General features: G+C 40.4%; 8 protein-coding genes and 1 long non-coding RNA gene across 9 annotated transcripts; 4 read left to right on the top strand and 5 right to left on the bottom strand.

Annotated features, from left to right (window-relative positions):
• Window positions 1-5,697: 5,697 nt before the first annotated feature.
• On the bottom strand, window positions 5,698-13,525 carry LOC311282554. The gene is made up of 3 exons (XR_014625958.1): window positions 13,174-13,525; window positions 11,359-11,497; window positions 5,698-6,423 (listed from the first exon to the last, which is right to left on the bottom strand). It is a non-coding gene; the product is annotated as an uncharacterized lncRNA (long non-coding RNA).
• A 16,502-nt stretch (window positions 13,526-30,027) lies between these two features.
• On the top strand, window positions 30,028-30,663 carry LOC311283385 (histone H1; the record flags this gene model as incomplete). The annotated part of the gene is made up of 1 exon (XM_084397750.1): window positions 30,028-30,663. The coding sequence occupies one exon, from the start codon at window positions 30,028-30,030 to the stop codon at window positions 30,661-30,663; it is 636 nt and encodes a 211-aa protein (XP_084253876.1).
• Window positions 30,664-31,947: 1,284 nt separating this feature from the next.
• Window positions 31,948-32,460, top strand: LOC311282575 (histone H3.2-like). Its single transcript, XM_084396395.1, has one exon. It carries the CDS (start codon window positions 31,973-31,975, stop codon window positions 32,381-32,383), a length of 411 nt encoding a protein of 136 aa, XP_084252521.1. The 5' UTR covers window positions 31,948-31,972; the 3' UTR covers window positions 32,384-32,460.
• An 897-nt stretch (window positions 32,461-33,357) lies between these two features.
• LOC311283400 (histone H4) lies at window positions 33,358-34,353 on the top strand. Its single transcript, XM_084397766.1, has one exon. It carries the CDS (start codon window positions 33,363-33,365, stop codon window positions 33,672-33,674), a length of 312 nt encoding a protein of 103 aa, XP_084253892.1. The 5' UTR covers window positions 33,358-33,362; the 3' UTR covers window positions 33,675-34,353.
• A 267-nt stretch (window positions 34,354-34,620) lies between these two features.
• LOC311283395 (histone H2B) lies at window positions 34,621-36,195 on the top strand. The gene has a single exon (XM_084397760.1). It carries the CDS (start codon window positions 34,842-34,844, stop codon window positions 35,214-35,216), a length of 375 nt encoding a protein of 124 aa, XP_084253886.1. The 5' UTR covers window positions 34,621-34,841; the 3' UTR covers window positions 35,217-36,195.
• Window positions 36,196-50,999: 14,804 nt separating this feature from the next.
• LOC311283394 (histone H2B) lies at window positions 51,000-52,576 on the bottom strand. Its single transcript, XM_084397759.1, has one exon. It carries the CDS (start codon window positions 52,425-52,427, stop codon window positions 52,053-52,055), a length of 375 nt encoding a protein of 124 aa, XP_084253885.1. The 5' UTR covers window positions 52,428-52,576; the 3' UTR covers window positions 51,000-52,052.
• A 339-nt stretch (window positions 52,577-52,915) lies between these two features.
• Window positions 52,916-53,933, bottom strand: LOC311283398 (histone H4). Its single transcript, XM_084397764.1, has one exon. It carries the CDS (start codon window positions 53,925-53,927, stop codon window positions 53,616-53,618), a length of 312 nt encoding a protein of 103 aa, XP_084253890.1. The 5' UTR covers window positions 53,928-53,933; the 3' UTR covers window positions 52,916-53,615.
• A 1,298-nt stretch (window positions 53,934-55,231) lies between these two features.
• On the bottom strand, window positions 55,232-55,715 carry LOC311283389 (histone H3.2-like). Its single transcript, XM_084397754.1, has one exon. It carries the CDS (start codon window positions 55,686-55,688, stop codon window positions 55,278-55,280), a length of 411 nt encoding a protein of 136 aa, XP_084253880.1. The 5' UTR covers window positions 55,689-55,715; the 3' UTR covers window positions 55,232-55,277.
• Window positions 55,716-56,116: 401 nt separating this feature from the next.
• On the bottom strand, window positions 56,117-56,857 carry LOC311283393 (histone H2A). Its single transcript, XM_084397758.1, has one exon. The coding sequence runs from the start codon at window positions 56,680-56,682 to the stop codon at window positions 56,296-56,298; it is 387 nt and encodes a 128-aa protein (XP_084253884.1). The 5' UTR covers window positions 56,683-56,857; the 3' UTR covers window positions 56,117-56,295.
• Between the last annotated feature and the right edge of the window lie 9,858 nt (window positions 56,858-66,715).

Below are 66,715 nucleotides of genomic sequence, written 5' to 3'. Positions count from 1 at the left end.
CGGTCCGCGCGGACTATGATTGACAGCTCGCTCACGAGCAAGGGCAGGTCTGTGTTGAAACGCCGCTGTCAATCAACAATCGTGGGAGGGGCGTCGATTTTGTGACGTCACAAAATCGAACGGCTTGATTTGAGATGGGGGAAAATGTATAAGAAGATTTTTAAAAAAAGAAAAAACTGGATGGATTTTTATCATTTTATGACGGTTGTGTACAGGAACTGCCAACACACATTTCAGTACAATCAACTTGTAAAAGTGCATGTACCATTATATGACCCCTTTAAGTTATCTAATACTAACAAAGGGAGGGATGTAGTATAGTGATATCGCAAGAACGAGGTTGGGAAGAGAGGAGTGATCGCGAGAGTGGGAGAGCTAGCATGTAGTTGGGAGAGTTGTTAATAAAGTGGATATAACAGCAGTAAAGACTGGTTATTGAGACAAATAACACAACAACTTGTATTACTCACTATCGCATAGCTTTAGTTCATCCAGTTTCCGAACTCTCTCAATTCAGATAATGTTACACATAAACAAATTTAGTCATTCACTATATCATACTCATTCTATTGTCCGACACAAAATATATAGGAAATAACCTAAATTTGTTTATGTCTGTGCAAATCTTTTCACTCCAGACTGTGGATTAGGGGCAATGCAAGGCAGGCTTTGCTAAAAAGTTGTTACTCGATGATGGATCATTACCAACTGTTTGTGATCCAGCTTATAACGTTAGTCTCCAGTGAGATAATGGTCACGGCAGTAATGAGAGGGAGAGCGTGCACTTTATTACAGTTCATAGGGGTTGTTTTATAGATATAAAGTTTGCCAGTTTATAAGCACCCCCTGAAAAGGCATTTCGAAAACTTGGTGGGGCAGCATTATTTCGTAGAGTTGGTTGATCACATTTGATTCGATTTATGCTTAGGATTGTTTTTTTTTGTTTGTTTTTTTTTTTATTCAGAATGATTCACTTTGATTTCTAATATAATTGTATTAAATACTAAATAAAATGCATTTAAAGTTTTTTTAATACTTTCTTTGTCTTGCAAGAAAAACAAACTAAGGATTGTTTATTGCAACTAAAGTAATTTGAGAGGAACTTTAAATATATGTACATTTTAAGTCACATGATGTTTGTTTACATATAGACATAATAATAACTGAAATACCGGGATGATCAAAAGCTGCAAACATTCACTGATGCTCTAGGCAACATAACACATTAACACATAGGTGTAAACCTGTCACGATTCACCTGTCATCTCTGCACTACAGTTCCCATCATCCTCCCTGGCTCCCACCTGCACACACTCTACAATCACCCGCACCTACCAGCAATCAACGTCATCTACTCCACACAATAAAAGCATGCACCACACACATCATCGCTGTCTTTCATTTCATATTCCCCTCATCCCTTGTCATATTCTATGCTGCACACTCCAGACCAGTAGGTGGCGGAAATGCACCTTTTTAAGTTGGTTTGTCAAACCACCATATAACTTGAGGAGAAGAGACGACAGGGGAACTTCCGGTGGAATGGCGAGGGAAGTGGTCGCGTTCTACTGAAGCTGCTCACCGTCCCGGATTTGTTATCATGTAAGACTGATATCTCCATTTTCTAATACCGAGACTGTAGTATACTCACCCGTGAACAAGATGAAAAATGCCTGTGGTCAAATCCCTCTCTTCTAAACATTCGGAAAGAGCGGCAGTGCATGACTATGCTATGCAGACGGAGCTTGCTAACTCCTCTGCTAAGCGGGGAATAGAAAACTTGACCCCAACAAATACACCAAAAAAAAAAAAACAGGAAAAAAAGCCTAAAGATACACCTGAAGAAAGTGCATGTGACGTTTTGAAGAAAGACATTTTGGCGGCTATTAATCAACTTGGACAACGGCTAAATGACCGTATGGACGATATTAGCTCTCAAATATGACAACATAGTGCCATGCTAGCCTCTGTTGCAAAAACAACACAGCTTAACTCAGAAGACATAGAAGTGTGCAAAACAAAAATCAAGTCCTTGGAGCAACAGGTTGGCTCCCTCCTCAAAGAGAAGGGGGACCTGAAAGAACGGCTGGTGGAACAAGAAAGGTACAAAAGAAGATGGAGTCTTCGGATTAAAGGGAAAAAAGAAGATGTAAATGAAAACATCAGAGCCGATACCGTCAACCTGCTGTGTAAAGTGGCCCCAGACCTGGCTGATAAGATGGAGGACGCGGTGGACATCGTCCACAGGGTAGGAAGAAAGATAGAGAACAGGCACCGACAGGTAATCGTTCTCTTCTCCAAAAGAAATATCCGAGATGACATCTGGAAAAGAACGAAATTATCAGCGGCGTGCAGGGAGGCGGGGGTCCGGTTTGCTGAGGATCAACTAAGGATGACCTTCTGGCAAGGCAAGAGATGTGGCCCAAGATTGAACAAGCGAGAAAAGAAGGGAAAACCGCAGGTTTCCGAGGTCGATATGGATACATCAATGGCAAGCGCATCGAGGTGACACCTAAAGGAGCGGGCTGAGTATAAAAATAAAAATAAAAAAAGGGACATGATGGGGAAAGACTTTTCTAAAAATGGGACGTTCACAGTTATTGCTTTTACCTCCTTAACTGACTTTTTTCTTTTTTATGTGTTCAGTGTTGCCACATCAAAGTGTCATTTCTTGTTCATCGTTTAATGCAAGGGGTTTAAAAGACTCTGTCAAAAGAAAAGCGATCTTTCTTTTTTGTAAGGGACTAAGGTCAAATATTTTCCTTTTTCAAGAAACTCATTCTGATAAGTCGGATGTCAAATTTTGGTCCCAGCAATGGGGAGACAAGATGATATTTAGTCATGGTTCTAATCGCTCCGCAGGAGTTGCTATTTGTTTTTATAAGTTTTATGGTGAAGTTGTTGCACAAAGGACAGATAGTGAAGGTCACTGGGCAGCTTGTGTTTTGAAAATAGAAGAAGTCATTTTCATTTTGATCAATGCTTATGGTTATAATAACGAACTTAGAAACAAAAATTTGCTTTACAAAATTACAAATGTTATAGAGGAGCTGAAAACAACCTATGTTACTGATCTTGTAGTAGCAGGTGGGGATTTTAATATTGTTGTAGATGAATGGATAGATCGGTGGCCCTCAAAATATACTCAGTGCCATCCAAACCCCATTATTGGTCATTTTATGAACGAAAATTATCTTGTGGATATGTGGAGAACAAATAACCCTAACATAAGACAATTTACATGGTTAAAACCTAATGGAAACAATAAATCAAAAATTGATTACTGGTTAGTTTCTGCTCCCATAATGCATTTCAAAGTATCTACTAATATTTCTGTAAACCCACTCAGCGATCATTGTGTAATAAGCTTGACCATCTCTAATCAGACTCTTTCAAGGAGTAGGAAGGATTATTGGAAATTGAACTCATCCCTCCTAAAGAATGACGTCACGCCCAATGAGCGCGCTTGGCGCGCTTCACGCGTCACAGCCCGCCAGAAGGGGTGTGGCTTAGCGTATATAAAGAAGGCTCGGAGGCTGCTCTCACTGGTTTCTGTCGCTGAAGCGAGTGAGCTCGTGGCACGAGCACGGCGGGTTACGCAATACTCGTTCCCTCTTCTAGAGAGAACAGAGGTTACGTTAGGTAACCGATACGTTCTCTAACGAGAGGTTCTCTCGTATTGCGTAAGTAGCTTACGCTGCGGGAACTCCCTTGTCAACGCCGTGCGCGCCCAGCATCCACTGAATGAGTCCCAGGGAAAGCCCGGGGAATACGATGAGTGGGAGCCGGGCGGCCATTAGAATGGCTAGCGCATAGTACATAAGCACACAGTACCCAGATAGCAAAATTGGTGTGGCCCAGATCTGGCCCACACTTGACACTTTCATCTGGCCCACATACCGCGCGGAATGATGGCACTTGGGCGGTCCGCTCCTGTTTGCCGGATATGGGCCACAATTAAGCCATAGCACTGCCGCATGTCAGCCGTAAACAAAACAAATGAAGCAGAACTGGCCCATATCTGGCCCAGACACCAAAGTTGCTGTGGCCCAGATCCGGCCCACACTTGACACTTTCATCTGGCCCACATCCCGCGCGGAATGATGGCACTTGGGCGGTCCGCTCCTGTTTGCCAGATGTGGGCCACAATTAAGCCATAACAATGCCGCATGTCAGCCGTAAACAAAACAAATGAAGCCGAATTGGCCCACATCAGGCCCACACTTGACTGTGGCCCATATCCGGCAAACAGGAGCGGACCGCCCAAGAGCCATCATTCCACACGGTATGTGGGCCAGATGAAAGTGTCAAGTGTGGGCCGGATCTGGGCCACAGCAACTTTGGTGTCTGGGCCAGATATGGGCCAGTTCTGCTTCATTTGTTTTGTTTACGGCTGACATGCGGCATTGCTATGGCTTAATTGTGGCCCATATCCGGCAAACATGAGCGGACCGCCCAAGTGCCATCATTCCATGCGGTATGTGGGCCAGATGAAAGTGTCAAGTGTGGGCCGGATCTGGGCCACAGCAACTTTGGTGTCTGGGCCAGATATGGGCCAGTTCTGCTTCATTTGTTTTGTTTACGGCTGACATGCGGCATTGCTATGGCTTAATTGTGGCCCATATCCGGCAAACAGGAGCGGACCGCCCAAGTGCCATCATTCCAAGCGGTATGTGGGCCAGATGAAAGTGTCAAGTGTGGGCCGGATCTGGGCCACAGCAACTTTGGTGTCTGGGCCAGATATGGGCCAGTTCTGCTTCATTTGTTTTGTTTACGGCTGACATGCGGCAGTGCTATGGCTTAATTGTGGCCCATATCCGGCAAACAGGAGCGGACCGCCCAAGTGCCATCATTCCAAGCGGTATGTGGGCCAGATGAAAGTGTCAAGTGTGGGCCGGATCTGGGCCACAGCAACTTTGGTGTCTGGGCCAGATATGGGCCAGTTCTGCTTCATTTGTTTTGTTTACGGCTGACATGCGGCATTGCTATGGCTTAATTGTGGCCCATATCTGGCAAACAGGAGCGGACCGCCCAAGTGCCATCATTCCACGCGGTATGTGGGCCAGATGAAAGTGTCAAGTGTGGGCCGGATCTGGGCCACAGCAACTTTGGTGTCTGGGCCAGATATGGGCCAGTTCTGCTTCATTTGTTTTGTTTACGGCTGACATGCGGCATTGCTATGGCTTAATTGTGGCCCACATCTGGCAAACAGGAGCGGACCGCCCAAGTGCCATCATTCCACACGGTATGTGGGCCAGATGAAAGTGTCAAGTGTGGGCCGGATCTGGGCCACAGCAACTTTGGTGTCTGGGCCAGATATGGGCCAGTTCTGCTTCATTTGTTTTGTTTACGGCTGATATGCGGCATTGCTATGGCTTAATTGTGGCCCATATCCGGCAAACAGGAGCGGACCGCCCAAGTGCCATCATTCCACACGGTATGTGGGCCAGATGAAAGTGTCAAGTGTGGGCCGGATCTGGGCCACAGCAACTTTGGTGTCTGGGCCAGATATGGGCCAGTTCTACTTCATTTGTTTTGTTTATGGCTGACATGCGGCATTGCTATGGCTTAATTGTGGCCCACATCTGGCAAACAGGAGCGGACCGCCCAAGTGCCATCATTCCACGCGGTATGTGGGCCAGATGAAAATGATGGCACTTGGGCGGTCCGCTCCTGTTTGCCAGATTTGGGCCACAATTAAACCATAGCAATGCCACATGTCAGCCATAAACAAAACAAATGAAGCAGAACTGGCACAAATCTGAGCCACAGTTCATTTTAATTCGGGCCCAGATTCGACACCTTGTATGTATACCTGAAATGATGGCACTTGGGTGGTCCACTCCTGTTTACCAGATCTGGGCCACAAGCAGGCCATTTGTTCAGCCACATATTAGCCAAGAATGAACTAAATAAGCCTTAAATGTGTGTTTTTGTGTGTGCATGCTGTGCCATTTAAACTTTGGGAAACTCAGTGACTGAATATCACTGACACTAAGTGAACTCTGCATCAACAATATCCAACATACAGAAAAGAGAAATATAAAAATGGCCCCTCTTTATGTTAAGATAAGTTACAACAGATGATTCAAACACATTTCTGAAAACATTTGCATCATTTATTAATATTGCCAAAGAACAACCCACTGCAAGTTTACATTTTCAAAACTGGAAAGCAATCTAAACAAAAAAACAAACCAAAAAAAACCCCAACAATAAACAAACACAAAATATATGCATAGAAAGCATAGTAAAAACTAAATAAAAACAAAACATGTTTCCAGTAGCCTTGGTCATCCAAAAAAAACAAACAGACAACACAGAAGTTAACATGCTACAAAACCTTGGCAAATGGAACCATCCAAAATGATAGAATTTGACCTCCTTGACTGGGCCCATCTGCATCATGGCAATCTTGCAAGCCTTTATTGGATACACAAATGAAAAAAAAAAAAAAAACTGTTGAATCAGTAACAGAACGCTGATAATACAATAGTGTTGAAGTACAAAACAAACACACACACAACTACTTAGAAGCCAAATTAAATAAAAAAGCCCTAAACAAAATATAATAAAAAAATAAAATAAATAAATACAAAACAAAAAAAGCAGGCACTGTAGTGAGAGATGCGTTCAGGAATTACCTGCGTCTATACACCGTCTATTTACTAATAGTGAAGCTGCAAGTTTTAAAAACTTTAAAAACAGCTGTCTCTGTGCTTTAATCAAAGCAGCACATTAATACTGAATGATGAATAAATGGACTGGAACTACCAGTGCATTAAACGGTTTGGTAACACTGTAAGGTCTAATTTGTTAACATTAGTTAATGTATTAACTAACTAACATTAACTACATTATTTATTAAGCTTTCTTAAAGTTACAGTCAATCATTGTTTGATCATGTTAGTTCACAGTGCATTAACTAATGTTAACAAATACAACTTTTGATTTTAGTAATGCATTAGTAAGCATCACAATTAGCATTAATTACGATTAATAAATACTAGGGGTGAAACGGTACACAGAAGTCATGGTTCGGTTCATGCCTCGTTTCGGACATCACGGTTCGGTACGAGTTCTGTACAATGGAGGGAAAAGCAAAACAAAAATGTAGAAGGCATTTTTTTTTTCTTGTGCATGTCTGTAGGCTGTACCACCAAAGGAAAATAAATGTCTTAAAGGGATACTCCACCGTTTTTTCATATTAAACTATGTTATTCCCTTAACTAAGATACATACCTCTCTCGTCTCAGTGTGTGCACTAAATCGCTCTGTCTTGCGGCGAAACTTTGGTAGCACTTAGCTTAGCCCAGTTCATTCAATATGGGCCAAGCAGACAAGCTACCAAACACCTTCACGTTTTCCCTATTTAAATACAGTTACTCGCGTAGTGTAACTCGACCTAGGACGGTGACACAAAACAAAACGTTGCGCTTTTCTAAGCGTGTAAAATGGATAACTATATTGTATGGCGGAATACCATAGCAAGTGCTTGGAAGCACTTCGACTTGGCGCAGTAATATCTTCACTAGAGGGAGCGGGGGCCGGTGAGAGGATTTTTCACGAGTGAAGATATTACTGCGCCAAGTCGAAGTGCTTCCAAGCACTTGCTATGGTATTCCGCCATACAATATAGTTATCCATTTTACACGCTTAGAAAAGCGCAACGTTTTGTTTTGTGTCACCGTCCTAGGTCGAGTTACACTACGCGAGTAACTGTATTTAAATAGGGAAAACGTGGAGGTGTTTGGTAGCTTCTCTGCTTGGCCCATATTGAATGAACTGGGCTAAGCTAAGTGCTAACAAAGTTTCGCCACAAGACAGAGCGATTTAGTGCACGCACTGAGACGAGAGAGGTATGTATCAACTCGTCTTAGTTAAGGGAATAACAAAGTTTAATATGAAAAAACGGTGGAGTATCCCTTTAAAGGAGAACTCCGGTCAATTTTAACATTGAGCTAATTTTTTTGTAAATTTGGAGTGCTGTCAGTACAGAGAACAACGACAAAAATCGGTGTTGCCTACACCGTGTTATCCTCTTTTTAAAACTTGCACCCTGTTGACTAAAATGGGGCAAGTTTTAAACCTGCTTTTAGCCTCTACTGTGTGTGATTCTTTCAGAGTGAACACGGTGAATCTGACAGCAGTAGATGTGAAAGATATGAATAAAAGTGATGTTAATTCAGCCAGCGCACATTTATTTACTTCCTGTTTTCGGTCGAAGTCCACAGTAGTCGATTGACGAGTTCTCCACTGTTTCTTAGTTACCTATGATCACGCGCGTGAACTCGACAATCGACTAATGTGGACTTAGACCGAAAACAGGAAGTAAATACAGGTATGAGCGCTGGCTGAATTAACATCACTTTTATTCATATCTTTCACATCTACTGCAGTCAGATTCACCTTGTTCACTCTGAATAAAATCACTCACATGGCTGGTGCACTTGTAATGACACATCAAGGATGTTAAGAGGCTAAAAGCAGGTTTAAAATTTGCCCCAACAGGGTGCAAATTTTAAAGAGGATAACACGGTGTAGGCAACACCGATTTTTGTCATTGTTCTCTGTACTGACAGCACTCCAAATTTACAAAAAAATGAGCTCAATGTTAAAATTGACTGGAGTTCTCCTTTAAGCCTTGTATTTTTTTAAAAAGTTTTATTAATAAAGTAAAGGCATAGAACCAGTTTATTTGTAGTGCATTGACAATAGTTTTATATAATTAGTTTATTAATTAAATTAATAAAAATACAAAAAGACCTTGAGATATGTTTTGTAATTGTACCTGAATGAATTTAAAATAAATTTGCTACATTTCAGATCAATATATTTGTTTTCCTTAAAATTTTAATTTCTAACTTTATTCTCATGTTAATTATACATAATTTATTTCTGTATAAAATAATACTACCATTAAAAACACATTTGATTTTCTTTTTTAATCAATGTAGAATGTGTAACTTAAAAAAAAAAAAAAAAAATTAGTGCTCTGTTTATTTTTAGGACAAGAAATGAAAACCAATGCAATATGATGAATGTCCAAAAGATGGCACCCACCAGGGTGGGAATTATACCGCGGCCACGCGGCCATGGCCGCCGTTGCCCTACACTTTGGCCTTCATGCCCCGTGAAAAAAAAATCATCGTACGGCCACAGTGGCCTGTGTGCCCTGGCCCTGTCCAAGTTCCATGTATAAAGCGCCAGTGCGGCATAGTGGGCTTGCTTTGAATTACAGCGAGCCACCCAAGTAGTCTCTGAACTTCAATTAGTTTGTGGATTCGCGCAGGTGCAGTGTAGGGCTGGGCGATATATCGATATAAAAAATATATCTTTATATTTTTGAAATGCGATATGGAATTAGACCATATCGCATATCGATATAGTTCAAATTTGCGCTGTGATCCTTGCTCCCCGCGCCTCCTTTTCCACTCTGCGTGCGTGTTTAGAGCATGTTATGTTATGAGAGGCGAATCATGACTACTTCAGAAAACCCAGCACAATAGGAACTACCAGGCAGTGACATAAGTGTACGCTGAGATAAAGTTTTTCACCTCAGAAAAACTGACTTTGTTGTCCTGTCAGCCGTTATCCTGTACTCGTAGTGCACACTCTTCTATTGCACGCGCAAATGCGGCGGTGCGCGCGCTGTATCGCCTCACTGATCAAGTGCAAAAGAAACTACGAGCATGCAACGCCGTTACGTTGTAAATTACACGAAATAAAAGTAATGCAGGTATGATTTTCATTCTATTCTATTCACCAGGAGCAGTTTCCATGTTTCATTAACAGTTATTGTTAATATTGTGTATTCACCATGGTAACTGTCCTTTCCATATTAACCCCAAAATGCCACTATTTTTTCTTTGTGTTATTTTTTATATTTTTACCAACATTGTATTAACAAAAACTAGTTTGGGACTGCTATTTAATAACTTTAGCATAGGCCTAATGTTTATTTATTAGTAGCCTACTAGTCTTTACTATTAAGTCATATTCTTACAATATACTGTATATGTATATGTAGGCTATGTATGTATGTATATATATATAGGCACATTATAACATGTTTACACAAAATTTGCTTATAGCCTATATTGAATGTAAACTTTGACAATCATAATTAATAACTCACATTCTCACATGATATAGAGGACTGAATGAATATTTTGAATGCTTTTATTGGCATTTGTGTTGTTTCTGAATGATTTTATTGGCATTTGTGGTGTTTCTGAATGATTTTATTGGCATTTGTGGTGTTTCTGAATGCTTTTATTGGCATTTATGTTGTTCTATTGTTGTGTGAGGGTGTATACCTTCTGGATGTAATGGCGCTCTCTCTCTCTCTCTCTCATTAAAAAATGTTTTTTTTTATTAAAAAAGTCATAATCCATGTCTTATTCCAAATTAGGATGTTATGGTATCAATCTGAATGGGAAAACCATCGAATTGTACTCAATGGCCTTTGTGCCCTGTCATATGGCCTTGGTGCCCCTAAAAAAAAAGAAAAGGTGGAGGCCAAATGGCCTTGCCCCTAAAATTACATAATTCCCACCCTGGCACCCACAGACTGTTTTTAAATGGGGTTGGATAAATATTGTTTGCTTTTAAACAATGTGTGTGTGTGTGTGTGTGTGTGTGTGTGTGTGTGAGAGAGAGAGAGAGAGAGAGAGAGAGAGAGAGAGAGAGAGAGAGAGAGAGAGAGAGAGAGAGAGAGAGATTTTGGTTGGGTGACAGTTGTAGGTTACAGTTTGACAAGAGTTAACAGTTTGACAAAAGCACAATGTTGTGTTTTATTGCAAGTGTACACAAATATAAGTAAACACTTTGCAGTTTGAATGATGTCCTGTATGAACAAAATGATGGAGTATGTTTTTATGTTTCCACTGTTCGATCGCGCCCGCGCCTCGATCTCTCTCTCACACACGCACGCACACAACATATTCCAGAATTGCAATCTTGACATCGCAGCCTGTTCATTATAGACACAGAGCTTCAGAGCTAAGGCGGAGCTACAGATTAGGTGTCCCTAAAGAACATGCGTATTTAACAGTAGTCCCGCTTTACATTAATTAATTTGCACGCAAGTTTTATTTATTTTTATACCGTGTATTCTCCGTGTATATTCATGCACCGAACTGTGACGCCGTACCGTTTCGGTTCAATACGAATACATGTACCGTTCCACCCCTAATAAATACTGAAGAAGAATTGTTCATGCCACATGTTAACTAAAGTAGTTAAACTTGTAAAGTGTTACAAATGGCTAGGCTACACCTTGCAGCCAATCAGAATAAAGTATTCAGACAGACCATGGTATACACATCTAGCAAAAACGCAATGTAACTGACTTACTGGTGTCTTGGACCCTCCTCCGTTTCTCTTTCTCTTCTCCCTCTGTCTCGGTCACTTGCAAGATGAAGCCATTTTTTAATAAATGATTCGATCTCTTGATCGGTGGCCGCAGCTGTCAGTCTGTTGTTTCTGACAGTTCCTAAAAAAATATAACATTGTAAATGCAAGGATAGACTACACAACTTTTAAAATCTTAGGACCCAATTAGGTAACACAAGCATTAGCGCATAGTTAATGCATAGTTAGCCAGCGCCAATGTAAAGAACATTTTGGCCATGGCCAAGGACACTCTTTGCTTCCAGATGCCCCAAAAGGAACAAGTTTGATGCCTGCTAGGAAGATCGGACTGCGTCAAAAAATGGAAATCACATTATGAAATAAATGTTTATCTCCAATACACATTGGCCACAATTATTGACACCTCTAGATTTTGTTTACGAGTAAAATATCTCAGAAGTATATTCCCATTAATATTTATCTTTTTTTAGCACACCAGGGTGACTAGGAACATGAAATTGTCCAGCTATGACTTCTTGTTTCACAGGAGTTTAAATATGAGGAAACACAAAGGCCAAATTCCCTGAATCATCCATCACAATGAGTAAAACCAAAGAATATAGTTCTGATGTGCAGCAAAAGATTGTTGAACATCACAAAATAGAAAGTGGCTGTAAGACAATAGCTAAAGAATTGAAAATCCCCATTTTGACCATCAGGGCAATAATTAAGAAGTTATAATCAACTAATGATGTTACGAATCTGCCTGGAAGAGGACGTGTGTCTATATTGTCTTAATGGACGGTGAGGAGGAGAGTTTGAGTGGCCAAAGACTCTCCAAGGATCACAGATGGAGAATTGCAGAGATTACTGGAGTCTTGGGGTCAGAAAGCCTAAAAAAAAAAAAAAAAAAAAAAAAAAAAAAAACCTAGGCTACATCTCCACATGTTGTTTGGGAGGGTTTCAAGAAAAATCCTCCTCGCTCCGCTAAAATTAAACTCCAGCATATTCAGTTGTCAGACACGACTGGAACTTCAAAAGGGACCAGATTCTATGGTCAGATGAAACAAAATAAAAAAAGGGGCTTTTTGGCAGCAAACCCACTAGATGTGTTTTAAACTGTAGGCTATTTTATTCCCACCCGCAGTTTTCTGTAGCAAATCACATTGACACATGTTATTAAGGTGAAAACATCCTGACTCAAAACATAAAGCAGGCCAACTAATGTTAATTTTATAATTACTAGGGTATAATAAAAATGTGAAATACATAGAGGAATAGCCTAATACCTGACCCAACTTTTAGTCTACCTGAACCCAAAACATCTATTATTGTTACTTTGTAATCAAGCTTTTATTGTAAGAAAAAGCATGTAGTTTTTTTTATTTATTTGTGCATTATTCCTAGGGTTAATGAAACATTGCTGTCACAAAGTAATACAACTAGTGCAGTATTATGTCCAATGTATAAACATGAATGTCAAATTACACTATATTATTTTTTTTATTTTTTTTTCATTGTTGTGCCAAAATAAGACACGAGTTAAATACTTTAACCGTGCAGAACTGACAAAAGGTTGGGAGAGTGATAACATGAGCAAATCTAAATGTAACGTTAATGGCGTGCCGAGCAATCGATACTTGTTCATTTCGCATTCGTGACAACCATAATAGATCTAGCTTAGAGTTGAACTGCCAAAATAATGTAACTTCGAATATAAATTATTCCATCGACTCTATATAACACAACATGCAGACTCCAACTTGATATAACGAAGCAATCGCTAACAAAAATAAACATTTATGGATTACGTCTTACCTTGACTTTTTGCAGTACTGGTATCCGTCCTCCGTCCTCCTGACAATCCTCTGACGTTTTGGTTTTGAGCGCCTTTTTCGCGCTTTCCGGCAACGTTTAAATTTAAAGGGCCGTGAACTGGAAAATCGTCAGTTAGATTTTTTTTTTCTTCACAGACAACTACAAATGCAGTAAATATTATATTTAAACATAATGGATCTTATCTCTAATCAGCAAAAAAGTGGGAACATTTTGTCATGAATGCAGGGCTTTGAAAAAGTATTCAAGAAAACATATCAAAATAATATTTTCTCATAGCAGGTTCTGCTGATTTGTCATCTTCATTTAATTGTATTTCATCAATTATAGTGTCAATTAGTATTATAATTTTTTAATCTTTAATAAAGATTGTTTATAACCTAAAGATGACAGTTGTATAAATGTCAATTATATTTAGCCAGAAATGTAAGAAAAATTTAAGGTTTATTTAGAATAAAATATTGTTTATATATATATATATATATATATATATATATATATATATATATAACATTTAATATAATATAATATTATACATATACATTTAACATAATATAATATTTTACATATTTAAATATTTTAAGGGAGTTTAAAATATTACCCTTTGTGGGGTCACTTTGACACACCTAGGAACAGTGAATCGCAACCTTTTTGACTTCAATGTCCCCTTATATTCTCCACAACAAATCCTGTACATTTGTTATAAAAATAGCCAAATAATGAGAAATATCTTTTGTCATTGGTGGATTTAGTTTTGTCATAATTTTAAGTCATCTTGAGGCCCCAGTGGAAGTTTGTCCAGGTCTGCTCTAGAAGTTAGATGACACTGCTAGCAAGATAAGAAAGGTTACACCGAGTAGGCTACATACAACATGTTCCTGGCTTAACATCTTTGTTGATCCTGGAACAGCATTCGACCAATTAGATTTGAAGTTTGCAGTTGTGTCAAGTTTAGGCTTACAACCATGCTTTTAGATCAATGTTATTATCATTTCCCTCTGATTGTAGGTTTAGGGTTAGGGTTAGGGTTAGGGTTAGGGTTAGGACTATTTTTATGGACAGGAATGTTGTTCCAAGATCAACAAAATATATTGATACAGGAGCATGTACTTGGCAAAATCATTGTGCCCCAAGCTTTGCACAAACATCAACTAAAGTATCTTCTTGCACATCCCAAAACCATAAAAAGTCTTCATAAGTTTGAACCTAGACACTTGAACTTTTCTAGACACTGTACCTACAAAACATATGTTAGCAATAGCATATATGTCATAGATGTAAGTACATGTAGCCTCACATCCAGCCTAAGTGTCTACTCCATCCATACCAAAAAATATTGTTAAATGTTGTTAAAAAAATGTTTAAAAAATATTCAGGCCATTACAGGTTCAATCTTTGTCCCTTTTAAGCTAAATTAGCCATTTTCAGAAGTGTGGCATCGAATCCAGAAATGGACTTACCACGTAGGTTTTAATTTTTGGGAAACACAAAGAATATTTGCCACGTCGAATGTGAGCCAAGTTAGACTTACACCCTGCAATGCTGACTGTGCCGTATATATTTCCCAAATTGTAATTAATTATTTGGGCAATATTTGCCATGTCAAATGGGGGCCACTTTTGCCTCACATCGAGATGAGATAGTGCTCACTGAGCCATATCTTTGCCAAAACTGGCCCAGATATGTTTTAAGATAAATGGGTCACATTTGCAGCATTATATGTGGGCCACTTTTGGCTCACACCCAGATGAGCCAGTGCTCACTGAGCCATATCTTTGCCCAAACTGGCCCAGATATGTTTTAAGATAACTGGGCCACATTTGGAGCATCATATGTGGTCCACTTTTGGCTCACACCCAGATGAGCCAGTGCTCACAGAGCCATATCTTTGCCAAATCTGGCCCAGATATGTTTTAAGAAAACTGGGCCACATTTGCTGAAACATATGTGGGCCATTTTTGGTTTACATCCAGATCAGTCATTGTCGATTGTGCCACGTTTTTGCCATAGGTGGCCCACATTTGGCTTGTGATATTTGGGCCATATTCATTATTTATCATATGGGCCACTTTAGGCTCACATCCAGATGAGCCAGTGCTCACTGAGCCATATCTTTGCCCAAACTGGCCCAGATATGTTTTAAGATAACTGGGCCACATTTGGAGCATCATATGTGGGCCACTTTTGGCTCAAATCCAAATGAGCCAGTGCTCACTGAGCCACATCTTTGCCCAAACTGGCCCAGATATGTTTTAAGATAACTGGGCCACATTTGGATCATCATATGTGGGCCACTTTTGCCTCACACCCAGATGAGCAAGTGCTCACTGAGCCATATCTTTGCCAAAACTGGCCCAGATGTGTTTTAAGATAACTGGGCCACATTTGGATCATCATATGTGGGCCACTTTTGGCTCACACCCAGATGAGCCAGTGCTCACTGAGCCATATCTTTGCCAAAACTGGCCCAGATATGTTTTAAGATAACTGGGCCACATTTGCAGCATCATATGTGGGCCACTTTTGGTTTACACCCAGATGAGCCAGAGCTCACTGAACCATATCATTGCCAAAACTGGCCCAGATGTGTTTTAAGATAACTGGGCCACATTTGCTGAAACATATGTGGGCCACTTTTGGCTCACACCCAAATGAGCCAGTGCTCACTGAGCCATGTCATTACCAAAACTGGCCCAGATGTGTTTTAAGATAACTGGGCCACATTTGGATCATCATATATGGGCCACTTTTGGCTCACACCCAGATGAGCAAGTGCTCACTGAGCCATATCATTGCCAAAACTGGCCCAGATATGTTTTAAGATAAATGGGTCACATTTGCAGCATTATATGTGGGCCACTTTTGGCTCACACCCAGATGAGCCAGTGCTCACTGAGCCATATCTTTGCCCAAACTGGCCCAGATATGTTTTAAGATAACTGGGCCACATTTGGAGCATCATATGTGGTCCACTTTTGGCTCACACCCAGATGAGCCAGTGCTCACAGAGCCATATCTTTGCCAAATCTGGCCCAGATATGTTTTAAGAAAACTGGGCCACATTTGCTGAAACATATGTGGGCCATTTTTGGTTTACATCCAGATCAGTCATTGTCGATTGTGCCACGTTTTTGCCATAGGTGGCCCACATTTGGCTTGTGATATTTGGGCCATATTCATTATTTATCATATGGGCCACTTTAGGCTCACATCCAGATGAGCCAGTGCTCACTGAGCCATATCTTTGCCCAAACTGGCCCAGATATGTTTTAAGATAACTGGGCCACATTTGGAGCATCATATGTGGGCCACTTTTGGCTCAAATCCAAATGAGCCAGTGCTCACTGAGCCACATCTTTGCCCAAACTGGCCCAGATATGTTTTAAGATAACTGGGCCACATTTGGATCATCATATGTGGGCCACTTTTGCCTCACACCCAGATGAGCAAGTGCTCACTGAGCCATATCTTTGCCAAAACTGGCCCAGATGTGTTTTAAGATAACTGGGCCACATTTGGATCATCATATGTGGGCCACTTTTGGCTCACACCCAGATGAGCCAGTGCTCACTGAGCCATATCTTTGCCAAAACTGGCCCAGATATGTTTTAAGATAACTGGGCCACATTTGCAGCATCATATGTGGGCCACTTTTGGTTTACACCCAGATGAGCCAGAGCTCACTGAACCATATCATTGCCAAAACTGGCCCAGATGTGTTTTAAGATAACTGGGCCACATTTGCAGCATTATATGTGGGCCACTTTTGGCTCACACCCAGATGAGCAAGTGTTCACTGAGCCATATCTTTGCCAAAACTGGCCCAGATGTGATTTAAGATAACTGGGCCACATTTGCAGCATCATATGTGGGCCACTTTTGGTTCACACCCAGATGAGCCAGAGCTCACTGAGCCATATCATTGCCAAAACTGGCCCAGATGTGTTTGAAGATAACTGGGCCACATTTGGATCATCATATGTGGGCCACTTTTGGTTCACACCCAGATGAGCCAGAGCTCACTGAGCCATATCTTTGCCAAAACTGGCCCAGATGTGTTTTAAGATAACTGGGCCACATTTGCAGCATTATATGTGGGCCACTTTTGGCTCACATCCAGATGAGACAAAGCCACTGAGCCATATCTTTGCCAAAACTGGCCCAGATGTGTTTTAAGATAACTGGGCCACATTTGCTGAAACATATGTGGGCCACTTTTGGCTCACACCCAAATGAGCCAGTGCTCACTGAGCCATATCTTTGCCAAAACTGGCCCAGATGTGATTTAAGATAACTGGGCCACATTTGCAGCATCATATGTGGGCCACTTTTGGTTCACACCCAGATGAGCCAGGGCTCATTGAGCCATATCATTGCCAAAACTGGCCCAGATGTGTTTTAAGATAACTGGGCCACATTTGGATCATCATATGTGGGCCACTTTTGGTTCACACCCAGATGAGCCAGAGCTCACTGAGCCATATCTTTGCCAAAACTGGCCCAGATGTGTTTTAAGATAACTGGGCCACATTTGGATCATCATATGTGGGCCACTTTTGGCTCACACCCAGATGAGCAAGTGCTCACTGAGCCGTATCTTTGCCAAAACTGGCCCAGATGTGTTTTAAGATAACTGGGCCACATTTGCTGAAACATATGTGGGCCACTTTTGGCTCACACCCAAATGAGCCAGTGCTCACTGAGCCATATCATTGCCAAAACTGGCCCAGATGTGTTTTAAGATAACTGGGCCACATTTGCAGCATTATATGTGGGCCACTTTTGGCTCACATCCAGATGAGCCAGTGCTCACTGAGCCATATCTTTGCCAAAACTGGCCCAGATGTGTTTTAAGATAACTGGGCCACATTTGCTGAAACATATGTGGGCCACTTTTGGCTCACACCCAAATGAGCCAGTGCTCACTGAGCCATATCATTGCCAAAACTGGTCCAGATGTGTTTTTAGATAACTGGGCCACATTTGCAGCATTATATGTGGGCCACTTTTGGCTCACATCCAGATGAGACAGTGCCACTGAGCCATATCTTTGCCAAAACTGGCCCAGATGTGTTTTAAGATAACTGGGCCACATTTGCAGCATCATATGTGGGCCACTTTTGGTTCACACCCAGATGAGCCAGTGCTCACTGAGCCATATCATTGCCAAAACTGGCCCAGATGTGTTTTAAGATAACTGGGCCACATTTGCAGCATTATATGTGGGCCACTTTTGGCTCACATCCAGATGAGCCAGTGCCACTGAGCCATATCTTTGCCAAAACTGGCCCAGATGTGTTTTAAGATAACTGGGCCACATTTGCTGAAACATATGTGGGCCACTTTTGGCTCACATCCAGATGAGACAGTGCCACTGTGCCATATCTTTGCCAAAACTGGCCCAGATATGTTTTAAGAAAACTGGGCCACATTTGCTGAAACATATGTGGGCCATTTTTGGTTTACATCCAGATTAGTCATTGGTGATTGTGCCACGTTTTTGCCATAGGTGGCCCACATTTGGTTTGTGATATTTGGGCCATATTCATTATTTATCATATGGGCCACTTTAGGCTCACATTCAGATTACACAATGCCATAAGTGCCGCATCTTTGCCTAAAAAGGCCCACATGTGATTTAAAATATTTGGGCCATATTTGCCATTTTACATGTGGGCCACTTCAGGCTCAGACACATTTGGTCCGGGCCATAAGTAGGCCTGAAGTGCCGCATCATTGCCTGAAGTGGCCCACATCCGTCTGCTATCTGGGTAGGGCGCTCAGAGCGGCGCGGCCGGTCTGAACTGACAACCCCTGTATAGTGCAGCTCAACCAGGAGAGCTAAATCAAGCAGCAGTAGCCTGCGCACAGATAGTGGGCCAGTCTACGCGTGACTTAGACTGATAAAACTTTCGCCTGCAGGGCGGGAACTTCCAGGTTGTAAAACCTAACAAATTTAGAAGGGGAGGCCCAGCCCGCCGCCGTACAAATGTCATGAATGGAAATTCCGCTAGACCAAGTCCACGACGAGGCCATGCCTCTAGTGGAGTGAGCTCTGATGCCCAGTGGGCACTGCAGGTTTTTAGACGCATAAGCAGCTGCAATAGCGTCCACTATCCATCTGGACAGGCTGTGTTTCGAGGCGGCGAGACCCCTGGTGCGCCCACCAAACGAAACGAAAAGCTGCTCCGAGCGCCTGACAGCGGCGGAGCGCGTGATGTAATTTCTCAGCGCTCTGACAGGGCAGAGGAGATACCATCGACCTCGCTGCCGGTTGTCGGCAAGGCTGAGAGAGAAATGACCTGTGCTCTGAAGGGAGTGCCCAATATTTTGGGGACATAACCATGCCTCGGTTTGAGAATGACTTTAGAGTCATTAGGTCCGAACTCGAGGCACGCGGCGTTAACAGATAACGCGTGAAGGTCTCCCACACATTTGACTGAAGACAGAGCTATCAGAAAAACGGTTTTGAGCGTGAGGTATTTCATATCCACAGTTTCCATGGGTTCAAGGGATGCGTCTTCATGGCCTCTAGGACCAAGGAAAGATCCAAAATAGGAACCGAAGGGGGTCGCGGGGGGTTCATCCTCCTGGCTCCTCTAAGGAAGCGGATGACGAACTCGTTCCTTCCTAATGCGCGACCCAGCACCGAATCGGCGAAAGCTGAGATGGCCGCAACATACACTTTGAGCGTGGAAGGGGACCTGCCGTGTCCAGCAGCTCTTGAAGGAAACAAAGTACCTGCGACACCCCACATGCTTGTGGATCCAGCCCTTTGGCAGTGCACCATTTACTAAACACAGACCATTTTGACGTGTAGAGCCGTCTCGTGGAGGGGGCTCTAGACTGTGTGATCGTGTTCACAACCCCTTTTGGCAGGTCAACAGGTATCAGAATGAGAATGAGCTTTATTCGCCAAGTGTGCACAAACACACAAGGAATTTTTTGTGGTTTTTACAGGAGCTCTTGGTACATACATACATATATGACATTAGAACAGGCATTTAAATGAGAACATAAATAAATAGAATAAACAATAATAATAGTTATAGTATACATCTGAAACAGTTATGTACAGATTTGTGCATTGTGTGTACAGCTCTATAAATAAAATTTGTATATGTATTTACACAAAAAACCTCTTGCTTCTCTCTCAAGTACTGAATGAATTATACAGCAGGTGTTAATTGCTGTTTTAGCTGTTTAAGCTGGAGATAGCATGGGGGAAAAAACTGTTTTTGTGCCTAGATGTTCTAGTGCGCAGAGATCTGTAACGTCTGCCTGACGGCAGAAGTGCAAACAGGTTTTGGCCAGGGTGGGAGGGGTCTGTGATGATGTTCCCTGCCCGTTTCTTCACTCTGGCATTGTACAAGTCCTGAAGGTTGGGGAGGTGTACACCAATGATCCTTTCAGCTGTCCTAACAGTCCGTTGTAGTCTTCTTATAGCTGATTTGCTGGCTGACCCAAACCAGACAGTTATAGAAGTGCACAGAACCGACTCAATAACAGCTGAGTAAAACTGAGTCATCTGCGCTTGTGGTAGGTTGAACTTTTTCAGTTGACGAAGGAAGTACAACCTCTGTTGGGCCTTTTTTACAATGGAGTCAATGTGATTGTCCCACTTCAGGTCCTGAGAGATGGTAGTGCCCAGGAACCTGAATGACTCCACTGCTGTCACAGTGCTGTCCATGATGGTGAGAGGGGGGAGTGCAGGGGGGTTTCTCCTAAAGTCCACTATCATCTCCACAGTTTTGAGCGTGTTCAGCTCCAGGTTGTTATGACTGCACCAGACAGCCAGCTGTTCAACCTCTTGTCTGTAAGCAGACTCGTCACCGTCCTGGATGAGGCCAATGACTGTGGTGTCGTCTGCAAACTTCAGGAGCTTGACGGAGGAGTCTTTGGAGGTACAGTCATTTGTGTAGAGGGAGAAAAGCAGTGGGGAGAGAACGCACCCTTGGGGGGCACCAGTGCTGATGGTAAGGGTCCGAGATGTGACTTTTCCCAGCCTCACTTTTCCCAGCCTCAACTATCCGTTGAGTATCCATGCATGCAGAGACAGCGCTCTGGATGAGGATGCCAGATCGAGCCGCGGGCTTGAGAGAAGGTCTCTTCTCGCCGGTATCGGCCAGGGGGCTGTGTCTGCCAGCCGTATTAGTTCCGGGAACCACGTCTGGTTCTCCCAGTATGAAGCTATGAGGAGCACTGCGTGGCGCGCTTCCCTGATTCTCCCGATGACTTGTGGCAACAGAGAGACCAGGGGAAAGGCATATAGCGGGCCGCTGGGCCAGGTTTGGGCCAGCGCGTCCCTCTCTTCGAAAAGAACTTTGGGCAGTGAGCGTTGTCTTTTGACGCAAAGAGGTCGACTTTCGCTTTGCTGAAACGGCACCACAGTGACTGGACTGTTTGGGGATGCAAAGACCACTCCCCAGGGGGAACATTGTCCCTGGACAGTCTGTCTGGACCTTCGTTCAGGTGACCAGGCACATGCGCGGCTCTCAGCGAGCGCAGTGAGTGCTGAGCCCAAACGAGGTGGTGTTCCACCAGGGTGCAGAGAATTTTGGATCTGACACCGCCCTGATGGTTCACGTAGGCCACTACTGATGTATTGTCTGTGCGGACTAGAACATGGTGACCTTGCAGGTATGGGAGGAAGTGCTTGAGCGCGTTCTCGACCGTGAGCATCTCTAGACAGTTTATGTGAAGGCGACTCTCCTGGTCTGACCAGAGGCCATAGACCGGTCTGCCTTCGAAGAGCGCTCCCCAACCTTGGTTGGAAGCGTCTGTTGAGACAACTTTCCGGTGCGAGACAACTCCCATCGTCACTCCCGTGCGATACCGTTCGGCTGCCAGCCAGGGCTGCAGGGCTGAAATGCAGCCCTGATTCACCCTGACTCGCGAGCTGCCGGCAGCCCAGGCTCGGTGAGGCACGCGCGCTTTCAGCCACCGTTGAAGCAGGCGCATGCGCAGTAGGCCCAGCTGGAGCGCTGCTGCAGCTGAAGCCATATGCCCCAGGATTCGCTGGAATGTCCTCAGCGGAGCCTGGCTGCCCTTCTGGAAAGATGCGGTGAGATGTCGAATGCGGCGCGTGCGCTGCTCCGACAATCTGACCGTCATAGCCACCGAGTCTAGTTCTATTCCGAAAAGGAAATTGACTGACGGGGCGATAATGAGCTCTTGGTCCAGTTGACCGAGAGACCCAGGCTTTCCAGATGGCTGAGAAGCGCTGTTCTGTGAGACAAAAGCTCTGTCTCTGACTGCGCCAGAATTAGCCAGTCGTCCAGATAGTTCAATATTCGCATTCCCCGTCTTCCAAGGGGAGCGAGAGCCATGTCAGACAGGCCGAACGGCAGGACTGTGTATTGATATACCCGACCGTCGAAGGCGAATCTCAAGAATGGCCTGTGACGGGGTGTTATCTGGATCTGAAAATACACGTCCTTCAGATCGAGAGAGATAACCAGTCTCCCGGGCGAATTTGCGCGAGGATTTGTCTGGTTGTGATCATTTTGAACGGTCGTCGCATGAGAGCTTTGTTCAAATGCCTCAGATCTAAAATAGGTCTTAGCGCTCCGTCCTTCTTGGGTACGAGGAAATAGCGGCTGTAAAAGCCCGACTCGCTCAGAGAAGGATGTACCTGTTCTATAGCCCCCTTGCGCAGCAGCTTTGCTATTTCTGCTTGAAGCAGATGCGCCACAGATGCGAAGTTAGATTGAAACAAAAGGTGTGCATGTAAACAATGAATGGCGACTGTTAGAAAGCAAAAACTGAATCCCGGACATTTTGGACGATCTCGACGGCCGGACATCCAGGAGAAAGAGGATGTATGGTAACCCCTACTACTCCGCTTTCTCCACAGAACAAGAGCCTGTTGGCTTACCTTCCAAAAAAAGATGGCTGACACTATTTGTACGTTCTGTGAGTGAGCTCCCACCTTCTATGGGCGGATTGAGAACATGCGGAACTGGCTCCTACTACTGGCTGTAGTTTCTAGCCTCTGGCCAAAAAAAATCACCTGTTGGCGCAAAATGGCGATTTTTGCGTCATCGTAGGATTTTTTCCTGACAAAAAATACATAAATCTCTTGTCTCAGGGGGATATGAGGGAGGGAAGCACGGTAATTCGAAAATACTACAGGTTTTCTACTGATACAAAGCTTAATGATAAATGCTGAAGTATCCTTTAAGGAAAACAGCAGCTTCACCCAGCTGAAGTTGAGTCATCGCGGGGACTGGCAGCAGTGCGCATCCATGTGAGTTATAGGCCTTGTAACTCTATAGAGAGTTATAGGCCTTGTACGAAATAAATACACCATTTTGCAAGGAACTACCGGTATACCAATAACACTGTGCTACTCAACCCCAGATGGACTCACACCTATGGACAAGGTGGTGAAAGTGTGCTGTGCCCTCTGTAACCTTTGCCCTCCTGTTGTTCCACCAGAGTGAAAACATGAATTGTGTCAAACCATACATCAAAGTCTATTATGTTTTTTATGTGACAATAAGACACACAGGAGAGTTTTTTTATGGCTGATACAGTACAAATATTTTACTTATCAGCTTATCATACTTAAAAACAGAAGAATAAGACCAGTAAAACTCATTGCTTATTAATTAATTTAGCAGGATATATAATTGGATAAATAGGATATATTTTCAAGATATAAATATTATTTACAATTTGGCAGACACACACAGGACACTCCAAAACCAGCTGAAAGGCAATAGGAGGAACCTTCCCAACAAAAATAACTATATACAAATCAAAGAAAGCTAAATAAATACTGTGAATCACGCACAGAGAACTTGATACAGTCAATGTGCGTTAGAGCTGGGTGATATGGAGAAAATCAAACATCACAATATTTTTGACCAAACATCAATGTCGATATTGAAGGGTTCACTATTGGTGCTTTCACAAAATATTTACACAATGAGAGTTTTGATAAATAATCATCAATAATGATACCATGGCAAATTATAAAACAGTAAGTTAGTCCGTTAAGTCCAGAATATTACATCACTTCACTGTAATGTGGCCTTTAAAACCAGGAAAAGACAACACCTGTGTCATATCACGATATTACGATACCAAAAATGTAAGACGATATCTAGCCTCATATATTGATGTCGATATAATATCAATATATTGCCTAGCCCTAATGTGCGTGCGTGTGTGCCGTCAAGACTACAGGGAATGAACTAATACAACCTGAAGCATAAAGACAGGCTGTCTGTGTGTGTGTGTGTGTGTGTGTGTGTGTGTGTGTGTGTGTGTAGTCCACAGTTTTGGAACTCTAGTCAACCTGTTGCAAGCAAGACCTGTGAAAGTGCCCTCTTTTGCACTGTTTAGATGTAGATTACTACATTCACTGGCCCTCCAGCTGGTTCACCACAATAGCACCCTGACTGGGGCTGTTGCTCTGAGGTTGGGGAAACCACTGGACGTGGCACTGTGTAATATTTCCCAAGAAGTTCTGGCAAAATCCTAGTTTTAATAAATTGTTCTACTCTTTTGTATGTCTCATTGAAGAACACTTCAACAAACTGAATGCGCTGAATAAACATTTCAGTGGGACACTGTCACCACACTGGACCTCAACAATGCGCATTTGTAGTTGGACTCGTGCCATATATTTGTGATTTGGCTTTAGCGCTATCACACTGTCCTTTGCCATTAGACAGAAGTTTGTGTCAGCATTACAGCTCTTGACGATAGACTGGTCTTTAAGAGTAAAAGGGCATTTTATCTCAAGCACACCTCTACCGTGGCAAGTAATAATTCCATCCGGTGATGCACCGATCCATGGCAGTGATGTGTTGATGATTAGGCCTGTTGTCTGCACTTGAAAATCGGTGTGATGATCTTGCAATGCTGTGATGTACTGTGTCCTTGCTGTTGTCTCACTCACATTTCCCCATCTCGAAAAATAGAGAATAAAGTATTGTTTAGACAGACTCCTCATACTTCATTAGCACACTACATTATACCACTGCAAATACAGAATAATGTATTAATTATTCTTTATGGAGTGCACACACTATTATGTTCATGTAATGGCGCCTCTTTTGACAAACGTGTAAAAGTTGTATATTTATGATTGGGATCATATTCTCAGCTTGTATCATTTAAGTCCTTTAAGTGGGATTGTAAGAACATCATTGTTTCTCTGAAATATGGCTATGACAAATGGAATGAAAACCAGCCCTGGGCAGCATACTTTGATATGTAGTCTTTCTTTGTACATTTCTATCATTACCTCATTGCCTCTGTAGATACCTGACAGGACCGGGGATAGCAAATCCTCTTTATCAAGGATGCAGCCCTTTCTGACCTGCCTGCTTCGTGGAAGACTGACGCTGTTACTCTGCCTGCTCTTTGCTCAAACCAAACCTTACTGGCAGACTGCGCTCTGGTTACTTCTTCTACTGCTAAGGACTGAAAGTTGACAAATGTAATGCTATTTCAACAAAATAAAGTTATTAATGTAAACATTAAAACTAAATACAAATATTGGTTAATGATCGATAAAACTCACAAAATATTAATTAGAGTACAAGACTTACAATTTGTCAGTACATACCTCTTGCTCTGTTATCTAAAGATTGTCAAAGATGCTTTCACTCTCTACTAGTAAGGACGAGAAATCAGCATGCAACTTTGCCTTTGAATATAATTTAGAAAGTGATCTAGCAAATTCAGTTGAAGGGTCTTTGGTCAGAGTGACCCTTGATCACAGACAAGATAGCAGTTCCCTTAGTACTTTCTTCCTGAACATCAAATTCAAAAAGCTTTTGGTAGAACTCCATATACTCCTTTTCTGTAGGGACAGGAATGCTGGGTAGTAGTGGTGAGTATATTACAGTCTTCTTCTTCATGAATGAGATGTTGCTGATTTCCTCATACTGCACCTTGCCGGTTTTGCTCGGAAGAACCCATGCACAAGGCATCTCTGTACTGGACAGTCCATCTTTTAGATTTACCGCTGCTAAGACAGCATACATGAGAGCAGCAGCATGCGAGCATGCTTCACCCAGTCCTGCTTTGCAGGTGCGGTGGGCCACTGAAATTGTCCCATCATCATGGACCACGATCCATGGTTGTGTGGGGGTCATGTTGACGGTCTGAGAGTGGTTCACCTTAAGAGAAGCCAGCAGACCAATTAGTCTAGTAAAATCAACTCATTTCTCAATCAATGCATTTAAAGCACAGTACCATGTTACAACTGATTTTATTTACAGTGTACTACAGGAGTGGAGAGACACCAGATCATGAGATACTACTAAATGAATGTTGAAGAAGCCAACAGATTAATTAAAACCATCATGGCCATTGACTGTTAGTTTTGATAATCTATGTAAATATGACTTCGATGACACAGTACAAGAGAGAGAGAGAGAGAGAGAGAGAGAGAGAGAGAGAGAGAGAGAGAGAGAGAGAGAGAGAGAGAGAGAGAGAGAGAGAGAGAGAGAGAGAGAGCTCTTAAAAAAGACGATACCTGTTATTTCCTCCCCAAAACATGAAAACACAAAGCTTTTCATTTAGAAAAAGAGCATTTCTTCGCTATTTTTTGTTGTTGTTGCAAAGTGTGCATTAGTTATTGTAGTTTGTTTTGAAACCATGACCAGATGATTTAGCTACCCCTTGTGCTGACATATGCTAGAGAACAACTGGAAGTTAGTCTAGATAGCCTTGAGTTGTTATGCTAGCAGCTGTTTACAAAGTTGGGTTAAAAGAACACTTACCTTTCCGTTCACAAGAAACATCTTCTTCTTGTGAACCTGCCATATTTTCAAGTCAAGGACCCAGCCTGCAACAAAGTACAGATATGCCTTGGTACTCTTGTACGCTTTGAGGCTTTCACCGGTGTATGGCGACGGATTATGTACAAGGTATATATATCATTGAATGCCAGGATTGGTAGTTCGGTAGCAGCGGACAGAGGCTGGAAGTACGCATCAGGTATCGCGAAGGGATCACACCCTAACGATGATATTTTTTGAAAGTAGCGTTTCTTTTCATGGCAGTCGAGGTACGAAATGTTGTCTTTCGTAGCCATTTACTATATACGTATAAAGCTGTAAATCGTAGCAAGCTAGTTAGCTAGCTTGTCAGTGCCATAGACAGTACTCAAGGTAGGTACTCAAGATGACGGCAGTCAACTGGAAAAAGAGTGGATGACGTAAGAGGTCACGTGACTGATATTCATGTATTGGCTGATTTAGTGGTTGAGGGCCGCCATTTGGGGTTGACATCATTGTAGTCCATAGTTTGCAGCACTTAAAGCAGCACTCAGTAGCTTCGGGATTTCTACGCTGTATTCTCGCTTTTTGCTCGCAGGTTTCTCTCTAGAGCTCCCTCCACAGCTTCGGAATAGATATTTGACAACACTGTTGTAAAAACTCTTTGGTGATTCTCAGACACCAGAGGCTAGTAGATCAACGACATCAAAGCAGATGGGACATTCTTTAAAACATCTTCTTCATTCGGGTTCGGACAGCGTGAGGGAGCGCAATAATGACAACATTTTAGCAGATTTCTTTTGGCCGTAAAGCAGTTGTTTACATCGCGAGACCTGATATCACGCGATACTTCCTGACGCGGCGGCCCGCCGCCCCAAAGTTGCAAGTGCGTATTTTCCGCTCACGGGCACCAGGGGGGTGCGAAACGCACACCATTCAACCCGAAATAAGTATTATAACCATTCCAGTGACTCCGAAGCTGTTCAGTTTAGGTAAAAAAAGTTACTTAGTTCACCTTTAAGTCCCACTTCAGTCAGCACTTAAGAATCAGTCTAAGGCTTTACTGAAAGTTGCTTTTAGCTTCTTTATAAAAGTCTCCTCTTAAGGTGATGATACACAGGGCAACTTTTTGAGCAATATTGCTGGGCAATGTTGCCATCAATAGGCAACCAGATGAGACACAGGGCCCACGACCAATCTAAATTATCCAGATAGAAATGTATTGCCCATTTTCAATGGGAAAGTGCCCAAGCAACAATCGCTCTGCAAGATTGCCCAGCAACATTGCTCAGAAAGTTGCCCTGTGTATCATCACCTTTAGAGAAGTCCTACTTTTTACTAAGAATTTTTTGACACTCAAGTCAAAGCTTAAGACAATTCTTAAGAGCATTTCTGAGAAGTTTTATAAAAATACGGGCCCTGGTGTGTTTGTTTAGGGTTAGAGCTGAACTAAGCTATATAGTCTGACCAAAGCCCCAACATCTGTGCAAATATATCAAACATATAGTGTGAATAATATGAATGTTTTATGAATAAGCATTTAATAGTGGTTAAATCAAAATGACAATGTGTGACGTGCTTTATTATTAACATTTATTAATTTAGCAGATACTTTTATCCAAAGACACTTACAAATGAGGAATACAATCTTAAAGGGTTAGTTCACCCAAAAATGAAAATTCTTTCAGTAATTACTCATGTTGTTCCAACCCCGTAAGACCTTCGTTCATCTTTGGAACACAAATTAAGATATTTTTTATTAAATCTGAGAGCTGGATCACTCCTCCATAGGCTTCTAAGGCATTATAACTTTTGCTGGCCCAGAAAATGTATTAAAGACATCGTTAATATAGTCCAAGTGACTACAATGGCTCAATCTTAAGTTTATAAAGCGACGAGAATACTTTTTGTGTGCAAAAACAATTTTTTTTTTTTTTTTTTAAAACACTTTATTCCACTTTTAACTATGTCTTAGCTAATACATTTTCTGGGCCAGCAAGTTATAATGCCTTAGAAGCCTATGGAGGAGTGATCCAGCTATCAGATTTAATCAAAAATATCTTATTTTGTGTTCCGAAGATGAACGAAGGTCTTAGGGGGTTGGAACAATGAGGGTGAGTAATTACTGACAGAATTTTCATTTTTGGGTGAACTAACACTTTCAGGAGGCTATGACATAAGAAATGTTTGCAAGTAGCACTACAAAGTTTCAAACAATGTCCAGAAAAGTACAAGCTATATAACAAGGAAGGAAATAATTGAGAAAAATAAGTTGTTTTTAAATAATTTGCTATGCCATGCTGTAAATGAACAAGTCGTTCACATGAGTTTTTACCCAATCCTCATTCGCATGCCGAAAACTGAAATGAATGACGAATAAAGGGAAACACGTGACGATTTACATTTTATTTACGTGATATGTACATCAGCTTATGGAAACGTGTTTAACAAGTTAAAACATTAACACTTGTGTGATCCGGCGTATATATTTATTATTGTGATTAATGTTATTATTTTTATTATTATATGGACAGATCATTTGGCCAGACATGAGAGTCACAGAGAGACTCGGAGTCTCCGGATGTTCGTGTGCTTCAAGCTGCCCAAAACAACATCTGTATGAAAGCCTCCTGACGCCCCTCACTGATGCTGATTTCATTAAAGTATCTTCAGACTGTTTGCTGAACATAAAGAAAACGCGTTCAGGCTTTTATCAACTTTTCCACTTAAACAATTTATCAAACTTACACGCGGCTTTCCCCCGTGCCTGATGCTCGCCTTGGATTTGATCTGATGAAGGCAAAATTAACATTTCCTCTTCGCGTATATTAGTCTCAAATGAAAGCTCAGAACCTCTGCTTTGTGTTCACTTTGTTATGACTGTGCTAAACTATTTTACCGCTCCAGTTTTGCCTCAAATGTAAGAGAAGAAAACACACTCGTGAGGGATTCGTGGACGAGCATAGACGCCGAGCGGGCAGGTTGAGTCTATAAGGTTCTCATGTGTTATTTAAGAGCGCAGCTCCGCGCGAGCGCCAGTCATTGCAGAAACCAGAGACAGTATTTGAAAGACTGCAGATCCAATCAGAGAGAAATGGCAGAAACCGCACCCGCACCCGCTGTTGCCGCCCCGGCCAAAGCGCCCAAGAAGAAGTCCGCTGCGAAAGCCAAGAAAGCAGGACCAGGCGTCGGCGAGCTCATCGTCAAAGCTGTATCCGCATCCAAGGAGAGGAGCGGCGTGTCCCTCGCCGCGCTGAAGAAAGCGCTCGCTGCCGGCGGCTACGATGTGGAGAAGAACAACTCCCGCGTCAAGACCGCCATCAAGAGCCTGGTGACCAAAGGCGCCCTGGTGCAGGTCAAAGGGACCGGCGCCTCGGGCTCATTCAAGCTCAACAAGCAGCAAGCTGAGACCAAGAAGAAAGCGGCTACTAAAGTGAAGAAGACCGCGGTCAAGAAACCCGCTGCTGCCAAGAAGCCCAAGAGCGCTGCGGCAAAGAAGCCCGCCGCCAAGAAATCGCCTAAGAAACCCGCCGCTAAGAAGTCGCCCAAGAAGGCCAAGAAACCCGCCGCCACAGCCGCTAAGAAGGCGACGAAGAGCCCCAAGAAGGCAAAGAAACCAGCAGCCGCTAAAAAAGCAGCCAAGAGTCCCAAAAAGGCAAAGACTGCTAAACCTAAGGTGGCAAAACCTAAAGCTACCAAGCCTAAAAAGGCAGCGCCCAAAAAGAAGTAAAGGTCACTGTTTGTGCCTCAACGGCTCTTTTAAGAGCCACCCACTTACTCTAAATTAGAGCAAAACTAGTTTATATTAGTGATTTCTGTTCATTTTGAAAGCAGATAGAGATGTGCCTTTTAACCTCTTAGACTCATTAATTTAAAACAAACTAATTAAAACACCCTGTTTAAAAAAAATAACTTAAGTAAACCATTATCTATGGTTAAGAAATTATTTAAGAAATGTATTGTAAATGGCTAAAAAAACAAGAGGGTTCAGACTGATCAGAAATGGCATGTTATATACAACACAGTACAGACAGGTTATACACACACTATGCTGGGGAAATGTGATAATACAATACAAACAACCCCACATCCAACAATATGGACAGTGATAAAACTCCAATATTGCAATAGGAACATAATACTGTACATTATCAGATGGTCAGTGTGCACAGAATATACAGTGATACAATAAGACAGAAATCTTCCAAATCTAAATAAGTCGACTCAAGTTTGTTTTATTTAGACCAAAAAGCTCTTTTAAGAGCCACCCATTTTTTTCTGATAGAGTTTTTCCTTTTTAATATTTATAAACGGCATAAAGGCGTTTGGTTGAGAGAGAAAATGACCCATCAAACCAGAGTAAAATATTTGATTGGATCATTGACGATTACAGTACCCTTATAGTCGTAGGTGTGCGTGTTTGTTGTAAGCACATGATGATCCCCTGATGTGTTTGTTACCCAACCCATCTCCCTTAATATTAAAATATAGCTGGTCTACCAAGCTCTGATAATGTATTGAATATTTTAATAAATTATTCAAAATAAAAAGCAACATACATATCGGCTTCATGGTAAAATAAATTGGTAAATATTACTCTGGTTCTTTGATCCCCTATTTTACGGGACGGATGGAAACTGTCGCTGCAGTGCTTTTATGTAATGTGATGATCTAATCCGAGATCTGCATAATCACTGGGAATTAAGGCGAGTATTTCAGAACAAATAAATACAACAGTGTGAGTATAAAGACCAGGGAGGTGTTACATATAAGTTACACTGTTTGATGTATATGAAGTATTCAACAGAACAAAAGCAGCACGAGCGGGAAACCTTCCACTTGTTTGAAAAAGAGGAAACGCGCAGTCATTGGCTGGCACTCATGCGCAGACGTCACGTATTAGCCAATCACAAGGTCTGCATCCTCGCGACACTATGAGCTCGTGGCGGTACAATGCTTTAAAAGCGGGTGTGTACAGTGTAACGTATAGCAGCATTTCCTTCCAGCGCAAGCAGGACAGAGAGAAGAAACCCGCAGCAATGGCAAGAACCAAGCAGACCGCTCGTAAATCCACCGGTGGTAAAGCCCCGAGGAAGCAGCTCGCTACTAAAGCTGCCCGTAAGAGCGCTCCGGCCACCGGCGGCGTCAAGAAGCCTCACCGCTACCGACCCGGGACCGTGGCTCTGCGGGAGATCCGCCGCTATCAGAAGTCCACCGAGCTGCTGATCCGCAAACTGCCCTTCCAGCGGCTGGTGAGAGAAATCGCTCAGGACTTCAAGACGGACCTGCGCTTCCAGAGCTCCGCTGTCATGGCCCTGCAGGAGTCCAGCGAGGCTTATTTGGTCGGTCTGTTCGAGGACACCAATCTGTGCGCCATCCACGCCAAGAGGGTCACCATCATGCCCAAAGATATTCAGCTGGCCCGCCGCATCCGCGGAGAGCGCGCTTAAACCCGCGTCTGCGTCAACCCACAACGGCTCTTTTAAGAGCCACCAAAGCTGCACTGAACGAGATAATTTCTAGTTTAACTCAATATGAGTAGAAAGTTGCATTCATGCATTACAATAATATTCTCTGGGTCACCGTTCTCTAAATCATCAGTTCCCATCACTACAAATCTAATCCTAACCTTATTACAAAGTACTTGGATTTATAAACATTAAAATACATAACCGCTTTAATTACATCCAAATAATTAATATTTCCTTATGTCTATGTTCTTTTTATTTGACTTGAGTATTGTGATGTCAGTTGTACAGGGTGCGAATCATACAAATAAACTGCGCACTCAGATTCCAATGTTGTTGCGGATAGTTTCAACGGAGCTAGAAATGTACCTTCATATTTACAGGTAAAGCTTCTTTTCATCTTCAGTCTTCCCAAACAAGACTAACGTACAGTGGTTGTTTTTTCCAACTCTTTTCTTCCAGCTACTCCCTAATAGTGGCATGGTCTGTTTTGAAACTTTTAGCGCAAGTTCAATGCCAACTTTAGAGATTACTCTTATACAGGTGCAAGTTCAGCTAAAGGTAGACATTACAGTATAAACCACTGAGGCCTGAAATCATTTTATATTCTGCAAATATATCCGAACGGTCTAATACAAAATGTACTATACTGTAGGCTACTTCTAGATTAGCACATTTCATTACCATTCAGTATCTCTGTATATTATATGATGATACTATAACATCCTCTTCATCAAATGAAATAAATCTTATAAAACATGAAAGAAGTCGGACAGGCCTCGTTAGATTATGGTTTGGGTTAAACCACATTGTTTTGTGCTGGAACTATATTAAGGGGAGGGGCGTTTGCGCCTTGTGACGCGGTGTTGGTTTCTATCAGGTCCTGTAAGTAAATATAAAATGCTTCCTTGCAACGCTGAACGTACATTTCTTGTCATCGTTTGACTGGAGTGATTGAATCATGTCTGGAAGAGGTAAAGGCGGTAAAGGACTCGGGAAAGGAGGCGCTAAGCGTCACCGTAAAGTTTTGCGCGATAACATCCAGGGAATCACCAAACCCGCCATTCGTCGTCTGGCTCGCCGCGGCGGCGTCAAGCGCATCTCCGGTCTGATCTACGAGGAGACCCGCGGAGTGTTGAAGGTGTTTCTGGAGAACGTGATCCGCGATGCCGTCACCTACACCGAGCACGCCAAGAGAAAGACCGTCACCGCCATGGATGTTGTGTACGCGCTGAAGAGACAGGGACGCACCCTGTACGGCTTCGGCGGATAAACATCTGAAACCAGGAGAAACTACTCAAACCCAACGGCTCTTTTAAGAGCCACACACACTTTCAGTTAGAGAGTCTTGCCACAGCAGTGTTAATGATTCATGCTTTTCTTGAAAGTAAACGATACAATTATTAATTGTTTTCGGAAAAATTATAATTCTGCAAGGATAGTTTTGACTTGTCTTTACTGAATATATGACCCTGGACCACAAAATCAGTCACAAGTAGCACGGGTATATTTGCGGCAATAGCCAACAATACATTGTATGGGTCAAAATTATAGATTTTTCTTTTAAAGTAAACATGTGCCATGAAAATATTTTGTAAATTTCCTATTACATAAAACACTTATTTTTGTGAGTGAATACAACACAATCGTGAACATAAATGGACAAATTTAAAGGTGATTTTCTCAATGTTTCTATTTTTTTGGCACCCTCAGATTCCAGATGTTCAAATAGTTGTATCCCGCCAAATATTGTCCTATCCTAACAAACCATACATCAATGGAAAGCTTATTTATTCAGCTTTCATATGATGTATAAATGTTTTGTGGTCCAGGGTCACATAAGTTTCACTGTATAATTGCATTAAAGTCGCACAAAAATTTGAGTTCTATAAACGTTTCTTTCAGAAGCACATTTCCTAGAGATTCACCACCTATTGGACTTTAAAGTGATTTATAGAAACAAGAAAAAAAGAGAAAATGGTGAAAATAAAAGTGAAACGTCAGCGGTAAAGGGGCTTTGAGAGACTTTCTGGTATACAAAGCTGTTTTTAAAGGAATTTCATCGTTGCTATAATTAATTCCCTTCAAAAAGGAGTTTTCAGATTATACGATCATGCGTAATATTTGGCTTTTTCTTCAAAATTTTATCAAAACGAAAATAAATAGCGGGAAATGAACAAAGGAAACAGTGTCCTGTGGCGTGTCACTCAAACATTTGGCGGTAGGAGGGGCTATCATTTAACCGCTCGTGATTGGCACTTGTTCCTCTCGTGATTCTTTGAGTTGTCCAATGAAATACGAGTTTATGGGTTTGGCCTATGAAAACAGGCAATCAGCAGATTCTCGAATCTCTTTGAAAATTAACATAAGGAGCGAATAAATGCCTCTGTATCGCACTGAATATTACACTGATTCGTCAGTTTTCTGATCACTCATCATCATGCCTGAACCAGCAAAGTCCGCTCCCAAGAAGGGATCTAAGAAGGCCGTCACCAAGACCGCCGGGAAGGGAGGAAAGAAGCGCAGAAAGTCCAGGAAGGAGAGCTATGCCATCTATGTCTATAAAGTCCTGAAGCAGGTTCATCCTGACACCGGCATCTCCTCCAAGGCGATGGGGATCATGAACTCCTTCGTCAACGACATCTTCGAGCGCATCGCCGGTGAGTCGTCTCGCCTCGCGCACTACAACAAGCGCTCCACCATCACCTCTAGAGAGATCCAGACCGCCGTGCGTCTGCTGCTGCCCGGAGAGCTGGCCAAACACGCCGTGTCCGAGGGCACAAAGGCCGTCACCAAATACACCAGCTCGAAGTAAAGCGGGATCTGAAGATTTCAGCTACCACAAAGGCTCTTTTAAGAGCCACCCACCCTATCCATTTGAAAGAGTTTCTGTTGTTTGTTGTTGTTTAAATGGTGAAAAATTGTGATATTGAATCTTTCTCTCAGATGCATGAATTTTGCATTTATTTTTATTTTTTCAGGTTTTTTAACTTCGAAGGTTTTCATGGTTTAAAAAGCTACTTGCTATTTCATCTCACACCTTCTCTCACCTGATTTGAATGTCTCTTTTTAAGAGCCACACATTTTTTCCTTAAGGTAGAGAAAAACACTTTTTGTTATAGTGGTTGAAACATCCTGATACCAATCAATAAGAGAAGTGATCTAAACATAAATGTCCATACATATAACAAATAATAGAGATAAAGAGATAAACAGATAAAGATAAAAATACATACCTGCCCGACCCTACATTTCAAAAAAGCGCTTCAGATGTTTTATAATCTGTTGCAAATGCCACATTCAAAACTAAATCTGGTAAATGTAGAAAAAAAACGTGTTGTAAATTGGTGGATTTTCTAAACTGTAATTTGATCTGTGTTTCATCCAAAGCTGCTTTTTGTTATTCAGCGAAAATGACAAGTTTAAGAAAGCTTTATAGTTTAATTCTTGTTTGGTTGGTTTATTGAGGTAATAGTTATCGAATTAAAGAATTTAAGAGTAAATACATTCATTCTCCTGTTGTTATATTTGAAAAAGACCATCCAGGTAAATTTATATTGCTTTGGAATGATGTGGATGAAGAAAACATGATTTCAGTGTTTGCTAAATTACTACGTTTAAATACACATTTGTGAAATCTCAATTTTAGCCCTCAAATTTTCTAAATTATGTACTGTTCTGAAATTAAAGCACTCTTCAACTTAATAAAAGCAAGGTCATTATGTAATAACTTGCTACATCATGAGAAGTCTACATACTAATGTGAATCAAGTTTACTATAGGCCTCTACAAAGCATGTGATATAAGGTTCATTGTTGTGTAGACAGGAGCTTGCCAAAAGGGTGTTTAATTAAAAGTCTAATAATAAAACTCAATCTTTGGATTTATCATGGTAATGGTTAAAGGTTCCTAAAGACTAATGCCAACTGACCTGTCAGATGATGATGACTGAAAGACAATTTGAGTCTGAATTTTGCACAGCTGTCACTGTACTTTACTGTACATGGATCAGCTATTATTATGCTTTTTTAACTGTACTAACATTTAGCAGACGCTTTTATCCAAAGCGACTTACTTAACCCTCTGGTTGTTTTAATGTAAGTGGACTAAAACTTACAGTGTGTGGTAATGTTAGATGGATGTTTGATGCACTTCAGAATAGGATGAAATTACAGTTTTTCTCGATTGCTTAAACACGTTTCTTGAAACTATGCCTCGTATTCTCAAAACAGTAAACACAAATCCATAACGTCTCACCCAGTTCCCCAAACATCCTATTTTCAGCTCAAAATGAAGCTCTACACTCAAAACCATTCACTCTTGCTGAAAATCCAAACTTTGCCCTCAGACAGGACACACAAGCCCTTACAATCACACACACTACAACATAGTCTAACACACTGGTGCAATAAATTCAAAACAACATTTCCAAAACTGGTAAGTGTCGTAGATTTTTCCCTAAACCTTACAAAGTCCTATCTCATCTGACCTAAGTCTACCGGGGCCGTCTCCAATCGACGCTTAATAAATTCCACTAGAAACAAACCTTGTTGTATTATTTTAATTTAATACTGTGAAGCTGCTTTGATACAATCTGTATTGTAAAAAGCGCTATACAAATATACTTGACTTGACTTGACTTAATAAATACCTGGGCCGTCTCCAATCGACGACCCCCCTGGGCCGTTTACAATCGACGATCCCTAACGTCTCCAATCGACGCTTACAGTTTTTCTCGATTGTTTACACACATTTTCTGGTACTTGAGACACAATGACCACAACATGTAACTCATTCACCAACCCCCTGAGCCAATTCTGCTAAACTACAAGCACAATTCCTGCTTTACACTCAAAATGCAGATCTAAAACACACCTTTTTCAAAACACTACACACAATTCTCTGCTTTTGGCACAATTTTCATGCAGAAAATCTCTTGTTTTCACAGGGAACACACTGCCATTCAAATATGCACACTGACTCTTCACATGGGCAAACACCCGTCACACAGTTTTACAGTTAGCAATCAGAGCTTTAGCATAAAAGAGCAACAGGTGAGCTCTTCAATGGAGCAATGGATGCCAACATGGGATTTTTTTTAGTTTTAGTTTTTTTTTTTTACTGTAACTGTATACAGTAAATTCTTCTGTTGTTTTGTATGTAGACCACTGTATGTACTTTGTGTTGGTTGGGATGTACACTGTGTACAATGTTTTTGTGGGAAAAATCAAATATATTTGTTACCGTGTATTTGTGTGTTATGAGTATAAAAACAATATTCTCAAATATTTTACAACACACTTATGTATGTACTGTCTGTAGTAAGTGTAACACTGAACAAAAAAGGCCTAAATCATTATGATGAATGGAGAAGAAGTGTTTTCCATTCATCATAGTGTTTTACATTGAGCACATCTGTGTTCAACTGGTTCTTATAAATGTCTATTCATATGATGGTTTGTGTGTGTCATTTGACAACAAAATACCATTTTGAGAAGAAATAACATTGTTTTGAATGTAAAGTTTCATTTTGCAGGAGAATTGAGGGGTTTTGCCCATTGTGTGTGTGTGTGTGTGTGTTTTGATTTGTGTGTAGAGTTCTGAGAATATGAGGCATGCTTTCAGAAAATGTGTGTAAACATTCGTGAAAAACTGTATTTACTTACAAAGTTACGTATCTTTCATCATCAACAGTGTTTCATCTTCCTCGGTGTAAAATCGATTCTAAACTGCTTTTTCATTCAGTCTATAACAGCTTTATAGAAAAGGCATATTAGGCAAGATTACGTAGTTACTATTTTGTCTTGTGAAATAAATGTAAACATCCGTTATTGTATGTGAAATTCAGTTCAAGTCTGTTATGCTTAATCATGCAGGGCTAAATAAAAACAACATACAATAATTATCATCACATTTTGCAGATTCTGCAAGTTGTGCAATACTGCATGCATCCATGATTCAAAATGATGCTGATTCATGAATCGGTTCATTCATTCACTGGAAATCAAACTCATTACATGATCATAGGCTGAATGAATGCTAAAATCTCATGTCTGTGTTTTTCATTCCCAGTTTATGACATTGCAGAGTTCGGGAAGAGTCCAGGGCGAGGTGAGAGATTTACACATGATATAAAGAAACTAAAGTTACAACTGTGTAGAACTGGTGCGCAAATCTGATGTTATATTGATCTGTGTATATTATATTTCTGAGAATGTTTTTTTTTTTTTTCTCTCTTTTTAGGAAGCAGCAGTTCTATTTGCCTAACCCGCAAAATATTCTACATCTCCAGTCGCTGGTTAAACAATGTATCATATATATTTTAGCTTTATTATAATCAATACAGATTCATGTAATATCAACAAATATCAAGTCCATGGTCAAGAAAGGCACTTTTACAGTATATATACTAGCTTTATAAATGCAAAATGCATTTCTACATATTACAGTTTTTCTCGATTGCTTAAACACATTTCTTGAAACTATGTCTCATATTCTCAAAACAGTAAACACAAATCCATAACGTCTCAACCAATTCCCCAAACATCCTATTTTCAGGTCAAAATGAAGCTCTACACTCAAAACCATTCACTCTCGCTGAAAAACCAAACTTTGCCCTCACACAGGACACACAAGCCCTCAAAATCACACACACTACAACATAGTCTTACACACTGGTGCAGTAAATTCAAAACAACATTTCCAAAACTGGTTATGCACAACACACACACACATTTTTTTCATCCTGTTTTACTTCTTTTTTTTTTACTCTCTCCTCTAATTTTTTTTTATATTTACTTACAGTAAGATGTGTGTGACCATCATATGACAGTAAAAGAGCACGCACAAACCTCATTCTAATATGAAAGTGTATTGGAATGGTAAAGAGTGTTGGTCGTGACAGGAGGGCCTCCACTAAAGGAGACAATATTATGAACAAGTCTAAGATTGTTCCACATGTGGTTGAAATACCATCATTGGCCTAGAAAGATAACATTCTGGGAGTCAAGGCTATAAAGGAGAAAGGATGCCCTCCCTGTCACACTCTGCAGCCACTCTGTGTGACTGTACGACTGCTGGCCTTTTCTTGCAAGAAAATAAACCTCAAAGACTATTGGAAATGTTTGTCTCTTATTCAGTGATAGAATTTTGTTTGCCACCACATCCCTGAAGGTTCTCGAGGCGACGGTGAAGCGACTCAAATTTGGCCTTACTCGTAGCCCAGCTTCCCTCATAGTCATACCATTGACTAACACATGGGCAACTAGAGTGGCTGCTTGTCTTCTTGCCCTTCCTCCTCCTCCTCCTCCTCCTCCTCCTCCTCCTCCTCCTCCTCCTCCTCCTCCTCCTCCTCCTCCTCCTCCTCCTCCTCCTCCTCCTTATCCCTCCTCAATCTCTTCCTTCATGTCTTTCTGGATCCATTTTTCCAAAACTCAATAAACTGATTTGGGCCCTTTTATCTATCTATTGAAGGATCTGATTGGTGTGTGTTAAATTTTGACTCTTAGTGTTTCCACCTGGGTAATTGTGTGCTAACTGAGCTGAAGCTGTGCTGACTTGAGTGAACAATTTATAATGCTAGTGCTTTATACATAACAACATGGTGTAGGCAATGAGAAATGAAGGGATTTGTGTGTAGAGTTTTGCAGTGACAGTTCAACAAATCTGACTTGTGTGTCAAAACAGGGAATAGTGTTTATAGTTTAGTAAAATGGGTGTGCTTTTTGATAAATGGCATTATGGTTTTGAAAACTTAGTTCAAAAGCCTAGTTATAGTGTTTAAGCAATTGAGAAAAACTGTAATCTTATATACTTTCAGTATATGAATGTGTATAAATTATATGTTATAATATAAATAATGTTTTTCGGAATGAGACTGAGCTGAAGGTGACATTTACAGTAATCATTGATGTAATCACTGTTTTTGCTGTATGTTACTGTATGATAAGTAGCAACTCCAGCCTCAGGAGAGAATAAACCTGGTCCAAACTTCTTGTAAAAATAAATAAATACAAAAAAACCTAGACTAATTGATTTGTGTGTTAATTTCCTTGTTGTACGTTATCCTGTAATTAATAAAAAATAGCAAGAGAGATCAATGTGTTTGGACTGAAAAACATTGTGTCAGGAATCATGATTGTTAGACTCGAGACACGAGCTTCCCAAAAACATCACAACTGCAATGTTGAAAACATTTGGTTATATATTAAAAGATTACATGACAATACAACAACTTTACAGCTATTACAGTTTTTCTCGATTGCTTAAACACTATAACCAGGCTTTTGAACTAAAATTTCAAAACCATAATGCCATTTATCAAAAAGCACACCCATTTCCCTAAACTATAAACACTATTCCCTGTTTTGACACATGAGTCAAATTTGTTGAACTGTCACTGCAAAACTCTACACACAAATCCCTTCATTTCTCATTGCCTACACCATGTAGTCATGTATAAAGCACTAGCACTCAATATTGTTCACTCAAGTCAGCACAGATTCAGCTCAGTTAGCACACAATTACCCAGGTGGAAACACTAAGAGTCAAAATTGAACACACCTTCAATAGATAGATAAAAGGGCCCAAATCAGTTTATTGAGTTTTGGAACAATGGATCCAGAAAGACATGAAGGAAGAGATCGAGGAGGGATAAGAAGGAGGAGGACGACGACGAAGGACAAGAAGACAAGCAGTCTCAGATGAAATTCAAGCCACTCTAGTTGCCCATGTCTTTGTCAATGGTTTGACTATGAGGGAAGCTGGGCTACGAGTACGGCCAAATTTGAGTCGCTTTACTGTCGCCTCGAGAACCTTCAGGGAGGAGTGGTGGCAAACAAAATTCTATCACTGAATAAAAGACAAACATTTCCAATAGTCTTTGATGAGGTTTATGTTCTTGCAAGAAAAGGCCAGCAGTCGTAGTCACACAGAGTGGCACAGAGTGTAACAGTGAAGGTTGGCCATCCTTCATCCTTTATAGTCTTGACTCCCAGAATGTTATCTTTCTAGGCAAATGATGGTATTTCAACCATACGTGGAACATTCTTAGACGTGTTTATCATATTGTCTCCTTGAGTGGATCGAGGCCCTCCTGTCACCTACTAACACTCTTTACCATTCCAATACAATTCCACATAGAATAAGGTTTTGTGTGTGCTCTTTTACTGTCATATGATGGTCACACACATCTTACTGTAAGTAAGTAAATACTGTAAAAAAAAATTAGAGGAGAGAGTAAAAAAATATATATAATTTTTTTGTGTGTGTGTGTGTGTGTGTGTGTTGTACTGTGTAGTACATGAATGAATAAAAATGTGCCAATGTATCCATTGGTTGTGTCTTTTGTGTTCATCATGTGAAAAGGTTTCTGAGGCGGGGAACCACAAGTAACATAACTTACCAGTTTTGGAAATGTTGTTTTAAATTTATTGCACCAGTGTGTTAGACTATGTTGTAGTGTGTGTGATTTTGAGGGCTTGTGTGTCCAGTGTGAGGGCAAAGTTTGGTTTTTCAGCAAGAGTGAATGGTTTTGAGTGTAGAGCTTCATTTTGACCTGAAAATAGGATGTTTGGGGAATTGGGTGAGACGTTATGGATTTGTGTTTACTGTTTTGAGAATATGAGGCATAGTTTCAAGAAATGTGTTTAAGCAATCGAGAAAAACTGTAATATAGTCTACCTAACTAACTTGCTTCCCTAACTAGCTTTCTTCCTGCGCAGGAATAATTGACAAACAGACCTTAGCAAATGTCCTTTAAATGCTTTAATCATGACCAGGAGATCTTCCCGAGCAGTTCTCAGGAGCAAGGCTGGAGGATCTCAGACAAATTCCATTGAGAATCCAACCAGCTAAAAGAATACAACAGTTTTTATAGAATAAGGAGGTATGGCAAAAATGTCATACTGCATTACATAATTTCCCCACAATTTGATTGGTTTTACAGTTTTTCTCAATTGTTTACACACAAATACTGGTACTTGAAACACAATGACCACAACATGTAACTCATTCACCAACCCCCTGAACCAATTCTGCTGAACTACAAGCACAATTCCTGCTTTACACTCAAACTGCAGTTCTAAAACACACTTTTTTTCAAAACTACACACAATTCTCTGCTTTTGGCACAATTTTCATGCAGAAAATCTCTTGTTTTCACAAGGAACACACTGCCATTCAAATATGCACACTGACTCATCACATGGGCAAACACCCGTCACACAGTTTTACAATTAGCAATCAGAGCTTTAGCATAAAAGGGCAACAGGTTAGCTCTTCAATGGAGCAATGGATGCCAACATTGGATTACAGTTTTTTACGATTGTTTACACACTAAAATAAAAATTTCCACACAATTTGCAAAATTCTACTCCAAGGAGCAAAACACCTCCACAGATTTGCACAACATTACACACAATGTCTGCTTCACCCTTTTTGCAAAACATTACACACAGTGATTTGTAAAACTCTACACACATTTTCACACCTTAGACACAGATAAGGATTGTGAGGTTACTTCCTTGTCATTACAAAGCACTGGATTGCCAATGACCACACTAATGAACGAATTTTATAAACACAACCACCAGGTGTGGAAGCACACATGTGCTAATTTGAAAACGCAGCACTCAGGTGTGCTATAAAAGGGAGCAGGTGAATTCACCTGTCTTCAACGAAGATGGAAGGAGCTAGAAGAAAAATAAAAAGAAGAAGAGTGAGAATGAGAGGGGGAGCTCAAAGAGGAGATGAAGGAGGTAGAGGAAGAGGAGAAGGAGGTAGAGGAAGAGGCCTAGGTAGAGGAAGAGGTAGGGAAGGACTTATGCCATTGAAGACATAGCCTGTGATGTGGATGAAATCTTATGGCCTGATCCAGCCAGACGGAGAGATGATGAATAGTTACAGTATTCTTGTTGCTTTTACAGTAGTTTTTCTTCAGAGTCAAAGTGTATGTACTTCATGCAGTAATTTTTATTTGTCTACAGATTTTATTTGTTTCATTGATTTCATTGTTGGTTGATTACTGTAACTGATTATGGTAAGAAATACTGTGTAAGTATTGAAATACATACTTGAAATATTCAGTCACAGCATCACTGTTGTGCAGTGCTTTGTAAATTTATAGTAGGCCTATTTGTGTACATTCTCCCTATATCTCAAACTAATCATGAAGAATGTTGTGGGTATGTCACTATTTTTTTTTTTTTTTTGTCATATAAATTATCCCTTACATAACAATGTCTGGCCAAAAATCTGGCACATGCTATTTCCTAAAATTAGTTTTTTTTTACAAATGTGTTTTATATTTATCACAGCTGTGTGTAACTGGCTGCAATAGTGTCTGATCATTGAGGACTGTGTTGGTCAAATGAAAACTAATAGCATTTTCACAAATATGTGTATATGTTTTGACTAAAGTGTGTATGTTTTGACTGAAGTGTGTCATTTTGCAAACAATCTAGGAATTATGCAAATTGAGTGTGGTGTTTGGATAATTGTTATTCTGTTTTGAAAAAAAGAACCCGGTTTTCAAAATTGTGTGTAAACAATTGAAAAAAACTGTAAAAAAAAAAAAAAAAAAAAAAACCTGTATACATTCAATTCTTCTGTTGTATTGCATGTAGACCACTGTATGTACAACTTTGTGTTGGTTGGGATGTGCAAGTGTACATTGTTTTTGTGGGAAAAATAAAATATATTTGTTACCGTGTATTTGTGTGTTCTGAGTATAAAAACAATATTCGCAAATATTTTACAACACACTTATGTATGTACTGTCTGTAGTAAGTGTAACACTGAACAAAAAAAAGGCCTAAGTCATTATGATGAATGGAGAAGAAGTGTTTTACATTCATCATAGTGTTTTACATTGAGCACATCAGTGTTCAACTGGTTCTTATAAATGTCTATTCATATGATGGTTTGTGTGTGTCATTTGAAAACAAAATACCATTTTGAGAAGAAATAACATTGTTTTGAATGTAAAGTTTCATTTTGCAGGATAATTGAGGGGTTTTGCCCATTGTGTGTGTGTTTTTTTTTGTGTGTGTAGAGTTCTGAGAATATGAGGCATGCTTTCAGAAAATGTGTGTAAACAATCGAGAAAAACTCTAATAGACAAACCCTTCTGTTACCAGGTAAAGCAAACTTTGTTTTAATGATTACTTCATTGTTAATCGCAAGGTTCAAATTTAGTCATCCGTCTAGTTTCAATTCCCAAATGTGTTATTTTTACACTCACACAACCAAAGTAAAAAGGGGTATATGGCAACACAATATACAACATTCAAAAACACAGGACAGAACGTTTTAGTACATTGTGTTTCAAAGTGTTATCATGTTAGGCCTAAAAAGAGAAGTAGGCTAACGTTAGATGTTAGAATCATGGTTAGTTTAATATATACAGTTTACTATTTTATCTATTAAAAATCTACCACATAAGTTATGTTGCTTGTGGTTCCCCCATTGGTGTGCTTTTTGATAAATGACATTATGGTTTTGAAATTTTAGTTCAAAAGCCTGGTTATAGTGTTTAAGTAATTGAGAAAAACTGTAATATCTGTGGAAAAAGAGGCCTAAAAGCAGTCAGATCCAAAAAGAAATACAAAACCTGTGCTTAACGAAACAAAACGAGCTGACAAATATTTGTATATATTAACAATATAGCATATTGAGAGGTTTACATGCAATTTTATGTAGGCCGGTCATATTTAATAAATTGTATAGAATATTTTTTAGAAAATTTTGCCTAAAACATTAAACATTTTTCAACATTTGGTTAAACATTAAAGCACAGTAGTGTAATAAATTGAATTGAAAAATTTTGCCAAAATTATACTTTTAAATAACGTTTTTTTGTTTTTGTGTTTTTTAGTCAAAAAATGAGATGCATAAATTCAATTTAACGAGGCCTGCCGTCAGTCAGATCCAAAAAAATAAATACAAAACCTGTGCTAAATGAAAGAAAACGAGCTGACAAAAAGACTGAATTCAATATTTAGAGATAACATGAGCTGTGTCTCAATTCAGCGGCTGCACCCTTCAAAGGCCATATGCAAAGCCCGGTTGTGTCATGTGCGTGACGATTCAAAAGCAACTCCAAATGCGGGGAAACAAGACAGTGGAACGAGGCATGTCAAACACTCCAGAGATGACCCTGTAATGATGTACGACATGCCAGCCAGAAAATAAATACCAGGGTCTCTATTGTGGCACCCCATCCGTGTCACCGTTCACTTCTCAACAGGTCCAGCAGCACTCTCAGGGCCTCTCTGCTCAGCTGGAAATCAGGCTGTGTGTCACAGTCATTAAAAAAAACTGTCCAGCACTGGCACGTTCAGGCTCATCCTGAAGTACAGGGGTCTGGTCTGATTTAGGGAAACAAAGAAAAGAGAATTTGTTTAGAGCTATGACAAAGTAGTTGTTGGAAGATATATTGTGATACTTTAGTAAACTACTTTTAGCAAGTATTAATGGCACATTGGGGAAAAACTACTAGTAATATTTAAAACCTTATGTACAAGTGTTATCTTGCATACTGTAATGTACTTAAGGTATCAAGAGTAAAAGTAAAGGTATGTATTCTACAGAAAAAATAATAAAAAAAAACTCCTCGTCAGGGTTTTTATATATGATGTTTTTGCATTATTATTACTGCTTCTAGTTTAAATTGAACAACCTTCAACATTTTCTGAATTAAAAGTACTTTATTGTTGAGTAGTTTACCATACAACAATGCATCATATTGTAAAAGACCATGTTTTTGTAGTGTTGCTGTCCTGTGAGTGAAAAAACCCTCATTACTCCACATTTGTACGTGAATACTTAACGAATGTACTTTCTTACAGTCAACCACAGGCTATTTTGAAAATGAAACGAGCACAATTTATTGTCAGAATATTAAGGAATTGTTGCTAACTGCAGCTGCGTCCCATATCAAAGACTGCATCCGAAGGTCTAGCCTACAGAGGACTGTTCTTGTTGTCTAGCAACTGTGACAGCTGCCGATGATGAGCAGGAGTACCATTTGTACTGGATAGGTAAAAAAAAAAAAAAAAAAAATTGGATTTATTGTTTTCTGTTTTTTATGCTTCAACTGCGTAAAAACAAAACAAGATGAAAACATGCCTAAACATGTTAACCATGGTCAAGAGAATAAACTCCATAAAAATTGCATCTTGGTAAGGTAGCCTACAAGTCAAAATTTGAACTGCTTTATGTGTATTTTGTATTTTCATAAGTATCATTACATTACTCAAGTAAACCCAATACTTATCTAAATTGTATAGTGTACTCCAGCAATCAAGGACGCAGCTTCTGAATTGGGATGCAGCAAACCAGTTTACCTTCCCTGGCCACGGTCTTGACCAAGCCGGAGATACATCACTCGCCAGCGCCGAGGATGAAACATCCCATTCCCCACCATCTCCTCCAGTAAAATATAAAACATAAAAATAAAAATGACCAATTCTCTCTCCCATATCATTTTAGAATGCCGTGTAGGATGGCAGCTGTCCTCTCGCACCATTGCTAGGTGCAGATTCATGATCGGGAACACCTAGTGGCGCAATTACAAATGCTACGTGAAAGACGAGAGAGGACCAGGCCTGGGGCCTGTTTCAGAAAGGAGGTTAAGTGAAAACTCTGAGTATGCTAACCCTGAAATGAGGGAAACTCTGAGTTTTCTGTTTAAGAATGGGAGGTATGTTAAACCTGAGAGAGCAGTGTAAGTCAAGCCTGTTTCTGAAAGAGAGGTAACTTATACCTATACTCAGAGTCAGTTACCATGGTGACTTACTCTGTGAACCTAACCTGGTCAGGAGCAGGTTTTCTTCGGGAAACCCAGAGTTTATTTCGGTCTCCTCCCATTTTTTAAAGAGGAAGTAGTGTTTAAACACCTCATTCATTCTTTCAGTACATTTTTATTAATAACATTTATATTTTATTAATAAATAAAAGATTGCTATTTTTACTGCAGTTTTTTCTATATATATATTTTTTTTTTTTTTTAAAGATGAAGTCTATATAACTCCTTAATTGGCAACTGAAAATACAGTAGTAGATTAGAGTAGAGAATTCTACAGAATTAAACTGTGGCATTTACTGAGAATCACTGAACTGTGTTGATCTGTGCAACAGAAGTTGATGGACCGTCCTCCTGCTGTTCTTCCACACTCTGAGGGAGAGATAAGAATACCCGATTATACTTATATTTAAACTTAGATTATCCACATAAAATTGTGAAGAAATCTGAATGTGTAGATTGTTTGATGTGTAGACACATAATATTAGCATCACCTCTGTAGGCCTCACTGTGGCAGTAGAAACTTTTTATCCCCATCGTCCTGTGAAGATGAGCATTTGATTGAGTACACTTTATAACACTATTTGTCATAATTTCTGGAGTATTGAGTAGGCTACTTACGACTGCCTGGGGTTCTGTTGGGACAGGAGGCTCCAAAAGAAAGATATTACCATCAGAATCTGTTGGGACCAACAAAAAACCCAACCCAAAGTAAAATAAATGGAAATATCAAAAATAGCCTATATAAAAAATAACACATATGTAAACCTCTTACATTTTATGAAGGCCCTTGGATCTTTGGGAGTGACTGGCTCTGAAGTCCCTCCAGGAATTCTCTCAGCCAAAAATGCTGCTGCACTGCTAGACACTGGATGCTTTAGTTATTTAATATGTCAAATGTTTGTAAAGTCAGGTAGCCTACACCCTTGATATGCTCAAGCCTTACTTGATTGAATTATGTTTTTATATTTAATTTGCAGCTGATGCCACATTCTTTTAATACCTGCAGGATTGCTCCTACATGAAAATTAGGTTGAATAACATTCTTCCAGTTTCACCTCTGATATTATAACAGTTGGGTAAGTTACTTGTATTACTAACTACAAATGATATATTCAACAGTGTAATTAGATTAATGTAATGACTATCTTTATAAAGTATTGGTCTACTTATTACTAATTACTATATCCCATGTCAACCTCAACCACTTGAACAATACAAGGAGAAACAAGAAACTGCACTTTTAATGCTTTCAAATAAACAATAAACAATTGCATGAATTATTCTTGAATTGACCAAAGTGTGTAGAGGGAGAAGGTTACATTAAAAATATACCTTTTGAAAATGTATGTTAAATATACAGAATTGTTCTATAGTCTAATGCAATTACATCAGATTAGACTTTAAATTACAGAAGAATTAAGAGTAATCCCTTTAATTAAATTACAGTATTAATGTTCTAATACTGTAAAATTACAGTAATAATGTTCGTACTCTCCATATGCTTGCAGAAGCACATCCAGTTCTGCGGGTGAAAAATATGAAGACCTCTTTTTGTCTGGGGCTGTTGCCATGGTGACTCATAATATCTGTGCTCCACTGATAATGGCTTTTTATAGTTGTGGTGCATGCGCTTAACTCAGAGTAGGTCAACTCAGAGTTGATTGAACTGACTCATTTCAGCTGTTCTGAAACCAAAAAGTCAGAGTTTCCCATCTCAGGGTAAGTCAACTCAGAGTTCAAGTTTTAACTCAGAGTTGGTTGAACCTCCTTTCTGAAACAGGCCCCTGGACTTTATGTTGAGTTTTAAGTAAAGCTGCCGCCTTCACTTTAATATTTTACCATTATTAAAGTTTGTGAACTTCGCCGGTTCCCGCCTCCTTCTTCCCATAACAACATACCTTTACTACAGCCACCTATTGGTCGAAAGTGATAAACCATTAAATCATATTATTAGTGACTGAATATATGATTTTTCATCTTAATGCTCTCAATTTAATGTTTAACTTAATGTCTTTAATTGCTCATTGTTGCAGTTGATCTGAGGCTCCCATGATGGCATGACCAATCTTGCCTTCTTTATGCTTGGCCCCTTAATTGCTGCTTGCAGCTATATATATTATTACTATTATTGTAGAGAAGTCTATCCCTTTAATTGCACTTTCATGTTTCACCACTAGAGGGCACATGTCTTTCACTTTACTGATACCCATACAACATCCCCTTTAAGACCCGCTTTATACACCGCACGCGCTGGGTCACAGCGAGCATCGCTTTGTGCATTTGTGAAGAAAAGGAAGTGTATTTCTTATTTTCATGTAGAAACGTGCACGTTAATAATGTTGTTGATATTATTATGATGTTGTAATAATCTTGTAAGTTTGTATGTGCACCAGATGACGTTATTTGATAATCTATGTCAGAAAGCTAATGTGCTAGTTCCGCAGACATGTTATAATGTGTTGTTGTCATATTAACATTTAATTGTTGAGCTGTTTGCCATTTTACGATTTTTTGACATGCTACACTATTATAATTGTGGAATTTTCAACAAATTGTTGATTGTTTATCTTTTTATGTTCAGTTTGAAAATGTATAATATTTGTAGCAATTTAACAATGACTATAATATTCGTCTATGTCTAATTTGTACTATTTTCCTTTGTTTCAGACCACACAGACATACACACGTTATTTATGTGCCCAAAATATTAAAGTTTTTTGAATATAACTCTTACATTCCTTACATTCCTTTTGAATGTAACTCTTACCTCTCTTACCTGAGTCACCAGTCTTCAAGGACTATCCAAGCAATCCAGAGGTCACACCTCTACAATTAGTATTATTTTTCCTACATATGAACTTCTTTACAAACATTTTTAATGGATTTTCTTGTGGATTAGAAGGAGCAGATAGTAAAAGAAACGTATCATCAAGTGCCCTGAATGCATGAAATCTTTCAGTTTGGTTAAACCGTTCTCATGTATGCAGGACACTTGATTTTCTTTTCACTATCTGTTTCATCTTATCATTGAACGACTTCTCTAACCCTTATGCTGCTTCAAAACACTTTACATAATTTGGTGTTCCAGTTTAAAAATGGCTGGCCTTTTAAAATTGCTTATAAGTCCCTCATGTTATCTCTAAATATTGGATTCAGTCTTTTTGTCAGCTTTTTATTTTTGGATCTGACTGACCACAGGTCTCATTAAATTGAATTTATGCACCTAAATTTTTGACTGAAAGAAACATTATTTAAAAGTATAATTTAGGCAAAATTTTCTAAAAATATTCTATACAATTTATTAAAAATGACCGGCCTACATAAAAATGCTTGTAATCCTCTCAAATTGCTATATTACCAAATATTTGTCAACTGGATTTCTTTCATTCAGCATAGGTTTTGTATTTCTTTTTGGATCTGACTGCTTTTAGGCCTCTTTTTCCACAGATATTAATTTCATCCTATTCTGAAGTGCATCAAACATCCATCTAACATTACCACACACTGTAAGTTTTAGTCCACTGACATTAAAACAACCATAGGGTTAAGTAAATCGCTTTGGATAAAAGCGTCTGCTAAATGTCAGTACAGTTAAAAAAGCATAATAATAGCTGATCCATGTACAGTAAAGTACAGTAACAGCTGTGCAAAATTCAGACTGAAATTGTCCTTCAGTCATCATCATCTGACAGGTCAGTTGGCATTAGTCTTTAGGAAACTGACCATGATAAATCCAAAGATCGAGTTTTATTATTAGACTTTATTTTAAAAAACACCCTTTTGGCAAGCGAATTTCACTGCAATAATGTTTTATTAGCACAAACAATTCAAATGAATCATAAATCGACTTAACTAGGCCCAAATGCTCCTGTCTACACAACAATGAACCTTATATCACATGCTTTGTAGAGGCCTATAGTAAACTTGATTCACATTAGTATGTAGATTTCTCATGATGTAGCAAGTTATTACATAATGACCTTGCTTTTATTAAGTTGAAGAGTGCTTTAATTTCAGAACAGTAGGCTACATAATTTAGAAATTAAGAAAATTTGAGGGCTAAAATTGAGATTTCACAATTGTGTATTTAAACGTAGTAATTTATCCAACACTGAAATCATGTTTTCTTCATCCACATTATTCCAAAACAATATAAATTTACCTGGATGGTCTTTTTCAAATATAACAAGAGAACATTTTTTCATTCAATAACTATTACCTCAATAACCCAACCAAACAATAATTAAACTATAAAGCTTTCCTAAACTTGTCATTTTCGACAGCTTTGGATGAAACACATCAAATTACAGTTTCGAAAAACCACCAATTTACAACACGTTTTTTTCTACATTTACCATATTTAGTTTTGAATGTGGCATTTGCAACGGATTCTAAACCATCTGAAGCGCTTTTTTGAAATGTAGGGTCGGGAAGGTATGTTTTTTTTTATTTAATTTTATTATTTGTTATATGTATGGACATTTATGTTTAGATCACTTCTCTTATTGATTGGTATCAGGATGTTTCAACCACTATAACAAAATGTGTTTTTCCTCTACCTTTAAGGAAAAAATGTGTGGCTCTTAAAAAGAGACATTCGAATCAGGTGAGAGAAGGAGTGAGATGAAATAGCAAGTAGCTTTTGAAACCATAAAAAACGTCGAAGTTAAAAAAATTCAAAAAAAAAAAAAAAAAAAATTCATGCATCTGAGAGAAACATCCAATATCAAAAGATACAATTTTTCACCATTTAAACAACAACAATCAACAGAAACTCTTTCAAATGGATAGGGTGGGTGGCTCTTAAAAGAGCCTTTGTGGTAGCTGAAATCTTCAGATCCCGCTTTACTTCGAGCTGGTGTATTTGGTGACGGCCTTTGTGCCCTCGGACACGGCGTGTTTGGCCAGCTCTCCGGGCAGCAGCAGACGCACGGCGGTCTGGATCTCTCTAGAGGTGATGGTGGAGCGCTTGTTGTAGTGCGCGAGGCGAGACGACTCACCGGCGATGCGCTCGAAGATGTCGTTGACGAAAGAGTTCATGATGCCCATCGCCTTGGAGGAGATGCCGGTGTCAGGATGAACCTGCTTCAACACTTTATAGACATAGATGGCATAGCTCTCCTTCCTGGACTTTCTGCGCTTCTTTCCTCCCTTCCCGGCGGTCTTGGTGACGGCCTTCTTAGAACCCTTCTTGGGAGCGGACTTTGCTGGTTCAGGCATGATGATGAGTGATCAGAAAACTGACGAATCAGTGTAATATTCAGTGCGATACAGAGGCATTTATTCGCTCCTTATGTTAATTTTCAAAGAGATTCGAGAATCTGCTGATTGCCTGTTTTCATAGGCCAAACCCATAAACTCGTATTTCATTGGACAACTCAAAGAATCACGAGAGGAACAAGTGCCAATCACGAGCGGTTAAATGATAGCCCCTCCTACCGCCAAATGTTTGAGTGACACGCCACAGGACACTGTTTCCTTTGTTCATTTCCCGCTATTTATTTTCGTTTTGATAAAATTTTGAAGAAAAAGCCAAATATTACGCATGATCGTGTAATCTGAAAACTCCCTTTTGAAGGGAATTAATAATAGCAACGATGAAATTCCTTTAAAAACAGCTTTGTATACCAGAAATTCTCTCAAAGCCCCTTTACCGCTGACGTTTCACTTTTATTTTCACCATTTTCTCTTTTTTTCTTGTTTCTATAAATCACTTTAAAGTCCAATAGGTGGTGAATCTTTAGGAAATGTGCTTCTGAAAGAAACGTTTATAGAACTCACATTTTTTTGCGACTTTAATGCAATTATACAGTGAAACGTATGTGACCCTAGACCACAAAACATTTATACATCCTATGAAAGCTGAATAAATAAGCTTTCCATTGATGTATGGTTTGTTAGGATAGGACAATATTTGGCGGGATACAACTATTTGAACATCTGGAATCTGAGGGTGCCAAAAAAAAATGAAACATTGAGAAAATCACCTTTAAATTTGTCCATTTATGTTCACGATTGTGTTGTATTCACTCACAAAAATAAGTGTTTTATGTAATGTTAGGAAATTTACAAAATATTTCATGGAACATGTTTACTTAATATTCTAATGATTTTTGGCATAAAAGAAAAATCTATAATTTTGACCCATACAATGTTGGCTATTGCCGCAACTATATCCGTGCTACTTGTGACTTATTTTGTGGTCCAGGATCATATATTCAGTAAAGACAAGTCAAAACTATCCTTGCAGAATTATAGTTTTTCCGAAAACAATTTATAATTGTATCGTTTACTTTCAAGAAAAGCATGAATCATTAACACTGATGTGGCAAAACTCTTTTAACTGAAAGTGTGTGTGGCTCTTAAAAGAGCCGTTGGGTTTGAGTAGTTTCTCCTGGTTTCAGGTGTTTATCCGCCGAAGCCGTACAGGGTGCGTCCCTGTCTCTTCAGCGCGTACACAACATCCATGGCGGTGACGGTCTTTCTCTTGGCGTGCTCGGTGTAGGTGACGGCATCGCGAATCACATTCTCCAGAAACACCTTCAACACTCCGCGGGTCTCCTCGTAGATCAGACCAGAAATGCGCTTGACGCCGCCGCGGCGAGCCAGGCGACGAATGGCGGGTTTGGTGATTCCCTGGATGTTATCGCGCAAAACTTTACGGTGACGCTTAGCGCCTCCTTTCCCGAGTCCTTTACCGCCTTTGCCTCTTCCAGACATGATTCAATCACTCCAGTCAAACGATGACAAGAAATGTACGTTTAGCGTTGCAAGGAAGCATTTTATATGTACTTACAGGACCTGATAGAAACCAACACCGCGTCACAAGGCGCAAAACGCCCCTCCCCTCAATATAGTTCCAGCACAAAACAATGTGCTGTTTAACCCAAACCATAATCTAACGAGGCCTGTCCGAATTCTTTCATGTTTTATAAGATTTATTTCATTTGATGAAGAGTATGTTATAATATCATCATATAATATACAGAGATACTGAATGGTAATGAAATGTGCTAATCTATAAGTAACATACAACATAGTACATTTTGTATTAGACCATTCGGATATTTTTGCAGAATATAAAATGATTTCAGGCCTCAGTGGTTTATACTGTAATGTCTACCTTTAGCTGAACTTGCACCTGTATAAGAGTAATCTAAAGTTGGCATTGAACTTGCGCTAAAAGTTTCAAAACAGACCATGCCACTATTAGGGAGTAGCTGGAAGAAAAGAGTTGGAAAAAAAACAAGCACTGTACGTTAGTCTTGTTTGGGAAAACTGAAGATGAAAAGAAGCTTTAAATATGAAGATACATTTCTAGCTCTGTTGAAACTATCCGCAACAACATTGGAATCTGAGTGCGCAGTTTACATGTCATCGATCGATTGCACATGATAGTTTTGTTAATTTCAATAATTGGTGTTTTATATATAATTTGTCTTAAAGGCCATTGTGTGATTCGCACCCTGTACAACTGACATCACAGCATTCAAGTAAAAAATGTTTGCCTAAACAAACATTAAAATACATAACCGCTTTTATTACATAAAAATTATTCATATTTCTTTGTCTAAGTATTTTCTAATTAGGGTTAGGATTATATTTAATTCTGATAGGGTAACTGATGATTTAGAGAACGGTGACCCAGAGAGTATTAACGTATTAATGCTTTACCTGTAAATATGAAGATAGATTTCTAGCTCCGTTGAAACTATCCGCAACAACATTGGAATCTGAGTGCGCAGTTTATTTGTGTGATTCGCGTCCTGTACAACTGACATCACTCAAGTCAAATAAAAAGAACATAGACATTAGGAAATATTAATTATTTGGATGTAATTAAAGCGGTTATGTATTTTAATGTTCGTATAAATCTAGGTAGTTCGTAATGAGGTTAGGATTAGACTTATAGTGATGTTAACTGATGATTTAAAGAACGGTGACCCAGAGTATTAATGTAATGCGTGAACGCAACTTTCTACTCATATTGAGTTAAACTAGAAATGATCTCGTTCAGTGCAGCTTTGGTGGCTCTTAAAAGAGCCGTTGTGGGTTGACGCAGACGCGGGTTTAAGCGCGCTCTCCGCGGATGCGGCGGGCCAGCTGAATATCTTTGGGCATGATGGTGACCCTCTTGGCGTGGATGGCGCACAGATTGGTGTCCTCGAACAGACCGACCAAATAAGCCTCGCTGGACTCCTGCAGGGCCATGACAGCGGAGCTCTGGAAACGCAGGTCCGTCTTGAAGTCCTGAGCGATTTCTCTCACCAGCCGCTGGAAGGGCAGTTTGCGGATCAGCAGCTCGGTGGACTTCTGATAGCGGCGGATCTCCCGCAGAGCCACGGTCCCGGGGCGGTAGCGGTGAGGCTTCTTTACGCCGCCGGTGGCCGGAGCGCTCTTACGGGCGGCTTTAGTAGCGAGCTGCTTCCTCGGGGCTTTACCACCGGTGGATTTACGAGCGGTCTGCTTGGTTCTTGCCATTGCTGCGGGTTTCTTCTCTCTGTCCTGCTTGCGCTGGAAGGAAATGCTGCTAGCCTGCTATACGTTATACATCTGCTTTTAAAGCATTGTACCGCCACGAGCTCATAGTAGTGTGTGACGTGTGCTTATGACTGCTGGCCAATGACTGCGTGTTCCCTCTTTTTCAAACAAGCGGAGGATTTCCCGCTCAATGTGCTTTGTTCCCTTTACTATTTTGCGCACGAAACAACCTATGTGCTTTATACTTATTTTTTTGTATTTATTTGTTAAGTGTTTATTTTATTCGTAATGGTTGTGCAGCTCTCGGATTTTAACAGAGTACATCACCATAAGCACAGCAAACCAAACAGAACACAACCCAAAGAACGATATCCATCAAACAAGTACATCTCAGGATTATGCTCATAGGCATGAACACTTTGTTCCTGCTATTGTATAACGTAATTTATTTGTCCATACTGCGTGATCGTATAATTTAGGCTACTTGATTTTTATCGTTAATTTTATAATCACCCTCAGCTTTTGAAATATTCGAAACACAATGTGCTCTATGAGATGAAATGGGTGGCTCTTAAAAGAGCCTTTGGTTTTAATGTAACCGAGTCGTTTATTTAGATTTGGAGGGTTTCTCGGTCTTCTTGGGCAGCAGCACAGCCTGGATGTTGGGCAGCACGCCGCCCTGAGCGATGGTCACTCGGCCCAGAAGTTTGTTGAGCTCCTCGTCGTTGCGCACCGCCAGCTGCAGGTGACGGGGGATGATGCGGGTCTTTTTGTTGTCCCGAGCGGCGTTTCCAGCCAGCTCCAGGATCTCAGCGGTGAGGTACTCGAGCACCGCCGCCAGATAAACAGGAGCTCCGGCACCGACGCGCTCGCCGTAATTTCCTTTGCGCAGCAGTCTGTGAACACGGCCGACGGGGAACTGCAGTCCCGCCCTAGAGGAGCGAGTCTTTGCCTTCGCTCTGGCTTTACCACCGGTTTTGCCTCTTCCGCTCATTTTATTTTCTTAAATACAGGTATTACAATCCTCTAAATCAAAGTGAAGAGAATGAGTACCCGTTTCTCCACTTACTGCCTTTAAAGGGGAATGCAGGTCGCCCATTGGTTTAGAGTCTATAAAGATTCAAACCAATCACTGGCCTTCGCTCCAAAGCCCAACCCCCTATTCTAGCGGGAATAATTATGCACTAAGTATGTATCAAGTATTTGTGACCATCAAGATAGAAGAGCTGAAACTATTGAAATATTTGTGATAGAAAATTCATGAAAATGCTTAACAGATGTTTAGGAAATTAATATTAATTTAACAATGTATTTTTTCTGTGCACACACTCCACACAGTTAATATGTGTAAAAAAAAAAAAAAGAAAGAACTAAAATGGTGAAATAACAATTTAAACAAGCTTTTCAAATAATTCACTTCAATATCAACATGCTACTAGGGTTTGATACGCACACTTTATAACATGTATATATGCACACCATATAACATCTATATATGGATATTATACACTGTTCCTACCAAAAGTAATATACATTTCACACACTATATTCTGTGCACAATAGCCTTCTGATACTATGTTGTATATTATGTTTCTAATGTAATATTGGAGTATTATCACCGCCCATATAGCCGGATATGGGGTTGTTTTTATTCTCACAATTCCCCAGCATGTTGTGGGTATATATTCTGTTTGTGTGTTGTATCCTATTTGGACTGTGATTACTGCCTGAACCCTGGTCATTTTTAATATATATATTTTTATATGTATAAAATAGATCGCTCAACTTGATTGATTCAAGACTAGGTCCCTTATTTTTGACAAAAAGTATTTTATATATATATTTTTATATATAGTTAGCCCTCACAGTGTGCAGTCCGCCTCGCCCGCTGTCACAATTCACAAAAGCGTGGCAGAGAGAGTACACAACCATCTGGCAAAACGCTCTGTAGAGACAATCGATTAATCATTAACATCCATGTTCTCTACACACATAAATGGAGAGTTTTCACAAATTTGTGCAGGTCAAATTGGTGAAAGTGTATGTGGCCTCTATAACAGCATTCCACGTGCACGTTGATAATTGCCCAGTAGGTAGAAATGACATAGTGGTACGATTCTTAAAGGAACACACCGACTTTTTGGGACTTTAGCTTATTCACCATATCCCCCAGAGTTAGATAAGTCCATAAATACCCTTTTCATTTCCGTGCGTGCCGTAACTCTGTCTAACACACCCACCGCTAGCCTAGCTTAGCACAAATACTGGAGGTCCATCTAGCCTCCCAATAAGTGACAAAATAACGCCAACATTTTCCTATTTACATGTTGTGATTTGTATAGTCACAGCGTATACAAATAACAAGGTCACATGAAACACAGCCATCTTCTAACCGTATACATACTAGGAACTATATTCAAGTCAAGTCAAGTCATCCTCATTTATATAGCGCTTTTAACAATGTAGATTGTTTCAAAGCAGCTTTACAGAGATAAACGTATAATTTATGGTAACAGAGATTGTTTTGGCTTTATAGCGGTTCTTTAATAAAGTTATTTTTCAGCTAAAGTTATTTTTGATTGATTCGCTTCCGTTGCAACGATCATTTGTTATTAAATTAGAGGCTGCTAAGACGACACAGAATTTTGGTGCTAAATAGGAAAAGGATCTACCGCCAGCAGTCGATTTTGATATTATAGGTATTATCAACTGGCCGGAATTTTGAGATCACAATAGACGTGAAGAACTATAATGCGTTAAGAGCTCGCTCAAGTATAAACCTAAACCATTTAGTGCTTTGTAAGTAATCAGCAATATTTAAAAATTGATGCGATGTTTAATAGGCAGCCAATGCAGTGTTGACAGAACCGGGCTAATATGGTCATACTTCCTGGTTCTGGTAAGAACTCGAGCTGCTACGTTTTGGACCAGCTGTAGTTTGTTTATTAAGCGTGCAGGGCAACCACCCAGTAGAGCATTACAATAATCTAGCCTTGATGTCATGAACACATGAACACATGAACTAATTGTCAATGAGAGAATATGGCGTAATTTAGATATATTTTTAAGATGGAAAAATATATTTTTACAGATACTAGACACGTGACTTTCAAATGAAAGACTGGTATCAAAGGTATATTCCTTGGTATATTCACAACTTCTAGTACAGAATCTCCGGATCAAAACACAGGAGAAGAAGAAGCTGAAACTAGTGATAAAAGATTGCTCACTCAAATGTAAAATAACGTGATCATCAAACATTAAAGGTATAGTGGAGGATTTCCCCGAATTTTAGAAAAGAACCGCCCTCTCCACTTTTTGAAAAAATGCACATGCGCAACACTCTACCTGCTCCCGAGAGGGAACGCCTATTAAACGTGTGCACGAGAGAGCATGCACGAGCCTAGTTCTCCTCGTGCACGCTCTGTTTACAACTTGCTGTCGGTGCATGACTTGTGCCAGGGCTAGCATCGCTAATCATAGCTTACATTAACTTTTACTAGCAGTGATTTTAAATGGATTTCTCCAAATAGCATGCCAAACTTTACCTGTCGAGTAGAAACTTTTCGAGTAGAAACGCGACTGAGGCATCAGTGGGAAGCCCAACCTGTGCTTTTAGCGCATGCCAGCGTGTGAAATATTCTCCCAAAAACACTCTGGTCTTGTTTCTTTCTTCAGAGGGCTTTCTCTTCTTGTCATACAATTCGTAGACACTTTTTCTCTTGCAACCCTCAGACATTTTGAAAAAACCCGGTGAGAACGGCGAGCTTCAATGAATGGCTGAAACCGTAGCTCACCACCATAGACAGTATACAAACGGCTCACCACACATATACACCTGAAAGTGCGCATGCGCAGAAAGCGAAAACTACCTAGGGACGAGCACGTACGAGCACGCCCTTACGTAAACATATCACCAGAATGATTGACAACTAGGAGGACCAATATTGATCCACCCGGAAAAAGAAAATCCTCCACTATACCTTTAAACAACATGTAATCAAAACTGCTTAATGTTACCAAATGAAATGAAGTGTAACCCATGAAGAGAAAACGACTGTGAAGCTTTGGGTTTGTTGGACTCGATCATCGTTCTGAATCTGATCACGGCGTAGTCTTTGACAAAAATGTGATTTTATCGAAGTTTTTGTTTAAAATGTTGCCTTTCTTTATGAAACTTACCGACATTTAAGTGTTGATTAAAAAGGATGCATGAAGCTAATAAAATGTTTTAAAATTAAAGTACAGTTAAAGGTATTTTTCAAGTATAAAAAAAGAATATCTACATTTGAACATAGTAGTAGTATAATACTATGTTCAAATGTAAATATTATTTTTTATACTTGAAAAATACCTTTAACTGTGAAAATAATATATAAATAGTAAACTATAAGTATAATGTTATGTTCTCTTAAAGAAAAGTATACTTGCAGTATAAACTACTAAACTAGTAGTTTACTGAGAGTACACTTCAGTGTGTACTTTCATAAATGAAAAAAAATACTACTTGTATTAAAATAGTAAACTACTAGTATTCTTATAAATTCACTTGTAGTACAGATGCATTACAAATGAGAAACCTAGTTGTGTACTTAAAGTTCACCCCTGTTACACTTATAGTAGTAAGCACTTAAAAGTATACACTTATACACTTATACACTTATAAGTGTATAAGTGTACTTTCATAAATGAAAAAAATACTACTTGTATTAAAATAGTAAACTACTAGTATACTTATAAATTCACTTGTAGTACAGATGCATTACAAATGAGAAACCTAGTTGTGTACTTAAAGTTTACCCGTTACACTTATAGTAGTAGGCACTTAAAAGTATACACTTATACACACTTATACACTGTATACACTTAAAAGTAGGCCTATACTTTTATATACTAAAAGTGGGCTAATTTAGTCCCTAGTAGTATTGAAATAGTACACTTACAAGTTTACTACAAGTACACATTGATATTAGTATACTTACTACATAAAGTATACTTATGCAAGAAACATCTCATGGATGCACTGGGACACATCTTCAGTGATGTATCCTGGGATCATTGGGTGTTTCGGGTCTCGCAACCAGAGGTGGGACAAAGTCATTGTTATGCAAGTCACAAGTAAGTCTCAAGTCTTTGCCCTCGAGTCCCGAGTCAAGTCGAGTCAAAGATGAGGCAAGTCCCGAGTCGAGTCAAAAGTCAAAGCCAACAAGTCTCAAGTCGAGTCCAAAGTCCTACCATTTTAGTTTCGAGTCATTTCAAGTCCTCTTACCACAGAAATAAAATTTATACAAATCATGTACGTCTGTAAGATTTGTATTTATTTAAACCTCTTTTTATACTTTGATTTATAATCAAATACAGTAAAAAACAGATAATTTAATTTTCACAAACAATGCTTGTATTTCAACAGCATATTGCACTAGAACAATGCACAGCATGCAGCTTCAGTCCTGTATTGTATTAACCTCATATTGCAAAACAGTTTAACTTTCAAATAGACATGGGTCGTTTTAGCCTAAACCTTTTTAAACATGTCATCAATAAAATCCTCACTCCTCAAAATTATCACTTCTGAAAAACTGGACCAACCTGATAATATAATTGGAATGCGTGTTGCAGTGCGTATGCGGTGCAAGACCAGCACGCGCAATAGTGCTTTCACATATGCTGCGTTTGCAGTGCGTGATCCGCGGCTGTACCACAAATACATACTCACTATCTGTATTTCAAATCCAGAAGTTATTAGCATCTTTTATTTAAAAAAAAAATGTTGTCAGCATTGCGATTCTCTTTGTACACACGTATACACTCTTTAATAGACGTATTCACGTTTAAATACAATTTAAACAACGTATTATTTAATGCATCACTCTTATATAATTATATATTAAGTTGCTCAAACAAGTGGTAAAATATTTAACCATGTACTTATATTTAAATCGTATAGCCTACATTTTAAATTAAAACTTAAAATTGACAAAAACAGCAGACTCATACTCTTTCTTTTGCATAATTTAAATCTTTATACAATAAATCTTGCATGTCACAAAGAACTTGTTTTTCCACCTCCACGAATGAGACGAGTGTTATGTTGCCTTGTTGAAATATGTATTTTCCCTTGATTTAGGCTACCCCGGTCTTATGTCTCAGCATTGCGATTCTCTTTGTACACATATACACTCTTTAATAGACGTATGCACGTTTAAACACAATTTAAACAACGTAGGCCTATTATTCAATGCATTACTTCTACTTATATTAAGTTCCTAAAGCAAGTGGTCAAATATTTAACCATGTAGGCTACTTATATAAAAAAACAGCCGACTCTCATGCCTTTTATTTTATATTTAAATTAATACAATAAATCTTGCATGTCACAAGGAACATGTTTTTCCACCTCCACGAATGAGACGAGATTTGTTCATTATGTCGCCTTGTTGAGGTAAATTGTAGTTTTCCTTGCTTTACCCTGGTCTTAAAGTGAAAATAGTATTTAATTAAATACATTTATGGTGAGATTACTACATTTTATTTAATTAATCGCATTTATGGTGAAATTACTACATTTTTAGGTCAATCTGTGTTCATGTTGACCACGAAACATGCGCTGTCACTTTAATTCAGCGTGTGCAGCACAGCAGAAATAGACTCGGTGCGGAAACGATCACGGCACTGCTGTATACGCACCGCACCTGGAACGGATCGACGGACTGCAACCGCGTGCAGTGTGAAAGCTCTAACCTGTTAACATGGGTACGGAAAAAAATACGCACCCGCTGGCGCATACGCACTGCAAACGGAGTATGTGTGAATGTGAAACGGGCGTTAGATGCTGTCGAATCAAAACAACGTGGGACTACAGTGATTGGATGTCGTGCAGGCAGCGCGCGCGCTCTCTGCATGCATACAGGTGGTGCACATTTTTTTCACAGATGCAGATAAACTGAGAGCGGCGCGGCCATGTGGACATTTTTTCCCCCAGTTTTCATGGGAAGTAGCAAGTCTTCTCGAGTCAAAAGGCGCAAGTCCAAGTGAAGTCACGAGTCATTGATGTTAAAGTCCAAGTCGAGTTGCAAGTCTTTGTACATTTTGTCGAGTCGAGTCTGAAGTCATCAAATTCATGACTCGAGTCTGACTCGAGTCCAAGTCACATGACTCGAGTCCACACCTCTGCTCGCAACATCATACACCCTCGCCCAGGCGACCCAGCCGGGGTTGATCAAGCCCCGACTTGCGTCCCAGTAGCAAACCACGGATCAGCCCTCTTAATCCAAAGCCACCTTGTAGCTTTTTCTGCGGCTTCGCTTGCAGATTGAATGGCCCTCTTCTTGGCCACCCCTGTCAGACCCAAACGACTAAGGACTTTGCAAAGTGAATGCCCTGCAAAGCCTCTACAGCCGACTTCTATAGGCTCATAGAAGGTTTTCCAGCCTCTCTCCCTGCACTCCTCCACCAGTTCCTGGTACTTAGCGCGTTTCCTCTCATTGGCTTCCTCAATACGCTCTTCCCATGGCACCGTAAGTTCCAGCATGATCAGATGTTTTGAAGCCTCGGAGGAAATTATCATGTCTGGGCGGAGACTTGTAGTTGCAATATGCTGAGGGAACCTCAGCTGTCTTCCAAGGTCAACCTGCAGCTGCCAGTCAGAGGCTTTGTGGAGGAGGCCTGTTGTTAATTGTGGACGCGCCAGGGGTTTCTCTCCAGCTTTGATGAAGAGGACTACCTTCTTTGGAGCATGATGGTGTTTGCTGGTGCTAATGGCTGAGGCTACACTCCCAGCAATTGCCTTAAGCACCTGGTCGTGGCGCCAGCGATAGCGACCATCTGCCAGAGCCTTTGGGCAGCTGCTGAGGAGATGTTCTAGGGAGCCTCTTCCAGAGCAAAGAAGGCAGAAAGGTGTTTCACTCTTCCCCCAGACATGGAGGTTCGCTGGGCTTGGCAGGGCATCGTAGACAGCTTGTACCAGGAAACGGACCCGATGAAAATCTGCCTGCAAGATGTTTGCCCAGGTAATCCTGCGCTGGAGTGTACTCTCCCACCTTGTCCATGCTCCCTGCTGCCGGAGTCCCACAACCCTGCTCACTCGCTCTTCCTCTACGCATGCTCGGACCTCTTCCTGGAGTAGATGGTGTCTTTCCTTGCCACGGGCCTGGCTGACCAAAATCTTCGGGATGTAGCCCAAGCCCACTCTGCCTGTTGCCACGGTGCCCACCAATGCCTTTTGTCTTAGGCGTGACTCTGCCACCTCCACTGCTTTCCCAGCCTTCCACTTCCTTCCTGTCCTCACCTCAATGCCGGCTGATGACACTTTGCAGTCTCTGGAATCCCTGTACTGTAGGACTTCTCTGGTGCGTACCACCATAAATTCTTCAGTGAGGCCACTGAAGGGCAGCTGCAGGATGTTACTTGTCCAATGCAGTGCAGCGCTGGTAAGACTGCGTGGAAGCCCTAGCCATTTCCGAAGAAAGCCACTGATCTTCCTTTCTAGGGACTCAACTGTTGTCATCGGGACTGCATAGACCAGCAGGGGCCACAGAACTCGGGGCAGGACGGAATGCTGGTAGATCCAGGCTTTGAATCTACCAGGCAGACTGGACTTATCAACCTTGGTGAGCCAAGCTCCAAGTTCTTTGTTGAACTTCTGGATGGCGGCAGAGTCTTTCAGGCTGGAGTCAAAAAGCTTCCCCAAACTCTTGACGGGTTGCTCTGTGATGGTTGGGATGACAGCTCCTGAGATGGAAAAACGGAACTTGTCAATCACTTTCCCCCTCTTCAGCACCATGGACCTTGACTTGGAGGGCTTAAAACTCATCCTTGCCCAGGTGATGAGTCTCTCAAGTCCTTGTAGGATCCACCTGCTCCCTGGGACTGATGTTGTTGTAATGGTCAGGTCATCCATATAGGCTCTTATAGGGGGCTGTCGTATACCTGACTTGGTTAGGGGTCCCCTACATTCCACCTCGGCTGACTTCACCAACATGTTCATGGCAAGAGCGAAAAGAATAACAGAGATGGTGCAGCCTGTTATTATTCCTTTTCCAATGCGATGCCAGTCTGATGTTTCTGACCCAGAAGTGACCCGCATCCTGAAATTATTGTAGTAATCCAGGATCAGATCTTTGATCTTACTGGGAACATGATGGAGGTGTAGAGCGAGCTCGACCAGTTTGTGCGGTATGGACCCATAGGCGTTGGCCAGGTCCAACCACAAGACAGCTAGGTCGCCTCTGTTCTCATGGGCCTCTCTGATGAGCTGTGTAACTACACCAGTGTGTTCCATGCAGCCAGGAGCTCCAGGAATCCCCCCCTTCTGCACTGAGGGATCAATGTAGTTGTTCTTGAGGAGGAACTCTGTCAGTCTTCGTGATACAATGCTGAAAAACACCTTCCCTTCAACACTCAGTAATGAGATGGTTCGAAACTGGTTGATGTTTTTTTAGTTCTCCTCTTTGGGGATCCACACTCCCTCAGCCCACCTCCACTGGTCAGCAACTCTTCCTCTTCGCCAAATCACCTTCAAGATCTTCCACAGGTGCCGTAGGAGCTCTGGGCAGCGCTTGTAGACCAAATAAGGTACTCCACTGGGGCCTGGAGTAGATGCTGAGCGAGCTGCCTTGATGATCTCCTCAACATCCTTCAAACTTGGCTCCCTCAGGTTGAACTCTGTTGTTGGGGGGCCGGGGCTGATAAGAGCTTTGTTGAGCTCCAACTCTTGCTCTCTAAGTGGATCACTCACTGTATCCTGGAGGAAGCGATTCACTTCCTCTGTAGAGCACTCAAGCCGGCCGCTGCGCTTGTCCCCGAGCAGTTGTTTTGTGAAGCCAAAGGGATTGGCGATGAAGGCCGCTCGCTTCCTGGCTCTCTCTCTTCCCCGTCTCCGGTGCCACTCTGCTCTGCGGAGGATCATCAGCTTCTTCCGCAGGATGCTTTGCAGCTCTGCTAATGGTCGCTTCTCCTCAGCAGTAGCTTTCTTGTACTGTTTCTTGAGAGTACGAAGTTCCTGCCGCAGGTGATGTATCTTGGTGGCCCTGCGGTTCATGGTGTAGGAGGGGGGCTTGGTTTTTCCCTTCTCTACCTGCCCAAATCTTTCTGAGGCGTAACTGAAGATGATGATAGTCATCGTTTGGAGTCGGCTGTCAGCATCTCCTTTGGCTGTGGCTTGGATGATATTGGACACATCCTCGTCAAACTGCAGCCACTCACTCCGTTTGCTGGCTGGGGGCCATTTAATCCGCTGCTGCGGAACTACTCTGCTGGGATTGGGAGGCTCTGGTACGGCTCCCTCAAAATATACTTGAACATTACTTAAGTATACTTCATAAAATGAACTTGAAGAATACTTCTTTTTCGTAAGGGTAGACATAAGGCCACCTTTTGCTTCTTTGATCATATTTGTAATAATAAAATAAAATAGTAAAAATAACCATTGTAGGAAACGACCAGGGGCCTCATGTATCAATCTTGCGTACGCACAAAAACTTTGCGTACGCCAGCTTTCACGCTCACGGTCGGATGTACTAACAGTGAAATTAACGCGAATGAAGAATGTGCGTTCCTCCACGCCAATTTCATGTCTGGCGTACGTACATTTCTCATTGTTTTTGTCCGTTGGCGACTCTTACAGGCAATGAAGTGAAGTTGCAAACATTACACAACGAATTGTTCTACAAGTCTATCGCACCACCACCTGTGGGAAGCATTGCTATTAATTTGCAATTTATAAAATAATTGACATATACTGTCACACGAGCCTTATGGGAATATTCTATCAATTATGCAATTAAGTAAGAACATATAAAAGCGTATGCAAATTGATACAACCCTTAGTCTATAAATAAAATAAAATAATATCAAATATAATATAATATTAATACAAATATTAAATATTAAATATTAATTAATATAAAATATAATATAAAATAATATATCATATATAATAACATATATAATGTATATAATGTGTATATATATATATATATATATTTACATAATAATTCCGCATTGAGGGCATCAGCCAAACTCTCCCA

This window comes from Rutilus rutilus (assembly GCF_951802725.1).
Source record: "Rutilus rutilus genome assembly, chromosome: 23".
Lineage (NCBI taxonomy): Eukaryota > Metazoa > Chordata > Actinopteri > Cypriniformes > Leuciscidae > Rutilus > Rutilus rutilus.
This window is presented reverse-complemented; position numbering and strand designations above follow the sequence as displayed.

Excerpts from the sequence above, each read along its gene's own strand:
- LOC311283393 (XM_084397758.1), bottom strand. The coding sequence starts at position 56,682 with ATGAGCGGAAGAGGCAAAACCGGTGGTAAAGCCAGAGCGAAGGCAAAG.
- LOC311283389 (XM_084397754.1), bottom strand. The coding sequence starts at position 55,688 with ATGGCAAGAACCAAGCAGACCGCTCGTAAATCCACCGGTGGTAAAGCC.
- LOC311283400 (XM_084397766.1), top strand. The coding sequence starts at position 33,363 with ATGTCTGGAAGAGGTAAAGGCGGTAAAGGACTCGGGAAAGGAGGCGCT.
- LOC311283395 (XM_084397760.1), top strand. The coding sequence starts at position 34,842 with ATGCCTGAACCAGCAAAGTCCGCTCCCAAGAAGGGATCTAAGAAGGCC.
- LOC311282575 (XM_084396395.1), top strand. The coding sequence starts at position 31,973 with ATGGCAAGAACCAAGCAGACCGCTCGTAAATCCACCGGTGGTAAAGCC.
- LOC311283394 (XM_084397759.1), bottom strand. The coding sequence starts at position 52,427 with ATGCCTGAACCAGCAAAGTCCGCTCCCAAGAAGGGTTCTAAGAAGGCC.
- LOC311283398 (XM_084397764.1), bottom strand. The coding sequence starts at position 53,927 with ATGTCTGGAAGAGGCAAAGGCGGTAAAGGACTCGGGAAAGGAGGCGCT.